Below are 72,089 nucleotides of genomic sequence, written 5' to 3' on the forward strand. Positions count from 1 at the left end.
AAATTATAGATTATTACAGCCATTTCTCGCATAAACCCCCAACCAAAGCAGTCGGGCAGGCCAAACATGTACGCGTCGCTTCACGCTCTCCGTACTCATGGTTGGTTGACTCAATCTATGCCTTACCTGCAACACAGAGCACCCGTGAGCCGAAGCCCAGCAAGAAAACTCATGCAGTACATAACATATGAAAATTATACAGTTAATCATATCAGATAGTCGACAGATAAACAAGTCAACCATTAGACTAAGAAAACACGGCCATGCCGCCCCAGAAGCCTTACCAAAGCCTAGGGTCTCGGTCCTTACCGTAGGATCTCACATGTATCCACTGGGTCCTACCCTGACTATAAGCATCCCATGTGCTAAGTGTTACTTCCGGCCCCGCTGCCGTTCTCGGCCTTGCCGCCCTCGGCCATAGCCGTTCATTTCACTATAATCACACATATAGTATAACTCAAACAACATTCAAACAAATATTAATTCATTTAAGTCTGCACCCTAACATGTAATGCAATATAGGGCCGTGCCCTGCAATCATCTCATCATGCAACATGCAATATAGGGTCGTGCCCCGCAATCACACTATGGGCCCATGCCCTATCCTACGGGTGTTATAGTTTTCTTACCTGTCGATTCAATAGCTTAGATCACCTGACTCCTTGAGCACGATCCCACTCGAGCCTTAGCGCACACCTAGGCACCAACATAGGTCAAAGTCAACACCGAACCCTAAGTCCGAATACCTAGCCTCGGGACCAATCCCGAGCCCCCGGGAAGTCCTAGATCCCCAAAACAAAGTGGCGGAATCGAGTCCCGAACCCTAGGTCAAAATCCCTCATCAAAAACCCAAAAATCCACTTCTGTGAACAGTGCAGCGCTACAGCGCTCTAAAGAGGGCGCTGTAGCGCTACAAGCAGAAACACTCCCCCCAGAACAGGGGCTAGCGCTACAGCGCCCACTGACTAGCGCTGTAGCGCTAGTTGCAGCCCAGCAGAACCCAAAAATCGCTTCTTGCGATTTCCTTCAACCATTTCAACCCCAAACTTGTCCAAACCTTTTCCAAACCCAAAATCAAGCTTATAAACACTCTCCATACATCCCAAGCATCCCCAAATCTCAAAACCCAAGCACAAACTTCCCAAATCTCAAAATTCACCATGAATAACCCTAAACCCAGAAATTCAGTCAACAACAAAGTTAAAGGATTAGAATTCTTACCATTGATGCAAATTTCGACCTTGATTCAACCCTAGACCTCCTTAGCTTGTTCATTCTCAAAGCTTTCCCAGAAATTCCCTAAAATTCCCATCAACTCAGCTCAAAACACAGCTCAAACCATCAAAACCCTTAAAACTGAAATCTCTAAAAACTTACCTCAAAAGTTGATGTGTTCTTGCTAATCCTTGCCAAATCTTCAAGTCTAACCCAAGATCCTTGATCCTCAGCCTATCATTGCTCTCCACTAAGCTTTGCTCCAAGAAAAATGGAGAGGAATGGTGCAAAAATGCACAAACCGATCCTTTGGAAAACCCCTCTGTTTTCTCTCTTTTCTTTCTTTCCTTTTTCTTTCTTTTCTTTCTTTCTCTCCACAGCCAACACTCTTTCTCTATAAATCCCACTAAGTGTATAAAGCCTCATAAATCAATCTTCTAAAAGCCAATTGACCAAAATGCCCTTCCTATTAACTCTAAATCCTTTTGTCCAAGTAGGGCCATTTTAGTCATTCACCAAATTCCCGCTAATCCTGAAGTGTCTCTAATATTTTCCCGTTGCTTTCCAACACCTGATAAATCACCAAATAAGTATCCCCCATCATCAAAATTAATCTCAATCTATTCTCCAAATTCCTGCTTATACCCCCAGGCTCGCCCCGAGCCGGATATAAATTCCCGCCATGACTTTTCCGCTAGCCTGCTCACTGGGATCGCCTCGAGTCACAAACCACAGATACATCCACATCACAATGTGGTCTCAACAATCATCACATATCAATACAGCTATGCCCAACATGGCCAAAATTACAGTTATGCCCTTCTAACACGATCCGGGCCTACATGCACACTAATATACATAGTCATGCATCTCAGATAAACAAATAGTCATATAACATGCTTTAAATCATAACCATGCATTTAACTCATAAAATCACACATAAATCCCAACCTGCCCTCCTGGCACACTAATCAAGACCCTTAAGCCTTATTAGTGATTTTGGGTCGTTACAACTATCCCCTCCTCATAAAAATTTCGCCCTCGAAATTTATCGAAACACATCAGTCAGTAAACCCGCAACTTTGACCATAATTTCCAAAGCCCACCGCCTTTACTCTACTTTTCAACAACACTCTCACAAGAGTAACAATCTTGCCCCTCAAGATTTTGTCTAATAGCCATACTCTCGATAGCCCCTCGTTTACACCGCAACCCTGCTGAAGCCTCAGGGTCTGCCTAGATTACAATGACCAATTCATTGTCTTATTCCTAATTCCTGAGATATTCAAAAGTCGTCACCTCTACTAGGTGGGATCAGCTTGTAGGCCCTGCTGGCCTAACCCTTAGTACAACTTCAGAATTTTATGTTGAATCAAGAGTCAGAACTCTCCCTTCTTTCTCTGAACACCATACAATTCCTTGTCTGTTATTACGCAGAGATGCAACTCTTTCCTTCCGAAACTTTATTTCCTCATAATTTAGCAATTTACCAGCTCTTCATTCTTTCAAATAGGCAGACACTCCTGCCTTAAGAAGTTTCAACGACCTCTTTGGCTTTCTCTCTGAACTAAAGCCAAACCGTAGTATTCACTATCCTTCACCTCTTATCATGTCCTATGTCGTGTTACATTAACAAGACACCAGCAACTGCCACCATGACTAACTCATCAGGGATTACACTTCCCTTAATACCTCAAGTATTCGGCTACTCAGCGCTCAATTCTTTAGATATCCAATAAACTTTCAGACTGCCATTTCACTTGCAATCAACTGATAGTTCCAGGTTCCCACCCTGTTCTTTTCGTTCTCTAGATCCTTTCCAAGATTTAAAATACTATAGGGTCTCAATTCAGTATAATTGACGTTCTACCCTGAAACCAGTTCACTTGACCCAACAACATTAACTCAAACAACCGAGTTAAAACTTTTCATGTCCAAACACCTTACTTAAGGTCTATTGTGGTCTATCCCCACGATGCACCACCACATCACCTGACCCCTCAGGGTCCAAAGGAAAGCACTAGGTTCTGTCACCCGCTCGACCCTCCCGGTACGACGTACCCTAGGAGGTGGAATGATATCCATTCAGAATTCTCATTCATAAACCAAATCTAATTGGATCCTTCATCCATTCCTGGTATCCTAACTTGTACCACCTTAGCAAGGTTCTTCCCTGCTTCGACCAAAGCCGACACTTCGGATTCCATAGCTCAGTGACACTCACCAGCTAATCATACCTACTAACGTTACGCCAATCTCAGTCGTTGCCTTGTCCACTCCATTACAATCTATAGCGTTATTCCCTGACTGACACACGCCTCCCACTTAGGAGTTACGCCTCCAATTATATCTCCCCTCGCTCAATCGAGGATTTCAAACACTGATCATCCGTCTATTACTTTTCACCGCATCTGGGTCTCAATGTTATCTTTCTTACTAACACCCAATACTCAAGCACCTTATGATATGCATAACTGTCAACTTAACGTTCCAAGGATATCCACCATGATCCATCCTTTCATCTCCCGCAAGGTTCGATCCATCCTCGCGCCAAATGCGCCTGGGCGTGCACAATCCGTGATGCACTCCCACAATTCCATATCCTTACCATAGATCAGGTCCTTTATGCCATCACTCTTTACTTAACCATAACACAAACATATTCCAGCATTACCAGATACTAAACAATTCTTACCTTGTCTTCTGAATTTCTTTCCGATTTGACACCACTCAGTCCGTCTAACCTCAATTTTTACTGTTCTCCTCATCTCTGATGTAGTTGTCCCCGGAGATACTTATGCGATAGATGACGCGCTTACCAGTCTTGTTATGCTTTCTACTCTTCAGATATTCTTCATCAGCTTCTTCATGGCTTCAGATCAATTCTCCTTACCTGTCCTTTCTTCTTGTAGTTCTACTCTGAGTACTCCTAACGAAACCCAAACTGATTCTCTGTAGAACCTTACCTGTGACTCTGCCTTCTGGGTACTAACGTCTTCAGCATAATAATCAGTTGCTCACCATTTCCGTCTAGGAGTAATCCACCTGTACTGCTCGTGAGCTTGAAGGGGACTTGTCCATACCGTTCATGCATTCTCTGCCTAAAGAACTTACCTGTGCTGCTGTAGCTTGAACCATTCCATAATCTTTGTTACCAACTCCTCACACCCTACCCGGTGCAAACTAGACAATTCACGAATGTCTCTATCCTTGGTTTCCAACTGGTAATAACCAGGTCCTAGATCAACTCTTGGAGACATCATCCTATCTTGTATCCAACATTGTACTTTTCGTTCTAACCCGACGATGCTAACGATCCCCACAGTATAACACACTGGCTACACCAGGGTCAAATTCCTTCGATTGCTTCAATAGACATTCTGTCAGCCAAAACCATCTTTTACTACATTCCTTATACCAATCCTATCTGTAGTCCGACCTTGAAGTACCCCCAATTCTTCTTTACATACCCACATAATTCTCTCACTGGTCAGCCCAGTTTCCACTCAGTCTCATTTTCATACTCTAGATGATATCCTCAACAATCCATCTGCCAGAGTTTCTAATTCCTTCTCAATAAGCATTACTGTCCTCAGCCTCCCGAATAGCACCTTTGAGGCAACCTCTCTAAGTCCATCACCCTCTCGGAGCATTCTCAACACTGAGTCCTTCCAGTTCGTTACATGCCCAAAGCATAAGCTCGTCAGTTAAATACTCATCCTCGAGGAATCAGCCTCGAACCTTGAATGTATCGATGCATTCTAGTTCTCCGTTCCCTCACCATGGGAAATCCATCCTAGCATCTCGAGTCATTCTATGTAGAAGTCATGCCCTCACCTGTCCTCTTTCTAGGTGGCATCCTCTTCCTCATGTGCATACCAAATAACCTCCCTGGTTCCTGTCACCATTTTGATAACTACCTTTTCCAATCAGGCTTCCTTCCAATCTCAAATTAGGTGCCCAAGCACTGTCTGGGGTCCTTTTACCTCAAAATTGAGAATCTGACCTCGCTGCGTTCTATCAACAAAAGTACTATCTTATCAACCAGACCTTTCCCCCTTTCTGGAAAAACCAGAAGCCACAGAACTATCCGGGTGTAACGCCCTGGTTGCCCCAGAACAGTTACGGTGAACGGTGGACTGAAAATTTGACTCGTTACCCGAGTCCTTTGGTCAAAAACGTGCTCTACGTGTAATTAACAGGTTAAGGTATAAAACCAGTAAAAAGGAAATTGAGATTTTCATTACAAACTGCTCTGCAGAGCTAAACAAAACATTTATAAGTGGTTCTCAGTACAAAATGGTCATTACTGTTTAAAATTTACAATCCCGCCGACCTAAGCGGCAAAAATAAGGTAAACCCCTTAGTTCCTCTGAGAACACCTTGGCCGTGGTGGTCAAGCGACCGCATATGTACACATCACCACGTCAGCTCTCCACTCAAGGCTAGGTGAGCTTTTCTTTTCCTTTACCTGCACCACATAGCACCCATGAGCCAAAGCCCAGCAAGAAAACATAATACTTTTCATAAACATTATCAAATGATTATCATTATAATCATACTGAGCATAAAGCTTTCAAACAAATGAGTGAACATCACATGAGGTCCTGATAAACCATACTGAGTGACTGACAAGCATGTCACTAATTCAAATGGAAGAGTGGCTGTTGGGTAAGCCTCTAGCCTTCAACAGGTTCTGGTAAACCAGACTGAGTGACTGTCAAGCATGTCACTGTTTCAAGTAGGAGAGTGGCTGCTAGGTAAGCCACTAGCCTCCAAGCGCTTATTTCATTCATCGACCCTTGGGGTCGGTCTGACATTAATGCTCTTTGAGCCATTCAATGCTGATGGTCGATTAGATCCAATCTTTGCTGGCTTGCGTGATACACGCTAAGGCCGTCCCGACTAATGAGTCAGCGTAATGTGACCAGTGCCCAATACCACTGCCGAACCTGACTAATAAGTCACAGCTTCACAGTTGATACTAGCACCTTTGCCAAAACTGACTAATGAGTCAGTACCATGCGTAAGTGAGCAACATATGCTAAACATTCTTTATTCAATCCAAGTCCATATTAACACAACCAACATGCCTCATGAATATCCATGCATGTCACACTTGGGGTGCATTTTTCTTACCTCTGGTTCGAGCGAGAATGAATTTGAAAAACAACCCTGAGAACGATCAACCTTTAGATTCCTTAGCGGTTACCTAATCATAACCAATTATAATCCATTAATAAAATAAATTAATAAATGGTTTACAATCTAAAACCACACTCCCGGGATCAATCCCCCACTCTCGGGATTCTTAAAATACTCAAACGGGGCAAAGGAACCAAACCCCGAACCTTAAGGATCACTCCGAGCCCTAAAATAGGTTTGCTGAAAAATGGACTAGCGATGCAGCCCCATCAGATGGCGCTGTAGCCCTGTGAGTGGCGCTGCAGCCCTAATAAATGGCGCTGCAGCCCTATTTCCAAGTCAGAGAGCCCATCTCTGAGCCCTGAATAGCGCTGCTGCGCCAATAACAGACCAGAAACTTTCTAGTTCATCTTCTTTGCGATTTTTCTTGAAACCAAACCCTCCAAACCAATCCAAAACCTTACCAAACACCCAATTCAACCCCTAAACTTCATCTACATCATACCCTCATCAAAACCCAATCAATTTTACACAAAAACTCCCATTGATTCTAGCTATCCACACCAAAACTATAAGCTGAAAACTATAAAATAAAATAGAGTATGGCTTGTTTTTCATGGATGAATTCTTACCTCAAATGGAATTAAAGTCCTTTTCAATGGGTGAACCGAGTCTACAACTCCCAAGCTTTGATTTCCTAGCTTGTATCTTCAAGTTGGGACCAAAAACTTCAAAGAATGATAGAGAGGAAATGATGTACGGGAAGGTGATGAAGTTGCTCTGTTTTTGCTCTACAACTCTTTACAGCCACTTGAAACATATATAACCCAAGCAAAAAGACCTTAATGCCCCTAGGTCATCAAAAGCTTCTAAAGCCTTCCCAAGGGCAAAGTTGGTACTTTCGAACCTATACCGTTAATCATAATTAACGCTTCCCAATTCCCGCTATTCTCAAAATTCCCAAACACCAATAATTCATGTCCCGTTACCCTTTTACTCCCGGCAACGTTCTAATCATTAAAACATCCCGAGACTCACCCCGAGCCTCGAACTTATTCCCGTTATGACTAAACCGTTACTTTAACACTTAAAGATCGTCTCATGCCAAATAGCTCGAACAAATCCACATTATAATGTGGCATTAACAATATATCACCAACATGCATCCAAATGAACAATTTACCCTCAACGGGCCAAATTTCCATCACACCCCTGTAATTAAAAAAAATATGGACTCACATGCATGCATTTCACATCATATCATAATATAATCAACATATACATGCATTTTATCAATTAATAACACAATTAAGCAAGTATGGCCCTTCCGGCCTACTATTCACGCCGTTAAACATATCGGGGAAATCGGGGCATTACACCGGGGTTCTATCAACTTGATTAACACGAATCTATCTTTACTAATTCCATCAAAGGGAGAATTGCCCTTGCGGCTCTAGCACTCATGCTTTATACATCAACCATCAGTTCCTCGAACAACATGGCCCTCTCCGCCATCCACATGCAGACGATAAATTCTTACCTCAGAGCAGCCCAAATACCTTAAACTATTCCAGATCTCAAATCCTTAAATGGGTCGCCATCAATTCCAGATATATCCATCAGTATAAATTCCGAAATGAATCACCCAATTCACCAAACCCATTGATTTACACTGTTGTTACCCTATCAGTCCAAACCAAACTTATGAGCCCACCAGTCTCCACAGTTCTAACCATGTCTTTATAACCTCTTCTATCAATCACAATCTAGGTTCTTTCCAACCCATTAAGCCAGTACCTCAGCCCGAGTACCATTTCCAGGCACCTCTCTGCCTCAACATTTAACACAACCCTCAAATCAGGATCTCTCATCCTCTTAACCAAGGGTGGAATTAACCTTGCCCATCCACTGATAAATTCCTTGTCTTCCCGTACTTTCCTCAAAACTAGAGGATAACACCCTTTAAGCCTTTCATATAATACCCTTATCTGTCCATACCTCACAGTAAGCCAACACTGGTAACCTTACTGTTGAAACATCTAAATCAGCTATTTCCCCAGAGAAATCCGTTGTTCTTCTATCCCATCTCAACTAACAAACTCCACAGCTTACTCACACACTAGTGACTCTCTGCTGCTGCTTTCAGGGATGACTGGAGATCTCAACTCCAACTTATATCTAGAATCCCCCTCTCAACACAATATCAGGTCTCCAAACCCTTCTAGGAACAACCAATTCGAGTTCATCTGCCAAAACTGGCCAAACTCCTGAGCTCTGTGGTTCATACTCTGAACCAAAACACCACTAGATCCAAATGACCACAGTTATCATGCACACACAAGCATATATAGGCCAAATCCACAATGATATAAATTTAGCTACCAGATTTTAACATCACCATGTATACCCAGGTCTCAACATGCTTCATACAAGCAAATAAACGGATATAACATACGGATTCAATTTAAACAATCAATCACATAAACTCAATATGTGAACCATTATGCCAATATTCATCCACATGCATAATAATGTTATTCAGCACGCATTAATCTCAACATGCAACAGTCAAGGGCCCAGCCCCAACAATATCTCCTGCATGTGTCAACTCATTTCTCATGCTCCACATAAAGATAAGCAGGCAAACAGGGCATTCAAACATATGTTCAAACATGTCAATCAATCATAACAACCAACCCTGAGTCGAGCTTGTCACTGACAGCGAGCGTACATGTTCGGTCGATCTCCAGAACCAATAAACCTTGGCTCGCTCTGATACCAAGTTGTAACGCCCTACAGCCTTAGAGCCGTTACCAAGTGAGTTTTAAGACAAAACAGTGTGCAATGAACTCGCTAACCGAGGTTTTTAAAACAAAAGTGTGACTAATAAAAAGTTAAGGTTGTAATCTTTGAAAATGCGCCGTTTCATTAAAACTTCTAGTATTAAACATTTGGGATCCCAAAATAAGGTTTGAAAACTATTTACATCTTGAAATAAGCTTACAGTTGATTAGTTATAAAAATTATAGATTATTACAGCCATTTCTCGCATAAACCCCAACCAAAGCAGTCGGGCAGGCCAAACATGTACGCGTCGCTTCACGCTCTCCGTACTCATGGTTGGTTGACTCAATCTATGCCCTTACCTGCAACACAGAGCACCCGTGAGCCGAAGCCCAGCAAGAAAACTCATGCAGTACATAACATATGAAAATTATACAGTTAATCATATCAGATAGTCGACAGATAAACAAGTCAACCATTAGACTAAGCAAACACGGCCATGCCGCCCCAGAAGCCTTACCAAAGCCTAGGGTCTCGGTCCTTACCGTAGGATCTCACATGTATCCACTGGGTCCTACACTGACTATAAGCATCCCATGTGCTAAGTGTTACTTCCGGCCCCGCTGCCGTTCTCGGCCTTGCCGCCCTCGGCCATAGCCGTTCATTTCACTATAACCACACATATAGTATAACTCAAACAACATTCAAACAAATATTAATTCATTTAAGTCTGCACCCTAACATGTAATGCAATATAGGGCCGTGCCCTGCAATCATCTCATCATGCAACATGCAATATAGGGTCGTGCCCCGCAATCACACTATGGGCCCATGCCCTATCCTACGGGTGTTATAGTTTTCTTACCTGTCGATTCAATAGCTTAGATCACCTGACTCCTTGAGCACGATCCCACTCGAGCCTTAGCGCACACCTAGGCACCAACATAGGTCAAAGTCAACACCGAACCCCAAGTCCGAATACCTAGCCTCGGGACCAATCCCGAGCCCCCGGGAAGTCCTAGATCCCCAAAACAAAGTGGCGGAATCGAGTCCCGAACCCTAGGTCAAAATCCCTCATCAAAAACCCAAAAATCCACTTCTGTGAACAGTGCAGCGCTACAGCGCTCTAAAGAGGGCGCTGTAGCGCTACAAGCAGAAACACTCCCCCCAGAACAGGGGCTAGCGCTACAGCGCCCACTGACTAGCGCTGTAGCGCTAGTTGCAGCCCAGCAGAACCCAAAAATCGCTTCTTGCGATTTCCTTCAACCATTTCAACCCCAAACTTGTCCAAACCTTTTCCAAACCCAAAATCAAGCTTATAAACACTCTCCATACATCCCAAGCATCCCCAAATCTCAAAACCCAAGCACAAACTTCCCAAATCTCAAAATTCACCATGAATAACCCTAAACCCAGAAATTCAGTCAACAACAAAGTTAAAGGATTAGAATTCTTACCATTGATGCAAATTTCGACCTTGATTCAACCCTAGACCTCCTTAGCTTGTTCATTCTCAAAGCTTTCCCAGAAATTCCCTAAAATTCCCATCAACTCAGCTCAAAACACAGCTCAAACCATCAAAACCCTTAAAACTGAAATCTCTAAAAACTTACCTCAAAAGTTGATGTGTTCTTGCTAATCCTTGCCAAATCTTCAAGTCTAACCCAAGATCCTTGATCCTCAGCCTATCATTGCTCTCCACTAAGCTTTGCTCCAAGAAAAATGGAGAGGAATGGTGCAAAAATGCACAAACCGATCCTTTGGAAAACCCCTCTGTTTTCTCTCTTTTCTTTCTTTCCTTTTTCTTTCTTTTCTTTCTTTCTCTCCACAGCCAACACTCTTTCTCTATAAATCCCACTAAGTGTATAAAGCCTCATAAATCAATCTTCTAAAAGCCAATTGACCAAAATGCCCTTCCTATTAACTCTAAATCCTTTTGTCCAAGTAGGGCCATTTTAGTCATTCACCCAATTCCCGCTAATCCTCAAGTGTCTCTAATATTTTCCCGTTGCTTTCCAACACCTGATAAATCACCAAATAAGTATCCCCCATCATCAAAATTAATCTCAATCTATTCTCCAAATTCCTGCTTATACCCCCAGGCTCGCCCCGAGCCGGGTATAAATTCCCGCCATGACTTTTCCGCTAGCCTGCTCACTGGGATCACCTCGAGTCACAAACCACAGATACATCCACATCACAATGCGGTCTCAACAATCATCACATATCAATACAGCTATGCCCAACATGGCCAAAATTACAGTTATGCCCTTCTAACACGATCCGGGCCTACATGCACACTAATATACATAGTCATGCATCTCAGATAAACAAATAGTCATATAACATGCTTTAAATCATAACCATGCATTTAACTCATAAAATCACACATAAATCCCAACCTGCCCTCCTGGCACACTAATCAAGGCCCTTAAGCCTTATTAGTGATTTTGGGTCGTTACACGTTCCTTAATATTTTATAGCTTATTATATAATTTTATTATTAATGTTGAAAATAATGCTACAAAGTTAGACCTAGCAGATCAAAAGTACACCCACTATGGTCTTATATGGAAAATAATGCTTGTGACGGCCCACGTCACTATGGCTGCTTTCTGGAATGACGACTGGTCCTACAGACCAAGACACGTCTTTCCAGCGTGCTTTGTCCTCACTCGCACACTTCATTGGAAAACTTCCAAGGAGGTCACCCATCCCTAGATTACTCCAAGCCAAGCACGCTTAACCATGGAGTTCTCAAGTGATGGGCTACCGAAAAGAAGATGCACCTTCCTGATATAGGTAGTACCCATCAATCAATTTAAGCCCTCTTCAACTGTGTAGTCCCATACCTACACAGTCTTAGAATCATTACACTTGACCTTCCCCAGGCGGTGTGGGATTGCACAGCTTACCCGGTCTTTCCCCTTACGGATCACGGGATTTTGACTGTCACAATTCTACACAGATAGAATTTATTAATATTGATTTATTCTATAATTCTGAGGTGTCATTTATTATTTGGGTTCATTACATAAAGAGAATTGCTAAGGGTACAAGTAGTATTAAACAACATGAGAAGATAGTGTATTGTTATTAGTGTAATTTAATATTGGATTTCACATATTTGAATTTAATAAGTATTATGGAGTATTACTAACTATGAAGTAGGGGTGGCAATTCGTGTTATTGTGTCATAATCGTGTCGACACGATTATGACACGACACGATTAGAGTAAACCCGTACACGACACGATTATTATTCGTGTCAGAAATCCAAACTCGTACACGACATGATTATCTTAGCGGGTCACACGTGTCGACACGATAACACGTTTAATAAATTTGTCATTTGACACAAATCTAAAACTAACACGATTAATACACAATTAAACGTGTAATAACACGACACGAAATTGACACGACACGAAATTGACACTATTAACATAATATAAATAAATTAAAATGTTTATATAATCTTAAACGTGTCTTAAGCGTGTCATTTGCGCCTTAAGCGGGTTGACCCGAAAATGACACGTTTAATAAACGTGTTAAACGTGTTGACACGATTATGACACGAAAATTAAATGTGTCACCCAAACTCATTTATTTCGTGTCGTTTTCGAGTCGTGTCATCGTGTCGTATCGAAAATTGCCAGCTCTACTATGAAGTGACATTTCGTGTGGTATTTGACACTTTAAGGTGTCGGATAGCAATACTATTAAATGTTGTCCTTTCGAACTGGGCTGATCAGCATTTTTTTCAATTTTTTTAAAAATAAAATAAAAAACAGAAATCTCAATACGAAGACGGCCCAGCTTAAATCTAACAGAAATCATTTTATTTTATTTTTATTTTCTAGTATCTTTATACAGAGGCATACACTATGGTAATATACGCTAGAAACCAAAAATTGGAAGTTTCCTTGAAACTTCTAATTAAGACGAGGCTTCCTTATTTTGATTATATTGTTGCTACTTAAAATTAGAAATACTAGTACTAGATAAGCCTAGAGAGGTCAGTTGATTTCCCAAAACGGCATTGAGAACGTCCGTGTAACATGGCTGCAGCGGACAACGCGTACTCGTCCCATGGGCATGATGAGCGACTGAAGCTGAGTCCGGCGACGCGTATATTTCATTCTCTGAAATACGATAGCTACATCGTTGCAATCATAGGCTTCAAGACAAGTATCGATCCCAATCTCATTAAAACCGGTTTAGAGCAGACTTTGATTAAACATCCCCGCTTCTCTAGTAAGCTGGTCAGTTTTTATTACTTACACGAAATGAATGAAACAATAGTTTTTTTTTTTTTTTTGAAGCTAATTAAATGCATAATTAATTAGGTGAAGGATGAGGGATGGATTCCGAGCTCAGTAAACCTAGAAGAGCACGTAATCGTTGCAAGCATTGATGAGCAAATTGACGATCCAGATCGATTCATGGAGGACTACATCTCACACATGACGAAAACTCCGCTCGACTTTTGCAGGCCATTATGGGAGCTTCATATCCTAAATTTGAAAACGTCGCAGTCGGAGGCATCCGTAGTCTTCCGAATTCACCACTCCGTCGGGGACGGAGTTTCTCTCATGTCTCTTCTCCTCTCATGCACCCGCCAGACCTCTGACCCTGAAAAGCTGCCCACCCTTCCCGCCATGAATCCAACTCAGAAATCATCATCAGCTACTACTAACTTCAATTCGATTTGGCAGTTCTGGCTGGCTGTTTGGTCGGCAGTGTTGTTGGTTTGGAACACTGTTGTGGATTTCGTTATGTACGCGGCCACCATTTTGTTCCTCAAGGATACGAATACTCCAATCAAAGGCCAAAAGGGGTGTGAGTTTGCTGTAAATCGTTTCGTCCATCGTACAGTTAGTTTGGATGACATCAAGTTAATCAAGGACGCAATGAATGCGGTATATACATTTATTTATATACATAGAGACGTACTATTTTCTTTTCTTTTTTTCCATTGAAATTTATATATATATATATATATATATTTATATATATAATTTTTTAATTAAGATAAAATTAAAAATAATAATGTTATGAGATAATTGTGTTTTGCTACCATATATATATACTAGGTAAAAGCCGAATGTTTATTTAGTTTTAAAGTTATAAACATTGTATATAATTTTAATAAAAATTGGGTCACTATTTTTTTGAATATATATTTTTATAATCGAATGAATTATAATTTTATATTAAATATAAATATTTATATTAATAATCTTTACATATATAACATTTAAACATAACGTTGACATACATATATATTTACATGATTACATGACATATATAAAATAGAATAATATTTAAAAAGAAATTGATAATAGAAATAAAATAAGAATAGAAAAAGTCATAGTGTAGACACTAGTATATATGTATCAACTATTTTTAGATTCTAATATATATCGCAATGTCCTTTGGTGAATTTGATGAAGAAAAAGAAGCTCTAATACTTATAAAAATAAATTATCACACAAATTTGTAAGATAAAAAAATAATATGCATGTCTTTATTATTTTTAAATAAATATGATTTAATTATTTAAATTATCATAAAATATCTTATTTTAATTAATTTATTTTTGTTTAAGTTTATGTTTGTTCTAATTTTTAAATTTGGCAGTGACAACAAATTATTATAGATTATATGTTTAATATAATATTAAGTTTGATTAAATTTTATTTAAGTTATAAAACATATGGTTTTATTATTTTTAAACAATTATCATTGTAAAATATCTCAAAAATATCTTATTTTAATTTGTTTAATTATTTATTTATTTAAGATTAAGTTATGTTTACAATTACTGTTAAATATAAAAATATTCTGTTATATATAAGAATATTCCGTTAAAATTTACTTAAAAAAATTAAAAAACCGTTCTACACGTAGATATATTTATATAATTCGTTTTCTGTTATAATAATTAAATTTCATTTGTATGGCAGTGGTGTAATAAGTGTATATATATTGAATGCATACAAACATCTTATATGATTGGGATTATACATTGAGCCATTTTTAAAAATATATTTTTATTACATATTTATTCTTATATAAAATTACTAAAATATATATATATATATATTTAGACTTAGTAACCATATCTCAATTAATTCTAACAAAATTGAATTTTTTTAATTTTAAATTTAGCCTTCCTAATCTTTTAACATTATATAAATACTATAATAAAAAATAATTTTTATTTTAGATTGTATAAAACATTTATATATTTTTTTAATTATTTATTTTATTAAGAAAAATTCATATTTGTATTTAAAAAACTTGAAACGTAATTTCTTTTTAATATTTTGTAAAAGGGTTGTATAATTCAAGATCTAATAATATAAAAGATACATAAGGTATAATTATAAATAAATACATTTTTAATTTATAGAAAGTACTGTATTTAGTTTGGATGTGTATAAATTTATGGAGTATAAATATAGCTCCCTATATCATGTCATACCTTGAGTTTTAGCTAAATACTAAATATAAACTTGTGTTTTAAAAATTCCACAACAGACTTTATAATTTTTAAAACAAACTATATATAATATGTAACATAATTCTAGTAAAACATTTTTACAAGATTTTTATAAAAATACCAATATATCCATTTTAACTGAAACCAAAGATAACCTTTACATTTATTCTAGTAAGCTTGTTGATTAAATTTTAATAAAAACCCCGGAAATATCCTTATTTACATTGTTTCAATCAATTATATTTGAAATAATATAAAATTAAATTAAATTAAAAAATACATTTAAAATTAAATTAAATTAAAAAATACATTTAAAATTCAATTAAATTAAAAATATAAATATAAATACATAACATTATTTAGTCATTATTCAATTAAATGGTATTTTGATTTTTTTTTTATGAAAATCTTGTCAAAAAGTTTGATTAGAACTGTTTGTTTTAGTAATTATAAAGTCTCTTGTGAAATCTTTTAAAACATAGAATTATATATATATATGTATATATATATAAATATAGTGTTTAGCAAAAACTCAGAATGTAAAATGGTATTAACCTAGCTAGCTATATAATTTTAAGTTTAGATTGATGACACACTAAGAGTACTTAAATGAAAATGGTAAAAGTAAAGGTACTTTTTAATTAATGTCTTAATGACTTAGCTAGAAAATCAAAATTAATGGAATATCTTATTTTCAAAACATATTAATAGAGCCTTATTTTATCACTTAATTTTGAATTTTTATGTGTTTAATACTTCTCACCAGTCTGTGATACTACTTTTCATGCTCTGCATTTTCTCAAATTTAATCTAACAAATATATATATGATCAGACGGTCAATGACGTTTTAGTGGGGGTGACACAAGCCGGTTTTTCGCAATATTTGAACCGCAGATATGGTGAGTTGATTTTTTTGAGCATTTATTTGTAAATAAAAATAATACAAAAATATAAGATTTACTTGTAGGTTTGCATATATATAAATATATATATATATACTAATAATTTTAGTAATCTTCTCACTTTCTTAGACCCGCTATAGCTAGTTTAATTGTAATTACAATCCAAAAAATAAAAAATAAAAAGTCACTTAATTAACACGAAATAATGATATATACGTGAACATAAAAATATTAGGCATAATGATGTAGCAGTTTTGTGTGTAATATTTAGTTGAAAAAATTAATTAGTTTGTGTAATTCTGTGCATATTTTATGCTCACATATCATGTACCTTGTTTTTATGATCAGGTGATACACATGGAAAAGATGATAAGGGAAATTATCTTCCTAAAGGAATACGTCTCAGGGCAAGAATTGCTGTTAATTTAAGGCCCGTTAAGGGTATTCAGGTTAACTAGTGTCTTTCCTTTTCTACCTATATCTTAATTAATGTTGTAACAACATAACTAATAAACTTCTTCAACATTATATAATTAATATTTTCAATCGAACGTGCGTGAAGATATATATCAAACAAATCAATCGAGACCAAGTATATTAATTATATGATCATTTTAATTCTACAAATATTAAGTTAAGTGACTTTCCAGTTCAAAATAATTTTTTTAGCATATGTATAATAATTTATGAATATTCAATCCCTGATCTGTCCTAAAAGAATTAATATTGAATCTTATCTAGACACCATATGAATTATTATATTTATGAATATATCAGTATTCTCTCGATCTTTCATAAAATAACAATAAATAAATTATAAATTAATAATTTCGAATGTGTATATTTATGAAAAAATTGTCTTTAATCAATAATTTTACCCATAAATTAAGCAGGCTCTTGCGGATTTGATGTCTAATGGCACAAAGACGAAATGGGGTAACTTGTATGGGTTTATCCTTCTCCCTTTCAAAATTGCTTTACGAGATGATCCGTTGGATTATGTTCGTGCAGCCAAATCTACCGTTGATAGGAAAAAGAACTCCGGAGGAATTTTCTGCACCTACTTACTTAACAAAATTATACTCAAAACCTTGGGAATTAAGGTACGTACCGCACATAATTATTTATTATTCTACTCTTTTTCTCTTTTTGGTAGCTAAAAATTTGTAATCACACGAGATGAGCCACCTAATTGTGATCACTTTATTGAAATTGAAAAATTAATTAATTAACAGACAGCTGCTAGAGTATCACATAGAGCGGCTTTTAATATAACAACAGGCTTCTCAAACATGGTTGGTCCTATCGAAGAAATCAGTTTTTACGGCCATCCACTTTCTTATATTGCTGTAGCTGTTTACGGCTTTCCACGTGTAAGTTTTTATTTTTTCTTTCATATTATTATTATTATTATTATTATTATTATTAGGAATAAGGGTGTCAAAACTAATTAAGTTGTTATAATTTTTGTAACTAAATATTTATGTAAAAAAATTAACAGCAAAACTTCTTAAATAGCTATAATTCTGTCGGTTAAATACTATATAAAAATTTTGACGGATAAACTACTTAAATAATTTTCTTGCATTTAACTCACTGCCGTTAGGTCAAAACAGTTAAAACTAATCTTATGAGATAGGTGGTAGCCTCCAATTTTTTTTTTTAATTTTTAAAATTTTTTAAATTCATTAAAAATTTAGTAAGAAAATAAATAACTTCCCCAAAAAATAAATAATATATTTTAAATTAAAAAAAAATGAAATCATGTATTTTGAAAACTAAAAAATTACATTAATTCAATGAAAAATTTAAATAAAAATCATAAAAAGTTCATTTTTAATGAATATGAAATTAGATTGTATTTTGAGTTTTTTATGATTTTATTTAGATTTTTTATTAATTAATGTTTTTTAGTTTTAAAAATATTTGTGTTAATTTTTTGGAATTTAAAATATTTTATTTTATTTTTTGTAAATTTTTAATATTGGAGGTAATTTTTTAAAAATATTATTTTTTCCTGAATTTTTTAATATTTTTAATTATTTTAAAAATATTTTTGAGGAATTGGAGGCTGCCACGTGTAACGTGCCGGCCTTGATGGCACGTTACAAGCTAGGATGGCACTCGGTCAGATGCGCACGCGAGGGTGCAGGCTGGTGAGCATGCTGATGCCTAGTTTGTACGGCAGTGGCATTTTCGTAAATATCTTCAATATTGCCCGAAAATGGACGGGACTTGGTAGGTTCCATATTGAAGGGTCAATGAACGCAATGGTATGATCGGATTTGGGAGATTCGGAGAATTGGCGAGCTGGAAGCCAAATATGTCTCCCAAGCGAAAATCATATATGTTCCTGGTAGAAGGCTAAAAGCTCAGAAGGCTCTTTGTAGGGGGAGCACCTGGTGTCAGCTCTCCACCACCCCCTGGCGCAGGTGCGTCAAGTGAGCTACTACTAGTTGGGAGGACTAGTAGGGCGGGCATATGAGGACCACGAGGGGACTCATATGTCTCCATGAGTAGGAGTACTCATGGACATTACCGGGCCGCCCTGGTAGTGCGTCGAAGTGTGTTGCCAGAGGTTTAAGGGTACGGTTCCCTTGGCTTGCTGGGATGCCGCTTGCATGGAACGTGGCCCAAACCTTCGAGAGATGTCGTGGTGCGCCATGGCCACGAATCTCGACACGAGATGGCACGGGAAGCCATTCGTGGGACTTGTTAGCATGCAAGCATTGGAGGGTGCACTATGCTTGAGTAGGACAGAGGTCCAGTGTATGCTACTAGTCTGGCAGCCAGTCTCGAGGGCCTGCCAACATGCATGATGGTATGGTGCCTTGAGGATTGGACCATGGACGTATGGGAGTCCTTGGTCTGTGACGTGAGCTAATCGGATAGTATCGAATGGGACATGATGGGAGGTGTTGGCACGTCAGCTTGGTGTTGGCTCTTAGCCACACATGCTACCTTGACTTGCGAATGTCTGGGTGAGCATTGGTGTTGGGATTTGCCTTGTCATAGTGAGAACCTATGGACAATGTGAGTGTCTTGGCTAGATAGCCTTGATGCATGGTTGCACTCATAGATGCTTGAGAGCATGACTCAGCGAGAGTTGTTCGAGAGACGGAAGTGTGCAGAGGCACACGGTCGCGCGAAAAATGTGCCCATTGTTATTCGAATGGTTGGAAGGCTGACCTTGGCTCAGAGGAGTCAAGGTGCCGCACGGGCATTTCCGCTGTCAAAATGTCAGCCCGTGACAGTTGGTATCAGAGCCAGGTTCATCTCAAGTTGGGGTGAACCTGGTTGGCCCATCCTAGAAAGGATGTAGGCGTGCTGAAGGGCCATAAAGGTCTGGATGCTTGGACAGATGTCGTTGAGCCTTTTAGTCACCTAGAAAGGATCAGTAGGCTGAGACGGGATGAGACTTGGTTGCTCTTCTTCGTGGGAACACTGGACATTCTAGATAGGGGGCAAGTTATGGTTGCTTCGAATCAAAGTTCAGAGATGCTAGAAAGACAACAACCACGTGCAATTGTGGAGAGGTGCTACAAAAGAGTTGGAACTCATTGACATGAGACAAGGTTTGATCGAGAGGTCAAGGTTTTATGCTTGGTTCACTAGTTCAGGTTTGCCTGAGTGACAGTGTAAGTCGCGTGGAGCGCTGTTGTTGAAAAGGGAACTTGTAGGCAATAGTGAGTGAGCATAATAGTGGCCGTCAGACGCTTGTCAGTCACGACAGAAGTCGAGAGTGGACAGCTTTGGGGAACTAGATAAAGTTGAGCATGGAATGCTTCAGTTGCTACTTGTGTGCCAAATGGCATCACAAGGAGACCAAGGTGGCCGTGGCCGCGATCGTCAGAGGGCAGTCGTACTTGGAAGTGTTTGCATGTTTACTTGTTCTAGTCCGGAGGGGAGACGCCGAGACAATTGAGTGGGACGTGTTGGCTCACAGAGATGTTAGCTTGTGTGAGCAACACTAGAGCATTGTAAGATATTCTATGTTGTGGAATATATGCATCAAAGGCCAGCAGGGTCGAGTAGACCGCGCGCAGTGGTCAGAATAGTACTAGGGTTTCGAGAGCGCTGGAGAGCCGCGTCAAGGAAACTTAGAACTACAAGAAGGCTTAAGGAGGCAGAGATGGTGCTTGGGTTTAAATGTGGGCCGGAGGGCCTTGCTATTGGGACTTAGTGACCATAGAAGCCGAGAGAAGCTGCCCGGAGGGGCGAGATGCTAGTATAGAGCAGATGGATAGCTATGTGGACAGTGCATGCATAGGGGAATCGACAGTGGTGCTACACGAAGTAGTTGACTCGAGAGTCACATCCTACGGGGGGCACTTCTAGATTTGTTGTGTGCATGAAGACTTGGGGTGGTCAGACGTTCTTGCGTGTGGGCAAGTTGTCGAGGACGCCAACAGTTGAAGTGGGGGAGAGACCTTCACGGTTCAAACATCCAAATAGCAGACCAATGTTCCATTACAAAAGCATCGAGATGAGTTATCATGGAGATCGTTAGTTGTTCAGAATGTAAAGTCAAGGAGACTCAGAGACAAAGACAGAGCCAGTTACCTAGGGTGAAAGTCGTCAGGACTCAGGTACTAAGGTAACATCAGTGCAACGTTTGCCTAAGGTGAAAGTCAACAAGACTCAGGTACTAAGGTAACGTAGATATGTCGAGGGGCGAAGAGTCAGAATGGCCGAGACATTAGTTCAACATAATCTTCAAAAGTGATAAATGGAACGAGGGACCGCACGAGAAAAGCGGTTAGCTTGCGAGCTATATCTTGAGAGGTACACCTCGAGAAAAGAAGTTATTCCCAAGTTGAAGTGGGGGAGCCCACTAATTCATATGTTCGAAGGGTCAGGGTACTTGTTCAGTTTTGGTGTGTGAATCTAGAGAGAAACACAACAACAGATGGGTTGTACAGTGCGAAGACATGCATGACTGATGCGAGTAGGTCAGGTGACCAATTGAAACTGCAGATAGACAATATGCATGGGCGTAGGCTGAGACCAAGATTGGGCAGGTTTTGCAGCATGTTATGGGACATGCTTAGTGTTTTATGGGGACACGTGTTTATGGGAACACAATTCGAATGATTCAGAGAACATATGCCGAAGGGAGATAGCGGATTGGGACAACTTCAGACCTCAAGAGTGAGGTAAAGTGCAGTCAAGCTTGTCAAGATTCAACAGGTCGTCTAGAGTTAGGCAAGGTTGATTTGGGGGCAGAACTTGAGGCACGATGCTGAGAGTCAGCATGAGCATGAGCCAGAAGGCAATGCAGTGGTTTCGAATGATGTCAGATCATTGACCACATTGTAGAAGCTTAGAGGAGCAGTGATGCTTATGGTCAGGAGTGGCCATTTCACATCAAGCCTTGGGTATGCAGTAAGGCCGGAGGGCCAAAATTCTGGGAGACTACTTCGCGAAGTCTGTGTGCAAGGATGCACTAGATACTGCATAAGGCTATAGTTGGCATGAGTGCCACGTTGAAGAGAGACATGCCTTCAATGGAAGGATGTTTCGTAGGTGTCGTTGGGAACGGTTGGTTTGCGAACCTCACCTTGAGGGGTGCACCTTAATTTTGTCCTTGTCAATAAGAGAGTAGGCATTGGAAAATTGGCGGGAAAGCAACAATCAAAAGATGTGTTGGCTTTGGGGTCAGTGTTCCAAGGGCTGCTTGGTTGACTGGAGGGACATCGTGATATACTCGGAGGAGTTCATGTATGCAAGGAGTATTCGAGTGCAGCGGCACTACTTCATGGGAGCATTCCGAATAGCGAAGGTGGCATGGGGTCCGTGATCGAGTCCAAGGGTGGACGTGGGAGATCATCGCCAAGTTGGTGATTCTACAGTAGTAGAGGGACTAGTGCAGACTCAAGACTCGGAAGAAGCATGGAGTGAGCTTAGGAGTCGAGGCAGGAAGATTGGCCAGCGGTCTGTCGATGAGGGCATCGACAATTGAAGTGTGGGAGAGTGTAACGTGCCGGCCTTGATGGCACGTTACAAGCTAGGATGGCACTCGGTCAGATGCGCACGCGAGGGTGCAGGCTGGTGAGCATGCTGATGCCTAGTTTGTACGGCAGTGGCATTTTCGTAAATATCTTCAATATTGCCCGAAAATGGACGGGACTTGGTAGGTTCCATATTGAAGGGTCAATGAACGCAATGGTATGATCGGATTTGGGAGATTCGGAGAATTGGTGAGCTGGAAGCCAAATATGTCTCCCAAGCGAAAATCATATATGTTCCTGGTAGAAGGCTAAAAGCTCAGAAGGCTCTTTGTAGGGGGAGCACCTGGTGTCAGCTCTCCACCACCCCCTGGCGCAGGTGCGTCAAGTGAGCTACTACTAGTTGGGAGGACTAGTAGGGCGGGCATATGAGGACCACGAGGGGACTCATATGTCTCCATGAGTAGGAGTACTCATGGACATTACCGGGCCGCCCTGGTAGTGCGTCGAAGTGTGTTGCCAGAGGTTTAAGGGTACGGTTCCCTTGGCTTGCCGGGATGCCGCTTGCATGGAACGTGGCCCAAACCTTCGAGAGATGTCGTGGTGCGCCATGGCCACGAATCTCGACACGAGATGGCACGGGAAGCCATTCGTGGGACTTGTTAGCATGCAAGCATTGGAGGGTGCACTATGCTTGAGTAGGACAGAGGTCCAGTGTATGCTACTAGTCTGGCAGCCAGTCTCGAGGGCCTGCCAACATGCATGATGGTATGGTGCCTTGAGGATTGGACCATGGACGTATGGGAGTCCTTGGTCTGTGACGTGAGCTAATCGGATAGTATCGAATGGGACATGATGGGAGGTGTTGGCACGTCAGCTTGGTGTTGGCTCTTAGCCACACATGCTACCTTGACTTGCGAATGTCTGGGTGAGCATTGGTGTTGGGATTTGCCTTGCCATAGTGAGAACCTATGGACAGTGTGAGTGTCTTGGCTAGATAGCCTTGATGCATGGTTGCACTCATAGATGCTTGAGAGCATGACTCAGTGAGAGTTGTTCGAGAGACGGAAGTGTGCAGAGGCACACGGTCGCGCGAAAAATGTGCCCATTGTTATTCGAATGGTTGGAAGGCTGACCTTGGCTCAGAGGAGTCAAGGTGCCGCACGGGCATTTCCGCTGTCAAAATGTCAGCCCGTGACACCACGTATCTCATAGACTTAGTTTTAACATTTGACTTAACAACAGGGAGTGCAAGAAAATCCACTACTTAAGTAGTTTTTCCGTAAATTTTTTTACATAGATATTTAACTGCAAGATTTGTATATATCTATTTGAGTAGTTTTGCCGCTATTATCCCATATTATTATTCAAGTACAAAGTATTCAGTCGAGCCTATTCTAGTTACTAATTAAATTTGATTGGGTTTTTCTAATCCATTTTAAAACTTTTTGTGAATTTTTTAAGTGATTTTTTAAAAATAATTATTTTTATTTTTTAATAATTATTTCAATGGTTCTCAAAGGTAATTTTTTTTTTTTATTGTAAAAATATGATCTTTCGAACATATATATGCCATATATTAACATTAAACATCTCAGAGAGTCTATGGTAGTGTATTCCTTTTTACCCTACTGGTATTGTTGTCTGTGTTTTCACCACTAGACATGTGACAGTCAATATAGGAGTAATTAAGCTCATCGAGCGCTACTAAGGTCTTGTACAGCTCTTCGGAGTGTAAAACCCTTCCGAGTGTTGTGGTCCGGCCAAACGTGGATGTCTCCAAGGGAGGCCATGCCCTGAGGTCTGTCCTCGAGGCACAGGTGTCTCCAAGCGAGGCCACGCTCCGAGGACCGTTTAGGTGGTCCTCTCGCTTCCATCATGCACCAATCCCTCAGGTCTAGGATCCTTGCCCTCAGACCTATGGTAGCTTCCAGGTGGCAATCGTTGCAGTTGTGGCCCACCATACGATCATCAAACAACTTTTGGTGAGCCTCGAGTAGTGGTGTTGAGTTCGTACACTCGACAATCGACATTTCGCACAACGTTGCCTGACATGGGTAAACGTGCAGCCGCATCCTGACACTGTCAAATACTTGTTCCCCGTAAAGTTGGTGGGCGACTTTCTGCAAATGAGTCCCGTGCAATCTGCTTGGGCCCATGGTCTATATTAGTGCACCCATATGTAATTAATTAGTATTTTACTCCCCAAATAATGCAGAATGTTGTATTAATTGTCCATTAGGGTTGGGATATCTCTTTGTAAATGGTTCAAAATTTTGTCTAGTTAAGCATTATAAACTAAGAGCAATATATACGCTGCCTGAGACCTCATTGAAGCTTGTAAAAATAAGCTACAAACTCATTAATAACAAAGACTCGTGGACTAGGGCTCTTTTATAGCCTGAGCCATGTAAAACTTCTGTGTTATTTTCTTCTATTTTTTTTTATCATTTTCTTAGTTAGGTTGATAGCGGAAAAGGTAGTCAACATTTTGGGGCTTTCATTGAGAGCTTGAAGAAAGCTTGAACAAAACAACCATGGTGACCACTAGATGGAATGCATTAGACGATGTAGCTCCTCCACCCAGAGTTGAGGGAGGGGAAACAAGCCATCCACCTCCACAAGACCTCCCGGAGGTAGTCTAGGAGGATTACGATTATGATGACGTATATGATGGTGGCGATGATGAATATTATAAGGAGGATTATCCTCAGCCTATGGACGCGGAGGACCCACCAGAGGTGGTGGTGCTTCGCGACCAAGTGGCCACCCAATAGCCAAAAATTGATGCCTAGGAGGGAAATGTTGTCGCCCTGTAGGAGATGGTTAACGCCATGAGGGCCACTCTGGCGACACAAGGGTTGCCAGCAGACCCAGATGGCGAACTACTATCTAGGCAGCCAGCTGGTGTGCCACCAGTGCAGCCAGCTAGAGTGTCACCTACTAATGCAGTAGGTGTTCCTCCCGAGCACCCGGCTGATATGGCACAAGACCCACCAGTTGGTGTGTCGCCTACGCACCCAGCTGGAGTTGGATCTCCACCTACGCCATGAGAGTGTGGCAAGGGAAGAGTCGATGAAAACCTTGCTCTAAGGAAAAAGTAGGTATGTCGAGCCCGCGAACACAACAAGGCCCCGAGGCCAACAAGCAAGAATAAAGGGCAAGGTGCTCAAGGACATCGCCATGCCACCAGCACCCGTGGTGCCCCAGGCGTTCCGCCTAGGCACGCCTAGACGGATCGTGCTAGGCCTGGATGTGGTGTCCACCCAGCACCTCGCCAGCTTTGCAGACCTTTTGGCTTAGGGGCCAATTGGAGGAATGTCTCCGTTAACCAAGAGCAAGGTTTTAGCATCTCGGTTAGTAACGAAAACATCGAGTCCAATGGGGAGATTGAGACGGAGTATCTCGAGGACAGTGGTTGCCACCTTGGTCAACTAGACCTATGAGATGGCTTAAATGCTCGTAGGGGTATAGCAACTCCCGAGGAAAACTTTGGGAGGAGAGATCAGCCAGATCTCTAGGACAATCTTATTGTTCGGAAGAAAGAACACCCGGCACAGAGGGACAATCAAGAACGCGACCCTCTCCATGCGAAAACTCGGAGGATGAGTATAGGGAGTCGTTTACTTCCCACATAGTGGAAGCCCATTGCCACGAGAGGCTTCAAGATGCCAACCATCATGTCTTATGATGGTAGCATGGATTCCACTCACCATCTGTCAAAGTTCAACTGATTGATGTCATTGCATCGTGTCTCTGAGGACACGAAGTGCCATGTGTTCCCATTGACCATGAAGAGACCGGCGGATGAATGGTTCAAGAAGCACAAACTGGGGTCCATTCAATCCTGGCACCATCCCTCATCCTCATTCGGAAGGAAATTTATAGTGGCTAGGAAGGTGAGCTTTGAGGTCAACGCCTTGGGAACCATAAAGCAAAGGCCCCTCGAAACCCTCAAGGCCTACATCAAGTGCTTCAAGGAGGAAGCAGCTAGGGCCAAGAGGGTCGACAATGGGCAGCAGTTGATGGCCTTATAGGCAGGCATCCATGTAGGGTCTCCTTTTTGGGATGACCTCCAGCGGAGGGGGTGTCTCAGGCTCGACGACTTCATTCATTTAGCATAAGAATATATAAATTAGGAGGGTGCCCAGATTGGAGCATTTGGTGTACCCGTCGCTTTCCCCATTCTGCTGACTCCGGAACTCGTGGCTTCAGGGACCTAGTACCCACCTTACACTCCTCTCCAACGAGAGTGCGGTGAGCATCCTAAAGTTTAGCCCAACTGTCCAGTTAGTTGGCTTTAGTGTCGTGCCTCCTACTGGCCTTAGTGCTGCTCTAACAGGATATGGGGTCAATCCCAACGAGAGTGTGGTGAGGTTTTAGGTTGAAAAATGAAAATATAGTGGGTATAATGATTTTCAGCCTACATTCAGTGCTGGAATTGTGACTCTAGACCAATCGACAACACCCATGATGACCCCCAGCAGAAGTAAACGCGGGGGCAAAGGCAAGGGCAGAAAGCCCAATGGATCTAGAGCAGCTTCGGCTGGACAAGGAGCGACCCCCGAGGAGAATTATGTCTTGCAGTACTCCAAGTATACAAACCTGGTGGACTCTCGAGGAAAGATCTTCTTGGCCACGAAACAACATGTCCACTACCGAAAACCACACCCCATCTGGAGGGACGGGGAAAGAAGAGATCCCAACAAATTTGTCGATTCCACAATGATGTTGGGCACACACCAACGACTGACAAAAACTCAAAGATGATATTAAGAACCTCATCGAGCTAGGGCATTTTCACCAGTATACTTAGGGCAGAACAAGCCCGGTTCATGCCCGGGCTGTAGGAGTGCTTCCGCAACGGGGAGTACCCGCAGCCCCACAACAACATGTAGTCCACGGGCCTCCCCCAGTGACAGGGAGAGTGGGAACTATCTCAGGAGGACCTCACTTGGGGGCCACCTCTCAGGGTTCGCAGAATAGGTATGCACGAGCCCTAAATCACGATGGCAAGATATTGTCATTAACTCAGCTGCCAGCGCAGATGCATAGGATGACTGGCCGTGTCATCACATTCTCTGAGGATGATTCTCGGTGGGTGCATTTTCCCCACCATGATTCTCTAGTGGTCGAGAGCCATATTTCCAACAAGATGGTGGCTCAGATCCTGGTGGACAATAGGAGTTATGTGAGCATCCTGTTTAAGTCAGCCAACAAGAAGATTAAGCTGACCATGAATGACCTGTCCCCGTGCACCTCGACTCTATATTGGTTCTCAAGGGAAGGCCTCGTTCCGATGGGGCAAATCAAGCTGCCTGTGATGTTTGGAGAGGTGCCTCGTCAAGTCTTCATTTACTACACCTTCATTTTTGTGGACTGTACCTCGGCGTATAATGCCATATTGGGGAGTCCAACTCTGGTAGAATTTGGGGAGGTCACTTCAATTCACCAAATGTGCATGAAGTTCCCCACTAAGGCAGGAATTGGCATTGTCCGTGGAGACCAAAAGAAGGCCAGGAAGTGCTAGAATGTGTCCCTCAAGCAACCTGTAATGGTGATTGAGGCAGTAGACCCCGAGCAACCTCCTCTTGAGGAAGTGGAGGTACATGCTGTTCAAGCAGAGGAACCCAATGAGTTGGACCCCAAAGTTCAAGAAGAGAGGGTTGTCAAATCCATGGAGGAGGGTGAGGAGGTGATCCTTGACGCATCCCTCCTTGACAGGAAAGCCAAGGTCGAGAAGAACCTCAAGGTGGGGGTCTGAGAAGTGCTGGTGAGCTTTCTCCAAGACAACCAAGATGTCTTTGTTTGGTCTCACTCTGACATGACAGGCATTGACCCAAATATAATATGTCACGCCTTGAACATTGACCCCAACGTTACTCCAATTCAACAGAAGTGGAGGACGATTGACCCAATCCAGGCACTGGCTTTGAAGGTTGAGGTGGACAAGCTTCTCGCGAATGTGAAGTGGCTATCTAATTTGGTCCTGGTGCCCAAGCCAAATGGCACTTGGAGGACTTGTATAGATTTCTCCGACCTCAACATGGCTTGCTCAAAGGATAATTTTCCTTTGCCAAAGATAGATCAAATGGTGGACGCCCTCAGGGTACAACCAGATTTCCATGCATGTCTCGCACCAAAAGCACACCAGCATTCGAATTGATAAAGGAGTGTACTGCTACAAACTGATGTCCTTCAGGCTCAAGAATGTTGGTACCACCTATCAGAGGCTGGTAAACCGTATGTTCAAGAACTAGATGGGTCGAAACATGGAGGTTTACGTGGATGACATGCTGGCTAAATCCAAGATGGCTCCTGACAACGTGAAAGACCAAGAGGAATTTTTTTCAGTGCTTTCCTGATTCAGGAAGAAGTTGAATCCCCAAAAGTGCACTTTTGGGGTTGCCTCTGAGAAGTTCCTAGGTTTCATCTTCAGCACCTGGGGGATAGAGGAAAACTCCAAGAAAATCAAAGCTCTGGTCGATATGCCATCCCCTGCAAACATAAAGATGTGCAGAGCCTCATCGGGAGGATAACAACCCTAAGTCGCTTTATCTCCAAAGCAACTGATAAGTGCATATCGTTCTTCAACATACTTCAAAGGTTCGAATGGACAGAGGAGTGTGAACAGGAATTCAAGCAGTTAAAGATAATTGACCAATCCTCTCAAAGCCCATGGATGGGGAGACCATCCTCCTCTATATGGCTATTTTGGAGAGTGCCATTAGTGTCGCCTTGGTGCATGATGAAGGTCACGTCCAGCACCCAGTGTACTATACAAGTAAGAGACTCCTTGGGGTAGAGTCCAAATACCCGCTTATGGTGAAGTTAACCTTTGTAACGCCCTACTACCTTAGAGCCGTTACTAAGTGAATTTAAAACAGAAATTGTGCATTTAATGGACTCAAAGTGGTTTCTAAAACCAAAAGTGTGATTAAACCAGAGTTTAAGGCTGTACTCTTAGAAAATGTTTAGTTTCATTGAAAACGTTAAGTATCAAACACCTGGGATCCCAAAAAAATAAGGTTTACAAAGTATTTATAACTCAAAATAGATTTACATCAGGTTGACTACCAAAAGAATGATTTAATACAGCCATAATATACAAAATGCCCCCAACCAAAGCAGTCGGGCAGGCCGAACATGTACGCCCCGCTCCCACGCTCTCCATACTCATGGCCGGTTGACAGACTCCTTGCTTTTACCTGCCACACGGAGCACCCGTGAGCCGAAGCCCAGCAAGAAAACCCAAATAATACATAACATATGCAATTCATATAGCTGGCATAATTCACTGATAAATAGGAAAACCATCATAATAAGCAAGCACGACCATGCTGCCCCAGAGGCCTTACCAAAGCCTGGGGTTTCGGTTTTCACCGCGAGGATAACTCATGTATCCCTTGGGTCCCACCCTGAATATAAGCATCCCATGTGCTGTGTGTTACTTTCGGCCCCACGGCCGTACCCGGCCTACGCCGCACTCGGCCCTTGCCGTTCATTTCAGTATAATCACACATATAGTACATTCGAAATAATCATTCACACACATCATGATTCATTTAAGGTTAAACATTTGCACATAATACAATCTGGGGCCATGCCCTGCAATCACACAGTGGGGCCATGCCCTAATCTTGGGTGTTACGGTTTTCTTACCTGTATTCCGTGCTTTCCGATGCACCACGATCACGAGCACGGTCCACTAGCACGAGCCTCTCCGAAATCCTAGTCAGAACACACATAAAACACTTTTTAATACTAACCAAGCCCAAAACCACTTCCCGGGACCAATCCCGTACTCCCGGGACCCCTAAAACCTTAAAACAACTCCCCGGAGACATCCCCCGAACCCCCGGAGCTAAGGCCTAAAATTGCCAAAAAAGTTATCCTGAAAATGGTCTTGTGCCGCGACACCCATCAGTCAGGGGCTCCCTCGCCGCGGCACGAAAAACCTGTGCCGCGGCACGCCTTCGCAGCCCAGAATTTTGGGTTTTTCCTTCGCGTTTTCCCGAGCTTCAACCTCTCCAAATCACCCAAAACCAATACCTAAACCCCAAAACGTAAATCCAAACTTCATATGAACAATCTAACACCTTATAAACACTAGGATCAAGATCAAAACATCAACACACCCAAGATCCACACCTTGATCTCAAATTCAGCAACTCAAACCAAAACCCATGAAAATCTTAACTCAAGCATTAAATTCCTCACATCAACACAGAAAACAAACTTAAATATGCACAAGATCCTTACCTCAAGAGTAGAATCCACCCTAAAAGTTTCCTTGCTCTCCTCCCAAGCTCCCACTTCAGCCCCTTCTACACCTCTTCTTCCTTCTTCTTCTTGCCCTAGCCTTTCTCTCCTCTTCTTTTCCTTCTCTTCTAATTTTATCAAAGCCTCAAGTGACCCAATGCCCAAACCGTACATCCCATATACCCAGCTGAAACTTGTCTATTTGCCTTGCCAAAAGACCAATTTACCCCTTCCTAATAATCCCTCCTAACTAACCTTCAAGGGCACTTAAGTCATTTCACTTCTATTTCAATTCTATCATTTTTTTTATCTTAAAACTTGTTACCCAAAGCAGTTACAAATGGTTACCCAGGTTACCCAATTACCAATAACTAACCACTCATTCTCAACTCACTTATAAGGTTCCCGAAGTACCCCTAGGCTCCACCCGAGCCGAGTACAACATCCCGATGTGACTTTAGACTAACTGGCTCACTAGGACCGTCTCGATGCGTGCATCCTGATAATAACATCACACTCACATGGCACGATTACATAATACAATTATCACAGTTGTGCTCTAAAATGGCCAAATCACAATCATGCTCATTCTAAGACAATCAGGTCTATATGCATACTAATTCACATAGTCGTGCATCTCAAATAATCAAATAGTCATATAACGTGCAATAAATCGTAATCATGCATAAAACTCAATAAAAACACACACCAAATCCCATCATGCCCTCCAGGCACACTACTCCTGGCCCTTAAGCCTTAACACTGAATTTGGGTCGTTACAACCTTTTTCCTAATGGTGGCCTCTCAGAAGCTAACTCCCTATTTCCAGGTGAATCCCATCTAGGTCCTCACTAACTATCCCTTGCGGCAAGTCCTTCAGAAGCTGGAGTCATCCAGGAGACTCCTTAAATGGGCAATCAAACTGAGTCAGTTTGGATGACCTATCACCTGAGGACTACCATCAAGGGACAAGTACTAGCAGATTTCATCACCTAGTGCACAGGAAACTATGAGAGACCTTGGGATGCCCCTATGGTTGGGCCTACATGGGAGTTGCACATAGACGGGTCTTCCAATGAAAATGGAGCCAGAGTGAGCCTAATCTTGGTGTCCCCCGAAGGGCTCCGGGTACACAGTGCTCTGAGGTTTGGATTTGATGTCTCCAATAATGAAATTGAGTATGAAGCACTTACTGCGGGGCTCCGGGTAACTCGTAGCTTGTCATCAATCAGGTAGTCGGAGAATACTAGGTATGGGGGACAAAGATGGCTGCTTATCTAGCAAAAACCCAAGAAATACTGCACAACTTCAAGAGATTTACCATACGACAAGTTGCATGGGAACATAATTCTAATGTTGATGTCATAGCCAAGCTTGTTAGCACCAAGCACACTGAGTTAATCAGTGTAGTCCCTATTGACTACTTGGACGCTCCGAGCATCTCAACCCCTGAAGAGGTAGAAGCGTCCACTCACAGGATGGCTAAATGGAGCCCATTGTGAAGTACCTTGTCTTCGGGGAGTTACCATAGGACAAGAAAGCAGCTCGGAAGCTTCTTTTTCAGGCATCTCAGTATGTGATCATTGACTGTAAGTTGTACAGGCGAGGATGTTCGTTGCCCTTACTCTAATGTGTGTCTAAGCAAGAAGCCAGTCTTATACTCCAGGAAGTACATGAAGGATTTTGTGGGGATCACGTTGGGGGGCAGAGCCTCGCCAAGATGATTTTGAGGCAAGGGTACTTCTAGCCCACTATGAATGGTGATGCAATGGATTATGTTAAGAAGTGTGACAAGTGTCAACACTTCTCCAAAATACCCCAAGCTCCTCCAAATGAGCTCACTCAGATGACAAGTCCATGCCCCTTCGTAGTCTGAGGCATTGTCCTTATCAAGGCCTTGCCCACGGGAAATGGGGGAGTGAAACATGCAGTTGTGGCGGTCGACTACTTCATGAAGTGGGTCGAGGCCAAAACTCTTGCTACAATCACTTTCAAGAAAGAGCTGGACTTAGTCATCAAGAATATCGTTTGCTGCTTCGGGCTCCCAAGGAAGATAGTCTCTGACAATGGCCTACAGTTCGACAGTGAGTTGTTCACAGATTTCTGTAAAAGGCATGGAGTTGTGAAAGGCTTCTCCTCCGTAGCTCACCCACACTTCAAATGGACATGTGAAAGTATTCAATAAGACTCTTAAAACCACCTTGAAGAAAAGGCTAGAATAGAGGCAAAAGGCTCATGGCCTGAGGAGCTGCCTAAGGCATTGTAGAGTTGTCGCACCCTTACTAGGACCTCAACCAGTCACTCGCCATTCTCCATGGCCTATGGGTACGAGGCCATGCTCCCAGTTGAGGTAACTATTTCCACGCACTGACAGGATACGTATGATCCGACCACAAACCACACTTTACTTCGAGAGTCTTTGGACCTCGTGGAGGAGCTCCGTGAAGCTTCTCAACTTCGAGTAGTGTCCTACCAACAGAAATTAGCGAGATAATTTAACTCTAAAGTGAAGGATATAAAATTTGGGGTCAGAGATTTGGTGTTGCGAATAGTCTTCTTAGACAATCGAGATTCTGGTGCTGGAGTATTGGGCCATAACTAGGAAGGCATGTACCAAGTCGAGAGCATTGTATGTCCAGGAACATACAAGCTGGCCCGACTGAGTGGGGAACTAATACCCCACGCCTAGAATGTTGAGCATCTCTGCCAGTATTACCAGTAATATGAGCAGGGTATTTTTGTTAAATTTTGTAATCATTTTTTAGCCTCCGAGCACAATGGAAACTGTGTAGACAAAACACAGTAGAAAATTTAAAAGAATCTGCTTATATTTGTTAATTTCCCTTTTATTCTATTTTTACTACTCGTAGATCACTCACTCACTGGCCTGGACAAGTGAACGCAAACTAGTCTTCGATCACTTAGGTGGCATGGGGTTAAGGCAACCTTACAGAGTATAGTGTCTCGCAGAGGATGACCTAGGAAACTATGCTTGTCATGAGAGGAGTAGGCTTAGTGTCAATACCCAGAGAATAGATAAATCTAGGGAACTAAATAAAGTTTGGGGAAGTCCATGACTTAAGAATACTAGTAGCGCGAGAGAAGACTTAGCTTACCTCCTAGAGACTTTGAGCCCGAGGAGCTATGACCAAGTTCTTAGATCTCGAGATGCAAAAAGAAACCTAAGTCATCTGTACTTGGGCCCAAATGCCTAGTGTCATGAGACTTCGAAGACTAAGAATCCTAGTAGCGCGAGAGCAGACTTAGGTTACTTCCCGAGGATGTTTATCCTAAGGAGCTATGACCTAGTTCCTAGATCTCGAGATGCGAAAGGAAACTCGAGTCATCCATACTTAGGCCCAAAGTCTCGAGTTACCAAAACTAGAGCACCGTAAGGTTAATCCTAGCACTGGGAATCAATGACCTAGGTAGCTAAGCTAGTCGATGAGTGAAGCAACCTTAGTGTCTTAAGACCATAAAGATAAGACCTGCAAAAAACCCTAGCTTCGGAAAAATCCAAGTAATGCAAGCATAGACCTAAGGTATTCTCCGGAGGAACAAAAACCAGGTCCCAATCCTTGAGATGTGAACAGTATCTCGAGTTGTTTGTACTCAGGCACAACCCCAAAACATTTTCCCCAGTGATGAGAAATCCAAGTAACCCAAGTTCTGACTTAAGGTTACCTCTGGAGGACTTCACACATGAGAGGTAATAACCAAGTCCCTAAATCTCGAGGTGTGAACGGAAATCTAAGGTAATAAAACTTGAACATCATGAAGCCTAGACTAAGGGCGGTTGCATGCTCTAGGTACTTAGAGCCCAGGGACATTGAGATCATGACTTTCACATGAAAAATTCCTGAGTTACTATACTTGGGGGGCAAGATGGAAAGCCCAAAATAACATCCTGGGGATAGTGCATCTGGGGGGCAATTATCTTAGTGAATTTGACCTCCTAGAGCCTGAGTCATTGGGACTCAAGGATACAGAACAACATTAAAGTTATGCCCAAGGACAATGAGCCTAGGAAGCAACATTAAATACCCAAAGCATCGGTACTAAGATAAAAAAACTTAAAACCCAAGTTGTTGGGACTCGAGAGCGTAGGACTGTCAAGTGTTCCACTTGAGATAGAATTAAAGTTACTCCCGAGGACTATGAGCCTGGGGTACAACACTAAACACCCAAAGCGTCTAAACGCTAAGAGGAAGATCTTCAAGCTCTAAGTATAATGGATTTCCTAAGACCCGAGATGTTGGGACTCCAGGACATAGAACTGCGTTAAGTGTTCCCACTTGACCTCACACTAAAAGTTACTCCTAGGGTCTACGAGCCTTGGGGACAACACTAACATCCTACAATTGTCCAAATACTAAGAGAAGTCGATAAAGACTCGAGCCACCAAGCATCTAAGACTTGAGGCCCAAAAATTATGGATGAGTAGAGGTTTCAGACTCTTGTGGCATTATGTTACATTGAGTTGCGTTAAAATCTAACCAAATCAGTAAGACCAAATTGCATAATTACTAAGTGTTAGCATGTTAGTAACGAAGCAATAATGGCAAGGAAAGTAGTGCAAGTTGCATAAAGGTTAAAAGTATTTACAATTGTCCTCAGGGTCTTGAGCATTAAATGGTTTCTACCCCAATAAACAAAAGGCACACAGGCCTACATAATTAAAACAAATAGAAGAAAAATCACTTCGGACCTTCACCCAGAGGAACTTCCGCTACCACCTCAATGACAAGATCCGTCTCGAGAACTCGATCGGCCGCCACAACTTCCTTCTCCTGAGCTTCCTTGGCTTCCTCGGTCAGAAGATACTCCTCGAGCATCATCTGCATGTTTGGATCATTCGTGAATGAAAAATCAATGTCCCTAGTTCTCTGCCATGCCACAAACAGGGTGTCGTCCGCCATCACATCGAGTTCCCTTTCCAGCTCTTCTGCTCTGAGCCGGAGGCGTTTGTTCTCCCGAGTGAGGTTTCCAGCGCAGGAGGCAGATCGTACAGCTTTCGGCCTAGTCTTGGTGGCCTCCTCTTGGACTCTGGAAAACTCTGCGACATGAGCTGCAGACTCCTCGTGGCTCAGATGGAGCTCCTCTCAGCTTAGACAAAGCTCCTCCCGAGAAGCAGTGAAATCTGTCGACAACATGTAGTTGGCCTCCTCCATTGTCCAAGTCCAACCTGCGGCATCTTCAAGCAGCTTCACAGAGGTTTTCTTGAGTGATGAAAGCTTTGACTGCTCCATAGCCAGCTGGGTCTCCAACTTTAAGGCGCGATCCTTGAGGTCCTCCGTCTCCTTCTAAAGCAACGAGTGCTCTGCCAACAAGACCGCAGTCTCCTTGAGTTGTGCCATCTTTTCCCGAAGCTCCTTCAGCTCGAAGGACCTCATGGTAACGATGTCCCTGGGCTGTTGGTTGATGGACGCATTGTACACCAAAACAATACTTGTTAGCTCAATGAACTTAGATAAAAAAAAATGCAAGTTAAGGATTTGACACTTACGCTCAGGAAGATGTGGCGACTGGGAGCTATTACCGAGATCTTGTTTTCGCTGCCACAACAAGGAAACCTATGGAAGGGCATGTCACACAGGGACCCCAATAAGCCCTGGTGGAGCTTCGCGACAAGCTGAGCTGTATTTTCTCCAACTCTCCCCTCGAGGAGACGCCCCAACTCCTCACAGCTGGGAGAAGAGTTTGGCCCATGCGGTTTGTCTTCCTGTAGGTACTCCGTGAGGAATTTGAAATTATTGTTTCCCTCATCAATACGGGTGTTGAAGTACTCAACCATCCGTTGGTTCCTTTCGAAGTTTTCTCCCTCGAAGTGCTCGGAAAAGACCATATGTCGTGGTGTCCTAACTGGAGGACCATCAGGCGCTGTAGAAGGGATTTCCTTTCCCTTCCAAGAAGAACCCTCATATCAAGGAGGGGATGCCTCAGGGTTAATGAACTCATCGGTGACCATTGGCTGTGGAGGAGTGGCCAGTGTAACAGTTGCCAGAGCTACAGGAGCCATCGGGGGTGGAGGCGCAGCCGCTAGGGCTGGGGACATAGTAGCCGGGGACAGAATTGCTGTGGCCGAGGTCTCCAGGGTGTCTATTTGAGAGGGTCCCATCACCCTCTTGTGCTTCTACCAGACCAAGTTGGATAGGCCCATGCTTTGTACCCAAAGAAACAAAACTGGTTAGTCCTTGGACAAAAAAGAAAGGAAAGATAATTTGTAAAGGAAAATAACATGCATGCAAGGCATAAATAAGCCTCCTCGGAAGCCCCACAACAATAAGGGTACTCCAGGTGAAGAACGGAGTGGGAAAAGTCATAGATGAGTCGACCCATCTCTTGTGTCATGTTTGTGTCGTATTGACAAAACCATATCGCGTGTATGGATGTCACCTAGTCCAAAAGCACGAACCCTTGGGGGTGTTTTCTCCTCTTCGCATGGTGGAGAAATATGTCTATAAGGTCTTGATAGTCCAGATACTCCTCGTCAGTCCAAGGATGCCCCGAAGTTTGCCTACTCTCGAGGAGTGTTGGCAAGAATAAGGAGTCATTGAGACTAATTCCATCCCCTACATAACAGGCGTAGTAAACAATGATTGGAGATTTACCTTCTAGCACGGAGGATGACTCGATCCCAGCCACGAGCTCTTCGTCTTCTCTCACCTCCACAAAACTTTGATTCCAAGCACGCTCTCTGTGTGCTCCTTGCAAAGACGTTGTTCATACTCATATTGAGCGTTCGCTGCAATATTCTTCGTCTAGAGCCTCGTAAAGCGAATTCTTCGAGTCACTAAAGCCGGTGGGGACCACGGGGCTTATCCTTTGCCCCGCCCAAAGTAGGCTATACTGCCGAAGATGGGCCTCGGTGACGAGGAAGCTAAGATTCATCTCTTCCTCAAGGAAGGCATTCGTTTTCTTGAACCTTTCATTGTAGACGTCAACGAAAGGCATGTGACGGAAGGGACTTGAAAAGAAATGGTTAAGACTAAGGAGAAACTACGAGCAAAGGACTAAATGACCCAAGGAGTGACACTTACCAACCCTGGCAAAGTCCAGGAGAAGAGTCGGGTTGGTCCGCGTGGGGAAGCCACTTGCCAAGAAGTAGTGGTCCTTGTAATCCCTCATGTGGTTCTCATTGCCATTTGGAGCCTTGTACTCGTATGCTTCATCAAAATATTGTAGCTGTCCCGTTCGTCCTTCTTCGGGCATTGTCGGAAGCTGTAGATATACAATATCTAAGCTAGAGAAAGAGCGGGCCAGTTCTGCCTCTTGAATAAGACAAAGAGCCCAGCCCACACCCGATATTCATTCAGGGATAACTGGAAGAGAGCTATGCCTAAGAATTTCAAAAATCTGACATAGTACTGGTGCAGTGGCAAAGTTGCACCAACTTGGAGATGAGACGCGCCCCAGGCCCCAAGACTGTGGACACTCTCATGCGCTCTCTCGCCCTCCCAAGACAGGTGCACCCACATGTCACTGGTATCCACCCCATGGTGGGTTATGATCCTCTCTATAGCCTGGTGTTTGAACTTGCTGGGAGTCACCTCCGCCTCGAATCCTTCGGCGGTGTAGGTTTTGTTTGATAGCAGGGGACCTCTGAAGTGCCAGAAATTCAAAATCATAAGCATACACCTAAAACCCTCAAACAAAATTAAAAAATAAACACAAAGTCAAACAAGAAACAGAGAAGTAAAAACTTACTCGAGATGAAGTACTTGTTTGTGCTGAAGTGAGTTTGGACTTTAAAAATAGTTTTTCGTCTGACCAGAAGTAGGATGATTGTCACCAACTGTCCAGAGCATCGAGAATTCAAAAAATGTGGGAGATTCAGAAAGTTGTGAATTGAAGAAGAAGAGAGGGTTTGAAGGTTTTGAGGTTTTGAATTTCGAATGCTGAAAGTAATTCCTAAGAGGCAGTTCTCGAGTTTTATACTCAAAAAGCTTGGGGTGGAAGCAGCTCCACCCTGACTGTTGATTAGCTACGGCATAGGCACTCGAGATTAGTCCAAAGGTCAGATTCAAAGAGGCATGGATTGAGATCATTAGCATGGAAAAAGGACCCCTCGGGTATGGGGCGAAAGGACACCTAGGGTAAGGATTAGACGTTTTGGGTCGTGGAGTGGACTCCTCATTAATGACACAGATTGATGGGCCCAACAATAGGAGTCCACATGTGACACTACCTTTTCAAGAGTGTGACGTCATGAAGAGTCCAAGCATCTCCTGCCGAAGACCTTTCGAATTACTCATCTCAGTCGAAGTCTCCGTTGTTCAAGGACAAACGAAGACTTGGGGGAAAATGTTTTCCGTGTTCTCACCACTAGACACGTGACAATCTTTAGAGGAGTAACTAAGCTCCTCGAGCACTAGTGAGGTTTTGTACAGCTCGCATAGAGCTCTTCGGAGTGTAAAACCCTTCCGAGTGCCGTGGTCCAGCCAGACGTGGATGTCCCTAAGTGAGGCCACACCCCGAGGTCCGTCCTCGAGGCACGAATGTCTCCAAGAGAGGCCACGCTATGAGAAACAGTCAGGTGGTCCTCTCGCTTCCATCATGCACCAATCCCTTATGTCTAGGATCCTTGCCCTCAGACCTGGGGTAGCTGTCAGGTGTTAATTGTTGTAGGTGTGGCCCACCAGACGATCATCTGACAACTTTTTCTGAGCCTCGAATAGTGGTGTTGAGTTCGTACAATCGACAATCAACATTTCCCACAACCCCGCCTAACATTGGCAAACATGCAGCCGCATCCTGACACTGTCAGATACATGTTGCCCATAAAGCTTGTGTGCAACTTTCTGCAAATGGGCCCCGTGCAATCTGCTTAGGCTCATCGTCTTTATTAGTTCATCTCTATGTAATTAATTAGCATTTGACTCCCCAAATAATGTGGAATGTTGTATTAATTGTCCATTAAGGACATTAATGACCCATGTCCCTATAAATAAGACTAGGATATTTCCTTGTAAAAGGTTCATAATTTTTTATAGTTAAGCATTGTAAACTTAGAGCAATATATACGCTGCCTGAGACCCTATTGAAACTTGTTCAAACAAGCTTCAAACTCACTAATACCAAAGACTTGTGGACTAGGGCTCTTCTATAGTCTAAACCACGTAAAACTTTTATGTTATTTTCTTATATTTTCTATCAAGTTCTTAGATTATGTTATAACGAAAAAAGGCAGTCAATAGGTATAACACACTTTTCTGTATAAGTACATAGGGGTGGTTTATTCCAGTTTTTTCTTGACGGTGTTCATTGTAGTTATAGCGAACCTCATGCAAGTTTTCAAGAATTTCTGAATAATTTACAACGTTGAAAACAAATAACAAATAACTGCTTTTACATGAGTACAATTGTTTGAACTATGTTTACGACATTGTAAATTATTCAGAATTTCTTGAAAACTTGTAAGATGTTCGTTATAACTACAGTGAGTATCGCCATGAAAAAAAAAACTGGAGTAAAAATGCCCCCACATGCCCATATAGGCAATGTGTTTTACCGATATAGTAAAAAAGACTACCCTACCATAGAACTTCCCTAAACGTCTACCAAAATATGTAGTATACATATATTACACATATTCTTTCTATATATATACCAAAACTATAAAAATGTTAATATTTTTTTATTTTTTGAAAACTAGATGTAAATTTCTCATTTTTTAAAAATTAAAAAACAACAAATAAAACAAATATTAAATATTTATAATACATAATATTCAATATTGAATGTTGAAATTCCGTATTTCGTACATATAATGTGATTAGAATTAAACAACTTGTTTAAATGCGGAATATAGATTAAGTTGTTTAAACAAATTTTCGTGTTGTTACCACAACTGGATGAATGTTAAAACTAAAACAGAAAGCAAGTAAAAATTGACACAAAATAATTTTTACGTGGTTTAGATAACCTACATCCACAGGGCCATGCCTAGAGAATAAACCAATTAGTAAAGACATAAGTTGTGCAAAAGCATTGACTCAAACAATGTAATACTCCCTCTTAAACTATTGCCACAATCTTGTTATACTCTTCTTTACGAATTTGGTTTTGATGAAACATTGAACCTCTTGAACTCCCTTCAAAGATCAGTAAGTGTTATTTTCCTCCCAAAGTGAGACTTGATGAAATCTTCTCCCAAAGATCCTTAGGAACACATTCACAAGAAACACAACTTGTTACAAAGAACGATATAGATACATAGAAAAATACATTTGGTACAACCACAAAGACTAAGGTGAACAACTTAATCTTTACAAATAAAAATTCATTAAGAAATTAACACCAAGTGTTTTCAAATTCAAAATGGAGGAGATAATTTTTCCAAAGGCATTGGCAATGTATTTATAGCTAAGAAAAACGTCCAATGCCAGCTCTTCTGAAATCTTGCAATTAATACAAGAATATTTGTAAATTTCTTCCATTGAAAAAATATGCCAGCCAGGTTGATTCTATTTCGACAAAATAGGAAACTGCTGAGTAAGTGTGATCAACAGTCTTGACTGGCTGAAACAAATTTAGTCATTTTTGTTTACCATGTTCATATTTCGAATCTTGCTTATCCTAAAATACTCAATCCCTGAAAATACTCAGTCACAATAAGTCAAATATGTTATTCTTCCAATAAAGTTTATTTTGTGATAAAATTGGTAAGAATAATATATTCACACTAATTAAGATATTCACATTAAGGACAACTAATTCAAATGAATTTCAAATGTCAAACGCATTTAGAATTTTCAAGAATTAATTCATAAATTACACATGATATTCCACCGATTTTCTTCATGGGTTGTAAAAATATTTTGTCTAAATTAAGTTAAGCAGTGAAGAATTTTACAAATATTATTACTACAAAGGATATTTTAATAAGTATGCTAATATTCATAATAAATTTTAATAACTAATAATAAATCACTTATATTTTTTAATTTTAATTAAGTATTTTAAATTAAATTTAATATGTAATAAATTAAATTAAATCATTTTTGATTGGATTTTTGACAATATCATCTCTCAACAATCGATTGAATTCAATTAACATCCAATTCAATCAAATTATAATTAGACCCATTTTCTTAATTGAATTTCATCAGATCTATTAAGCTAGATTGGATTAGATGTTTAGCACTCTAACGAAATGTGTTTAATTAGTTACAACTGAATCTATCATAGTTACTTTTCTCAATATTTTTAGTTTTTGATTTATTTGGTAGCCAAATAAGTACAATATTAGTTTGGTCTAGTGGTATTACACCCTTCCTCACAAAGAAGAGGTTCCTCCCTCCCTTATTATAAAATAATAAAATAAAATAAAAACAATTATATATTGGTATTATAGCAAATATCCACGATTACTTTTTTCTCCTTTAGTAGCTGGAACTGTCACAATTTTTCAACATACATGGTTATATCTTTATTGTTGTACGCTTCAATAAAATTCTACACTAGACTTAAAGAGTTTTCCTACAGATAGATGTTTTATTAACATTTTTTTAATATTAAGTTTATCTTACAAGAAAATGGACAAAAGTGTTTAGTCCTTTTTATTTTATTTTATGAAACTAATGTCTATTGCTGTAAATTATGCAAAGTTTATAAAGTAACTTATATAGTAGCGGAATGTGCATTTGAAAATCGAAATAAATCATTTACGCATATTATTATTAATTCTGTACCTTAGATATTATATTTAATTTAAGTTTATATATGTATATATATTTGCAGGCATTGTCAATCCAATTCCAAAGTTATGTTAATAAGATGACAATGGCTTTAGGAGTGGACCCAAATGTGATTCCTGATCCTCACCAGCTACTTGACGATATGGAGGAATCTCTCAAACTCATTAAGGAAGCTGTTCTTAAACAGAGACTAGCCGCAGTAGAAGCTGTCTAGTTACATATTATATATATATATATATATATTTAGCATTATTTTGAACATTTTTTTTTAATGTGAACTGTATTCTTAATTTGTATTGCATCCGGTCATATTTAAAATTGATTTGTGTTTCGTGTTTTCACCATGTTTTACACTTACGACTAACATTGGCTATAGGTGGGATCCGAAGAGATCCTAGAAAGAAACAAGAGGATTTACATCAAATAAGTAATATGATTATTTTTCTTAAAAAATAATTATTGTGTTATATGGATCTACAACCCATATTTTGAATACAGAGTTAGAACATTTTGTCTATGATGATTAATCACAACAGGTACAGATCGATGGTAGACCCGATTTCTTGCGAACCGCACATAGAAGAAATTCACCCCTCTCCGGACAATGCCCCCCAAAAAATTCCAATCACCGTCCTAGGCCATCTTCGGATTGGAGGGGAACCACAAATGGATTCTAAAAATTATAATAGGCCCTTTTATCGGAGAAGGGAGATTATTATAGGCATAGGGATGTTTATTATGGCAAGCTTGAAGATTGTAACAAATTTTACAAAACTCATTCAAGTCCTAATTCAAAGCCTTCCTGAAAAGATTACAAAAATTATATAAGTTTTTAAGATTAATTTCTCATTTATCAATTGTTTTTTTCTTTTATGTTGCACCTCAGTTATTGTTTAATTGAGGCCTTGATAATTAGAGATCTCATGCTCAAACTTGGGTCTCACCAGTTTCCAAACATCCCTCACCACTAGACCAACATAGGCGCTTTGATTTATCAAATTTTTAATTGTACAATTTATTCAATCATTTAACATTCAATATTCAGCTTCAGCTATCTGATACGAAGTTGTTTTTTAGTAAATTATAATTTGAATTAGTGTGAGATTAAAATAAGTAGAGTGGTTTGTTGATATAAAATTATCAAAATAAATACCCCTTGTCTGTATTTTCACCTCTCGACATGTGGCAACTCACAGTGATGGGCTCGGACGCTCGTAGACATCTTCAGGATATGTTATTGCCTGAGGCCTTTCTTCGGGGCAAGGATCCTTCTAGGTGAGGTCATTTGTCTTCGCTAGTTGGTAAAATGCTGGAGCCCTAATGGTAAATTACCCTCTGAGGGTTGCCCTCGGAGTTGGAGGTTCTCCAGGTGAAGCACCTACGATAGTAGTTCTCCTCCCTCAGTCGTCCCCCATGTCTGAGGTTCTAGTTCTCTGACTTAAGATAGACGCCAGGTGTTAGCCAGTGCGGGTTTGCAGCACCAAAGGATCGTCTGCCAACCTTTTTGGAAATTTGTCCACAGTGTTGTTGAGTGTACAACTCGAAAATTCGCACTCTCTCTACGCCGTCCGACATGGAGATACTTACAACATGCCCTGATAGTACCTGTGCATGTTCCCCATAAAGTAGGTACCTTTCTACAGTGGGCCCCACAGATCTAGCTTAGGTCGTGGTCTCTATTCAATGTTTCCCAATGCAATGAATTGTTATTAACCCCCCAATAATGGGAAGAATGTGTATTAATTACTAATGATTAGTATTAATGACCCCAGCTTTTATAAATAGGGCTGAGAGTCTCATTGTAAAGGGTTTGGCTTTTTAGAGAGAAAACATCTTGTACTCAGAGCAATCTATGCTGTTTGAGAATACACCATTGGAACATGCCACAACAAGCTTCCAATCCTCTTAATACTAGAGACTCATGGACTAGGGCTCTTTTATAGCCTGAACCACGTAAAATCCTTTGTGTTCGTGTTATTTATTTCTTTGATCTCTCGTTTTAAGGTTAATAGCGAAAAAGACAGTCAACATTTTGGTGTTTTCATTGAGAGTTTGAAGAAAGCATTTAAACCACTTACTGTCATGGTAACTACTTGAAGAAATGTTACAGATGACGTACTCGCTCCTACCGGAGTTGAAGGAGGGGAACCCAGTCGGTAGCCACCTCAGGATATGCCTGAAATAGTAGAGGATTATGATGAAGACGCCGAGTACGACATCGAAGATGACGGTGCCGACCAGGGGTATTATAAGGAAGAATATCCTCAGCCCATGGACGTGGAGGAGACACTAGTGGTGGTGGTGCTCCGTGAGCAGGTGGCCACCCAGCAAAAAAATATTGATGCTCAAGAGGGTAGCATTGCCGCCTTACATGAGATGGTACTTGTAATGCCCTGGATAACCAAGACCGTTACACTGTGTATTTTAAAATACTGCAAGACTTGCTAATCAAGTCGTTTGAACATAAATGTGATCCTAAGGTCAACTAACAAGTTAGGGTAAAAAGATTTTGATCATAAACGGTTAATTTTCATTGAAACAGATATTTGATACATGGGATCCCAAAAACAGGGTATATGTGGTCATTACAATCCCCAAAAGTTAATAAAACAAAAGCCAGACTATTGGAAAAGTACAAGTTTTAGAGCTCTGTCCCTGTAACTATCCCTCGGCTGTGGTGGTTGAGCAGCTGATTATGTACACTTCGCCCCCAGAGCCCTCCAACTCGTGGTTGGTCAAGTTTCCCCTTGCCTTTACCTGCACCACGTAGCACCCGTGAGCCAAGGCTCAACAAGAAAACCATAAACGAAAAATGCATATTGCACCAGTAGCATTCAATCAACTTAAATTCAACTAGTTCAATTATATAATAGAATACAAGCATTAAACTAACCAAAGGTAAACATATAATCTCAAGTTCATATCTTAGCCAGTTACACAAATGTTCAGGGTTGGCACGCTTAGGCCGAGCCCTCTGTTTATCTAGCTAACCCTAAATCGCTTACGCCGAGCTGCGTTCAGTACACTTATCATTGGCCCCAACACTCTTATGCCGTTCATTCTCATATACATAACAACCGTACAATCACATAGTACACATATTCAATTATTGGGAACCTCAGTCCCGTTCACAACCACAAGGGTGCAGTTTTCTTACCTCAAATCCCGAGCGAAGAATAAAAAACGGTCCCGATCACGATCCTTAGTCCTGAGCCTTAGCGATAAACCTCAATTATTGCTTGAATCCTCAAAAACTTTTTGCCATCTACCAGCTTCAATTCCAGACTTTTCCCAGCTTAACCCAAGCCTTTCTCCTTCAATTTCCCTTCAGCTTCCAAGTATAGGAGAGAGAGAGAGAGAATTTGTATAAGAGGAAAGAGAGAGAGAGAGAGGGAGAGTTGAGGACATTCTGATGATTCTAGTGAGTTCTGATCAATCCTAGAGCCTCAGCTGAACCCAACCTTTATCTAACAAAGACTAAAATACCCTTAGTAATCACAACCCTTCCAATTGCTTGTAAGGGCATAATGGTCATTTATCCAAATTCCCCACTAATTCCTTAGGTGTAATGTCCAATTAATTACCAAATACTTATTCATTATCCAATAAATCCTAAAACATTCTCTAAATTCCCAAAATACCCTTAGGCTCCCCCGAGCCCGGTATTAAACCCCGTTGTGATGACTATTTCGCTAATCTACTCCCTAGGACCATCTCAAGCCAAATACTGCAAATATATCCACATAATAATAAGGTCTCAAATATTTATCACATAAAATCACATTTATGCCCTCAATGGGCCAAAATTACAAATATGTCCTTATGAACAATAAAGGGCCCACATGTATATCTAATACTCATAAACATGCATATAATATATTCAAATAATCATATTAATCATGCATGCAACATAGTAACACATTTAATCAATTAACACACACACACACACACACACACACATATCCAATTATGTCCTCTCGACATGCTAATCAAGGCACTAAACCCTATTAACAATTTTGGATCGTTACAGTACTTGCCATGAAGGTCACCCTTGCTGCCCAGGGGCTGCGAGTGGGCCCGAATGACAGTGTACCAGCTGGGCACCCAACTAGCATGCTACCTGCGCTCCCTGTTGGAGTGCCACTTGTCAATACAGCTGGAGTTCCTCCTGAGCACCTAGCAGGAGTTGGAACCCTAATGCCACCACAGGATTGTAGCAAAGGGAAAGTCGACGAGAATCCTGCTCCAAGGAAGAAGAAGGCTCGTCAAGTCCTCGAGGATCACCAGAGTCCAAAGCGGGCAGGTAAGGATAACATCCCAGGGGCCCGAGGACACTGTCAGGCCATTAGCATCAGTGGAGATCGGGGCGCTCTACCTCGACACGCTCATACGGATCGCACAAGGCCTGGAAGTGGTGTCCCCTTGAGACCTCGCCAACCCCGTAGGAACAACGGTCTAGGGTCCCGCCACAGGAACACCTCACTGAACCGAGAACATGGCATCAGTGTCTCGGTAAATGATGAGAACGTCGATTCCAACAGTGAAACTGAGGTGGCTCGTCACGAGGATAACGGTGTGTTCTGAGGTCAAGCTGACTTGTGAGACAACCTTAATGCCCAAAGGTGCAATAAGGCAGGTTGGCGCAAGCCCGCCGGGAGAGGTCTATCAGATCTCAGGGACAATCTCAACACCCAAAGAAGAGATTACTGGACTTTGAGCATCAATAGAGATCGTGACCTGCTTCATGCGGAGTAAGAAAGCCTGAAGCAGATCATGCTCAGAATGGCCAAGCCGCAGGGCCACGAATCTGACTCAGAAGACAAATAAGTGGAGCCATGTGCTCCTCACATTTTTGAGGCCCCTCTTCCACAAGGCTTTAAAATGTCAACCATGTTGCCCTATGATGGCGGCTGGGATCCCACATACCACTTGTCTAAGTCTAACAGGTTAATTTCGGTGCATTGCGTCTCCGATGATGCTAAGTGTCATATGTTCCCGATCACCCTGACGGGACCAACAGACGAATGGTTCAAGAAACTTCGATCAGGATCCATTCAATCATGGCATCAATTGTCTTCTACCTTCCGAAGACAATTCATAGGAGTTCGGAAGGTAAGCTTCGAGGTCAATGCCTTGGCTAACATAAAACAATGGCCTTTCAAGACTCTCAAAGCATACATCAAGCACTTCAAGGAGGAAGCGACGAGAACAAAGAGAGTTGATGATTGCAAGCAATTTATGGCCTTACAGGCTGGCATCCGCACGGGGTCCTCGCTTTGGGATGATCTCCAGCAGAGGGGATGCTGACGACTTGATGACTTTATTCGTCAAGCACAAGAATATATTCGCTGGGAGGATGCCCAGATTGGGGCGTTCAGAGTACCTGCCACTTTCCCTACATCGAACATGCCTGGCCCCGTGGCTTTAGGAATCCAATATTCCCCTTATGCTCTCATCCAATTAGGCTTGGGGGGAGTCCAGCTTAGCCAAAGTGTTCCGCCTTCCAGTTTTAGCGCCATGCCCACTCAGGGATTCAATATGGCTCCAGTAGGATATGGGGCGACACCCACTGGATACAATGCTTTTCAGCATGCATTTAGTGCTGGAGTTGTTGCTCCATCCCAACCTGCTAAATCTAGTCGAGCTCCCGGCAATAGTAGACGCGGGGGGAAGGGGAAGGGCCGGAGGCCTAAGGGAAATGGAACCGCATAGGCTGAGCAATGAGCTACCTCTAGTGAGAAGTATATCTCGTAATACTGTGAATATACCAACTTAGTAGACTCCCGAGAAAATATCCCCGTGGCCACGACACAACATGTTCATTATAGGAAGCCGCAACCCATCTAGAGAGACAGGGAAAGGCGGGACCCTGGCAAATTTTTCCATTTCCACAACAACATAGGGCATCGCACCAATGAGTGTCGCCAGCTCAAGGATGAGATCGAGAACCTCATCAAGCTGGGACATCTCCACCAATATGCTAAGGATGGAGCGCGTCAGGCACAACCCCCCACAACAGGACCGCTCATGTCGCCTGTTGCTCTTCAGGTTCCAGAAGTTGCTCTTGCAATCCCACAACATACAGTGGCACCAAGACCTCCTTCGGTGAACGGGCGAGTAGGAACCATCTCAGGAATGCCCCACTTGGGTGGCACCTCCTGAAGCTTGCAGAACAGATATGTGCGAGCTTTGAATCACGATGATAAGGTGTTGGCTTTGGCTTAGTTGCCTGCTAAAATGATCTAAATGACTGACCAAGTCATAACATTATCCGATGACGATGGTCGGAGAGTGCATTTCTCGCTGGTAATTGAGAGCCAAATCTCCAACAAAATGGTGGCGTGGATTCTGGTAGACAATGGGAGTTCGGTGAACATCCTATTTAAGTCAGCCTTTGAGAAAATAGGGTTGGTCATGGCCAACTTGTCCCCAAGCGCCTCGACTTTCTACGAATTCTCAGGAGAGGCCCTCATCCTGATGGGACAGATAAAGCTCCCTGTAACTCTTGAAGAAGTGCCTCACCAGTCCTTCAAATAATGCACCTTGTTGTTGTATACTGTTCCTCGGCGTATAACGCCATCTTGGGACGACTTGCACTGGTAGAGCTTGGAGCCGTCCCTTCCATCCGCAATCTGTGCATGAATTTCCCAACGGAGGCAGGAATTGGTACGGTTCGCAGAGACCAGAAAGAGGAAAGACAGTGTTACAATGTCTCCCTTAAAACTCCCGTAATGGTGGTGGAAGATGACGGTCTCGAGAAGCCCGAGGCATCGGAGGTACAAGCCGTCCAGGAGACCGAGCCCGACGGATTGGACCCGAGGGTTCAAGAGGAATGGTCCATTGAACCAATAGAGGAGGTGGAGGAGGTAGTTCTTGATACCTCAACCCTCGATAGAAAAATAAAAGTTGGGGGAAGCATTGGTGGGCTTCCTCCAAGAAAATCAAGATGTGTTTGCATGGTCACATTCCAAAATGACTAGCATTGATCCCAACATCATATGCCACACCTTGAATGTCGATCCCAACTTTACTCCCATCCAACAAAAGCAAAGAACATTTTATCAAACTCGAAAAGAGGCTCTCAAGGCCGAGGTAGAAAAGCTTCTCTCCAACGGATTCATCTGAGAGGCCCAGCACCCCAAGTGGATATCCAATCCTGTCCCCATGCCAAAGACAAATGGCACCTGGAGGACATGCATCGATTTCTCATACCTTAACAAGGCTTGTCCAAAAGACTGCTTTCTGCTCCCCAAGATAGATCAGATGGTCGACGCCACCTCTGGCTATGAGTTGTTGTTGTTCATGGATGCATACTCGGGATATAACCAAATATCCATGCATGTCGTGGACCAGGAGAATACTAGTTTTTGGACTGATAAGGATGTCTGCTATTAAATATGATGCTTTTCAAATTGAAAAATGTCGGTGCCACCTATCAGAGGTTGGTTAACAAGATGTTCAAGAACCAGTTGGGGCGAAACATGGAAGTTTATGTGGAAGACATGATGGTCATGTCTAGGGCAACTACTGACAATGTGGGTGACTTGACTGAGGTTTTCACAGTGCTCCACCGGTTCGGAATGAAATGAAACCCCCAAAAATGCACATTTGGGGTTGCCTCCGCTAAGTTCCAAGGCTTCATTATCAGTGCTTGGGGAAATGAGGCGAACCCCAAAAAGATCAAGGCCCTAATCGAGATGCCATCTCCTTGAAAGTATAAAAACGTTCAGAGCCTGACAGAGAGAATCGCATCTTTGAGTCATTTTGTCTCCGGCAACGGACAAGTGCATCCCTTTCTTTAATGTCCTTTGAGGAAGTCAAAGATTTGAGTGGTTGGAGGAGTGTGAATAAGCATTCTAGTAGCTGAAGGCTTACATGGAAAATCCTCCGATTCTGTCCAAGCCAGTAGACGGAGAACCTCTCCTGCTCTATATGGTTGTCTCAGATGATGCCATCAGTGCTGCATTGGTCCGAGAAGAAGGCCGTTTTCAGCACCCCATCTATTATGTTAGCAAAAGACTCCTCAGTGCAAATTCTAGGTACATGCTAATGGAGAAGTTAAATTTTTTCTTAATGGTGGCTTCTTAAAAGCTAAGAACCTACTTCCAAGCGCATCTAATTAAGGTCCTCACAAATCACCCCCTTAGGCAAGTCCTTCAAAAGCCAGAGTCGTCGGGAAGACTCTTGAAGTGGTTGGTGGAGTTGAGTCAATTCGACGTCACCTACCATCTGAGGATTTCTATAAAAGGTTAGGTACTCGCTGATTTCATCACTGAGTACACAGGGAACCAGGGGAAGGCTGATGGTACCCCAACGGTCAGACCAGCTTGGAAGTTTTTTGTGGATGGGTCTTCAAACGAGAATGTTGCGGGGCTAGATTTATTTTGGTTTACCCTGAGGAACACAGAGTGCATAGTGCCTTCCGCTTTGAGTTCAGTGCCTCTAACAATGAAATGGAGTACTAAGCCTTAATCACTGGGCTTCACGTGGCACTAGAGCTCAAAGTTGAGGGCCTCGAGATTTTTAGCGATTCCCAACTCATTGTGAACAAGGTACTCGGAGAGTACCAAGCTCGGGGAACATAGATGGTAGCGTATTTGGCCAAGGCTCAAGAAATGTTGCATAACTTCAAAAGATTCATTATTTAGCTGGTGTCGCGAGAGTAGAATTCCAATATAGATGCCCTGGCTAAGTTGGTCACAACCAAAGATGTTGAGTTGATCAATGTGTTCCCCATTGATTACTTGGAGTCTCTGAGCATCTCAGCTCTCGACGAGGTGGAGTCTATACAACCCCAAGATGGGTGGATGGAGCCAATAGTAAAATATATCTTCTCCGGGGAGCTACCCCAAGATAAGAAGGCAACACGGAAATTGCTCTATCAAGCACCCAGGTACATTATCATGGACAATAGGCTTTATCGATGAGGTTACTCTTTTTCTTTGCTTCAGTGTGTGTCTAAGCAAGAAGCCAGTCTGATACTTCGAGAAGTACACGAGGGTTTTTGCGGAGATCACGTTGGGGGGTAGAGTCTTTCTGAAAAGATCTCAAGGCAAGGGTACTTTTGGCCCACCGTGAATGGAGATGTGATGGATTATGTCAAAAGATGCAGCAAGTGCCAGCGCTTCGCTAAAATCCCCCAAGTGCCTCCAAATGAGCATACATAGATGAATAACCCATGGCCTTACACTGTCTGGGTTATCGACCTTATCGGGTCCTTCCCTACAGGGAAGGGAGAAGTGAAATATGCCATAGTGTCCATCGACTACTTCACGAAGTGGATCGAGGGCAAACCACTCGCTACGATCACCTCAAAAAGGGCCTTGGATTTTGTCATCAAGAACATCATTTGTTGGTACGGGCTCCCGAGGAAGATAGTCTTCGACAATAAATTGCTGTTCGACATCGAAGTATTCATGGAATTCTATCAATGATATGAAGTCATCAAGAGCTTCTCCTCGGTGGCCCATCCACAGGGCAATGGCTAAGTGGAAACAGTTAACAAAACACTAAGTCCACTTTGAAGAAAAGGCTAGAACAAGCAAAATGAGCTTGGCCCGAGGAGTTTCCTAGGGCATTGTGGATGTATCACACCACTGCCAAGACATCCATCGCCCATTCGCCCTTCTTGATGGCCTACGGGTATGAGGCTATGCTGCCAGTTGAAGCAGTAATCTCTACACACCAATGGGACACGTATGACCCAACCATGAACCATGTTTTATCGCGAGATTCCCTTGGCCTCATGGAGGAGCTACGCAAAGCTTCTCAGCTTTGGCTAGCATCCTTCTAGCAGAAGGTAGCCAGGAATTATAACTCCAAAGTGAAGGATATAAATTTTGGGGTTGGAGATCTGGTGTTGTGAAGAGTCTTCTTAGCTACCCGAGATCCTGGTGCAGGAGTGCTGGGACCTAACTAGGAAGGCCCATACCAAGTCAAGAGCCTTGTGTGTCCGGGAACATACAAGTTAGCCCGAATAAGTGGGGAGTTGATTCCACACACTTGGAATGTTGAACATCTTTGCCGGCATTACTAGTAATATGAGCAATAAACCATATTTATTTCTGTTGTATCCATTGTAGCCTTTGGCAACATTTAATGGAAACCGTGTATGTAAAACACAGTAAGAAATTTATTATCTGCTTATATTTTTTGGTTTCGTTTGTTCTATTAATGCCTATGTAAGGGCACTCGCTCACTTGGACAAGTGATCACAAACTAGTCTCCGATCACTTCGAGGGCATGGAGTTAAGGCAGCATCACACCTCATAGGGAACGACCTAAGAAACTAAGCTTGTCCAAGCGAAGTAAGCCTATTGTCACCACCCTGAGTACAGAAAAAACCTAGGAAACTAATTGATTCTAGCATAGGAGGCTAAGTAGAATAGGCTTAACACCTAGTGTTGACGGTGAGAACTTGTCAACAAAGTTAAGTTGGAAAAATTATCAAATTAAAATCGCTAATTGGAAAGCTATGAAAACTTGAACAATAACTCAAGAACAATGGAATAACAACAATGAAGTATTCAGTATCTCATTCACACTAATGTCTCTGCTACAATAAAATTTCCAACCCCCTTTCAGGTGGCCTTGGAATCCCTTTTATAGTAGGCTCTAATGGCCTTGGGTACATAGTGGTCCAGGGGACCAAATGGTACAAACTTACTGTATTAGGGGTGTGGTTTCAGTGGTAGTGGTTGTACATCCCGTACAGGAGTAGGTGTTAGGGGGATGTTTCCACTACTTGTCTGTACCCCTTCCTGAGGTGTGGTAGCAGGTGTATTGGTGCAGGAGGTAGTGGTGTCGGTTCTGACCCATGGCCGTAGACGTACGGACCATGATCCTTACCCCAGCAACCTCACTGGCACTAGTATCCGTACCTAGTACTTGGTCATACAAATATGTCTCACTCGACTCATACCGGATCTCCTAAACATGGGGATCCCGAGATGTAGAGAATGGGACCCTTGGTACAGGATGCCTGGGGCACTCTAAGGTTACCCATGGGCGTGGGCGATAAGTGCTTGGCCTCGCTCTACGTCTTAGCATATGAGGCAAGACGCCTCTAGGCCATGCGTGCCAAGTTACGGGGCGTTGGCACCCCAAGAAGATGGTGGGTTGATAGACCTTCAGGGATGCGCGCGCGGGGCCTTGCGCGGCCTCGCATACGGGGCGCTGTTGATGGCCTCACGCGGTTGGAGTGGCCTAAGGGCCCTGTGAGATAGGGGGATCTCGCCCACGCGGCGGCCTCGTGAGACGGCCTCGCGAGGTGGAGAGATTTTGCCCATACGACGGCCTCGCGAAATGGCCTCGCGGGATGGGCCTCGCGAGATGACCTCGCGAGACGACAGGGCTCCGCGGGACGGCTTCGCGAGATGTGGCTTCACGGGACGTGGCCTGACTTCGCTCATGCAACGGCCTCGCGAAATGGCCTCGCGGGATGGGCTTCGCGAGATGACCTCGCGAGACGACAGGGCTCCGCGGGACGGCTTCGCGAGATGTGGCTTCACGGGACGTGGCCTGACTTCGCCCACGCAACGGCCTCGCGAAATGGCCTCGCGGGATGGGCCTCGCGGGATGGGCCTCGCGAGATGACCTCGCGAGACGACGGGGCTCCGCGGGACGGCTTCGCGAGATGGCCTCGCGGGATGGCCTCGCGTAACAGGAGGCGTGGTCCACGTGAGGGCCTCGCGGGACGTTGGCCTCGCGGGTCAGCAGGGCATTGCCCACACGATGGCCTCGCGGAATGTTGGTCTTGCATTTCCTCTTGATGAGATTATGAGCATTAACACTTGCCCCCCTAGTCTGAAAGAGAGTCTTTAGGTGCTCTTGTAGACTATTCATCTTGGTTCCTATAAATAGGCCTTCATGCATGTCTTAATATTCACACCTTACTTCCTTGGCTTAGCGGTAGTTAGACCCTTGCTCCTTTCAAGAGGTAAAGGGTTCAACCCCCCACAACCACACTTTCTCTATAATTTCACCACTTTTCCATTTTTCCATCATCATCATTTTTTTTTTTTTAAGCTAGTTTCTTGGTGTGTATATTTTTGGACTAACACACATTTCTGATTGATTCTTGCAGACGCGCATTTTCAACGCTTTGGTGCTTTTCGCCTCCCAACCTTCCTTGGACTCCGACCTCGTTCTTTCAATCGCTTGAGGTATATTTTCTTCTCTTCTCCCGTTTATTTACTTATTTTATCGGATTCAGACCAGCAACACTTGGGATGGGGTACATTAGTCCGAGCTTGTTTTGACCATATGCGCGCCCCTCCTCTTTTTTTTTTTTATACATATACCTTGTAGTGGTCCATTTAGGGCGTTTGCACCTAAAGATATTGAGCCTATTCCCTTGTGTTTTGTAGTCTTCCCCTTGTTTAAACGTGACCCCCTTTTTGCTGTTGGGACGTGGTTTCATGGCCAGTGAGGGCCCGTCCGACATACCCTCGAGGGCTGAGTTTATCGACCTGTCTTCAGACCCCGAGTCCCCTGAGGGCAACCCTTATCAGGACTATGATTCTTTGAGGCAGGCCTGCATTCGCCACCTCGAGTGCATGGCTGATCTTAGGCATAAAATTTGGGTGGTAGAGAGCGAAATTGACTCAGTGTCGAGGGGAGACGGAGGACCTTCACCCCCGGGCCTAAGTGACCATATAGCGCGTCTTAGGACGGATCTTTTTGAATTGCGGTGGGAGTTAGAGTTTATGGAGGGACACATTCCGCCAGAACCTTCCACTCCCCTTTCGCCTGATGACGGTCACGGGGCTATCAACTCCTCTCCTCAGCCCCTAGTCTCCGTTGATCCTGGCTTAGCGCTTCCGCCATCGCTCCCCCGACGGAAAACCCTTGCTAGGAGGAGAAAATGGAGGGTTAAGTGCTCTGCCTCTTCCTCACATGCTTCTTTTGATTTTGCAGATATGTCGAAGGCACGCAGACAGGTGTCCGTCCAGGAAGAAGACGACACCCCCCTATTGGCGTCCAGCCTAGTGTCTCACGTGTCTCCGAATAAATTGAAGGCAATTGTGAAACATTACTGAGCTCCTCCAAAATATGCCCTGCACGCTCCTCAAGAGACTTGTCGGGCTGACCGCCCTAAACGGGGCTTTGTGGCTTTGAGCGAACAAATTCTGAAGGCGGGTGGCACCATTCCTCTACATCCATTCTTCGTGGCGGTTCTCAACTATTTTGATTTGGCCCCTCTCCAACTGTCGCCCAACAGTTGGCTGACCTTAAGTTGCCTCTTCGTCTGGTTTAAGGACAATGAGAAACGTGCCCCGACGGCGCAGGAGGTGCACACTTTGTATAACCTTATAGCATTGCCCAGGTGTAAAGGCTTCTACTACTTGCAAAAGGCCAACAGTGAGCTCCCCTTAATAGAGGGCTCGGTGTCCAATACCGGGCCATGGAAGCAAGATTTTTTTTGGGTAGAGGGGCCTCTCTCGGTTCGTGAAAGCTTCCGTGCTAATCCTAGTAAGTATCCTGATCCTTTTTTCTCTCTTACTAGAACTTACTGTTTTGCACTCTCGCTTGTATTGATATTGACGTGGTTCTTGTAGGGTACTTTGCGGATCCTTCGATCATTGGGTCTGAGGCAGAGGCCATAGGCAAACTCATTGCTGCAGATTCCGCTCAAAAGAAGGCGACGGTCCTTTTTACGGTGGAAAATCTCACCCGCCACCAATTGTCCCCGGTCACTAACTCTAAGTTCCTGTGGTCGATCACCGGGTCTAAGAAGGTTGTGGCTACGTCGGCTGGGCCATCACTGCACGAGGATGCGGTTGAGGTGGAGATGGAGGATGCCCCCCTGTCCCCAGGGGGATGTCCTCCTCATAACCCCCACGTCCAGGACACGGCCTTTCACCCTCTGGACCTGCAGGCCACGGCAGGATGCTACGCCCCTCCTGGCCATGATGGTGGCGATGCCTTCCCTCCGACCCCTCATGACCTCGGCGTACCGGATGCTGATTTCGTCGGGCTCGCGGAGCTCCCTGCTGATGCACCAGAATCTCAATTTTTCTCTTCTGCTGCGCCTCCTCCTGCCTCGGCGAGTGGGTCGTTTGTTCCGGCCCAACCAGATATTCCTAGCGTGGAGGCAGAGGCTTGGGTGACAAGGATGGCCTCAGTTTATGGGCAGAGTTTCGTTCCAATAGCTGCGAGTCTCCCTGTCTCCGACTGGAGGGGCCTGGGGAACGTGACTCAATCAGACCTCGGGGAGATGCTAAGGCGTGCCGCGGCCTGGGTGAGGCTTTGCACCTTGCGTTGATTAGCATTATGCACAGATGCACCTGTGTTCTTCTTTTTGTTACTTATTGTTGATGCCATTTGTTTTCTTGTGCAGGTCTATATCGTGTCTCTTCGACATGCTGACTCGACTGGCATACTTTCCGCATCTACCACTGAAAGGGACGGCCTCATAGTCCAGGTCCAGGAGCTTGAAAATGAGCTTAGCGCAACTAAGGTCCAATTGTCAAAAGCCCAGACTAAGTATGCCAAGTCGGACTCGAGGAATGGTAAGCTGAAGACTAAGATCAAGGAGCTGAGGGGCAAGGCCAAATGTTTGGAGCGCGAGCTCAAGGGGGCCAAGGCCGCTGCATCCGGGTCGCATGAGATGGTTATCCAAATGGGGACTGAAGTTGAGGCCCTTAGGGCTGAACTACAGTCGGCTCAGGAGAAGGTCGCTTCCTTGGAGGCGGAGAGGGTCATAACCGAGCGCAAGTCTATAGACCGGGCTCTTTACAATGTGTGGAGGCAGGATCCCAACTTTGACTTCTCCTCTTTCGGCGAGCAAGCTGTTGCCCGAGCGGCCTGGTGGAGTGCCCACTACAGGAGGCCTTGAAATAGTCTCGCTCCTTTCTTGTTTTTTATTTTGTAACGTCATTACTAGTGCTACTTTTCTGTTAGTGACCCTTGTATTATATTGAGAACTCCTTCTTCTTTTTTAATGTATGAGTACATGTGATGTTGCTGTTTATTTCTTGTTCTACTGCATTTGAGGCCCTTTTCTGCCTGTATGACGCGGTTTGGTTGGTTCCCTTCTTTTATTTGTCAGGCTGGAGGTCCTTTGGATCCCATGTGAGAGGGTTCACTGGGACCTCTTTTGGTGCCTCTTGGTGGTTTCTGTAAGGATATTTTGACCCCTTGGGTCTTAGTTATCCTTTTTAGGTTTTTCTTGCGCGCGCTTATTATTTATTTGCGAGAGGCGTCCCTCTCGTCCTTTTGCATAGTACTATTTCGGCAAGGGTCTCTTTTGGGACCCTTTTTGGCTAGGCGGCTTGGTGGCCGCTCTAGACTTATTAGTGTTGTCACTATATATATATTTTTCTTTCGTAAGGCCTTTTGGCTTCCTTGATGTTCACGAGGGTAGCCAATCCTCATAAACTCAGGGGGGGCCCTGCAAGGTCTTTTTACTACTTTCTATGTTTAGGGACTTCGTCTAGGGCCCTGATAAAAGGGGTCCTCCTCGGGTCCTCCTAATGCATAGGGGGTCGTTTTTAGGCTACTCCTAATTGAGGGCCCTTTTCAAGATCCCTTATCAGAGGGTCTTTTTTAGGAGCCTCTTTTTTAGGAGGGCGAGGGGTCCTTTCCAAGATCCTCCGTTAGAGGGTCCTTTTCAGGCTTCCCTTGCTAGCTGTGTTACCGCCCCCTGTCCTGCCCCCCAAGTGTTTGGTGAAATTTATTTCGGCGGACACTTTGGCTGATGCCCGGGTACTGAAGAAAAAATAACACACGAAGAGGCTAACAATTTTACTTATAACACGTGGTTTCACTCATTATATTCGTAACATAATGGTCTCATACACGCAGTTGCAACGATACATAGGTGATTTTCACATAAAACAAAATAAAACGGCTCACGCCTACTTAGGAGGTTATCTAGGTAACCTCTTTGATTTCTTCCTACCATATCAAGGCAGCGCGCTACACTTGTGCTTTTATCCGTGGGCATGGGCGCCTTACTGGTAGTACTTCCTCAGGTGTTCCGCGTTCCATGCCCGGGGTACGATGGTGTCGTCCATGCGCGCTAGCTTGTAAGTGTTTGGGGGGATGCACTGAGCAACTTGGTAGGGTCCCTCCCAATTTGCCCCCAGCACTCCTGCACCTAGGTCTTGTGTGTTTGGGAGCACCTTCCTCAGCACCAGGTCGCCGACTCTGAAAGTTCTCTCTCGCACCCTCGAATTGTAGTACCTTACGGCGCGTTGCTGGTATACCGCCACCCTCATCTGGGCTTTTTCTCTCTTTTCCTCCAGGAGGTCTAAGCTTTCGGTCAGGGCTATGTGGTTGGCTTCGTCTTCATACGCCTGCACCCTGCGGGACATGACTCGCATTTCGACTGGGAGCACAACCTCGCATCCATAGGCCAAGGAGAATGGGGACTCCCCAGTTGTTGTGCGTGGGGTGGTTCTGTAAGCCCACAGCACATTTGGTAGCTCATCTGCCCAGGCTCCTTTCATCTTCTCCAGCTTTGTCTTTAGGTTCTTCTTTAGGACCCTGTTGATGGCCTCCACTTGCCCATTGGCCTGGGGGTGTACCACCGCGGAGAAGCTCCTCCTTATACCTCTTTCCTTACAGTATTCATCGAAGGCTCCTCCTTCAAATTGGGTGCCATTGTCGGAAATAATTTTGTAGGGTACCCCGTACCGGCACACAATGAATTTGTTGACAAAAGAGGTGATGTGCTTAGCGGTTATCTTCACAAGGGGTTCCGCTTCTACCCACTTGGTGAAATAATCCACTGCCACCACCGCGTACTTCGCTCCACCTCTGCCTGTAGGAAGAGCGCCGATTAAGTCTATCCCCCAGATAGCGAAGGGCCAGGGGCTGGGCATGCTGGTCAGTTCGCTTGGGGGTCTGCGAGGGTAATTGGAGTGCCTCTGGCACTTGTCGCATTTCGTGGAAAAGTCCTGTTCGTCTTTCTCCATGGAAGGCCAGTAGTATCCTTGTCTTATGGCCTTCCTAGCCGTGGAGGGTCCACTTTCATGGTTGCCGCACTCTCCCTCATGGATCTCTTGTAACACCTTCAACGCCTCCTCTTCTTCTACACACCGCAGGAGAGGCATGGAGAATCCTCTTTCGTAAAGGACCCCATCTATCAAGGCGTACCTTGCGGCCTTGTACACCAACCTCCGAGATTCGTTTTTATCCGCAGGCAAGACTCCTTCCTCCAGGTACCTCTTGATTGGCTCGGTCCATAATTTCTTTGGGATGCTGCTCATGTGCACATCTGAGCCTTCGATGCTGGGCTTTGGCAAGTACTCCACGGGTATTGATTCTAAGACATCACCATCCTTGGTAGATGCCAGCTTTGCAAGTGCATCGGCATGGGTGTTCTTTTCTCTGGGGATTTGCTCTATAGTATATGCCACCATTCGTCCCAGGTAGCCCTTCACCTTCTCTAAATATGCTGCCATCTTGGGCCCCCTTGCCTGGTACTCCCCCTTTATTTGGCATACCACCAATTGCGAGTCACTGAAAATATGAAGGCGTGTTACTTTCAATTCCTGGGCTAGGCGCAGGCCAGCTAAGAGTGCCTCGTACTCCGCCTCATTATTGGAGGCCTCGAACCCAAACCGGATTGCGCAGTACATTCTGTGTCCCTCGGGCCCAGTCATCATGATGCCCTCTCCTGATCCTCCTTCATTTGACGCCCCATCAACATGCAAACTCCACTCCTCTACATCTCCCAGTTCATCCTCCACAACAGGCTGCGCCCCTCCTTCACTCTGTCCTTCATTCGGCTGATGGGTGAATTCTACTATAAAATCTGCCAGCACCTGTCCATTGATGGAGGCCCTTGGGGTGTAGACAATATCAAACTGACTTAGCTCAATCGACCATTTCATTAGCCTCCCTGAGGTCTCTGGCTTATGTAAGACTTGTCTCAAAGGACTATCTGTTAAGACATCAATCGTATGCGCATGGAAGTAAGGCTTCAACTTCCTCGACGCCACTATTAGCGCATAGGCCAGTTTTTCGATCTCTGGATACCGGCTCTCCGCGTCCACCAGACGCTTGCTGATATAGTATACGGGCTGTTGTTGCTTCTTCTCTCCCTTAACTAAGGCTGCGCTGATGGCATGCTCCGACACCGCCAGGTATAGGTACAGCTTCTCGCCCTTCTCTGTCTTTGCTAACAGGGGCGGCTTCCCCAGGTGCTCTTTCAACCTGACAAAGGCTTCCTCACATCTTTCATCCCAAGCGAACTTTTTGCTCCCTTTGAGGATGTCAAAGAATGGGAGGCACTTGTCGGTGGACCTTGAGATGAACCTGTTAAGGGCCGCCACCCTCCCTGTTAGGCATTGTACCTCCTTCTTATTCTTTGGCGGGCTCATTTCTATGAGTGCCTTTATCTTGTCGGGGTTGGCCTCGATTCCTCTGGAATTGACCATGAAGCCCAAGAATTTTCCTGAGGATACACCGAAGGTGCATTTGGCTAGGTTCAGTTTCATCCGATATTTCCTGAGCGTGTCAAACATCTCACCAAGGTCTTTGTTGAGCTCTACTGCTACTTTGGTCTTCACTAGCATGTCATCCACATACACTTCCATATTCCTTCCTATCTGATTTGCGAACATTTTATTCACCAGCCTTTGATAGGTGGCTCCCGCGTTTTTGAGCCCGAAGGGCATCACCTTATAACAGTAGAGCCCTTTGTCTGTAATGAATGACGTGTGTTCCTCATCTGCAGGGTTCATTGGGATTTGGTTGTATCCCGAGTAGGCGTCCATAAAACTTAGTAACTCATGCCCCGCTGTTGCGTCTACAAACTGATCTATCCTGGGGAGTGGGAAGCTGTCCTTAGGACAAGCTTTATTCAAATTCGTGAAATCAATGCAAGTCCTCCACTTCCCGTTTGGCTTCGGCACGAGTACTGGGTTTGATACCCACACAGGATAGAAGGACTCACAGATGAACCCGTTGGCCTTCAACTTGTCAACCTCTTCCTTTAACGCTGCGTACCTTGTTGGATCGAGCGCCCGCCTCTTCTGCCTGACGGGCCTTGCTCCTAGGGAGATGTTCAGGTGGTGGCACATTACGCTGGGGTCTATGCCCACCATGTCCCCATGACTCCATGCAAACACGTCTAGATTATCCTTCAAAAATCTTATCAATTCTTCCTTCACGTCACCTTGTAGGCTTCTCCCTATCTTCAATTTCCTTAAGGGCTCTTCCGTCACCGTAGCCTCCTCTACTTCTTCTACCGGTTCTGCTCTTGCCTCATCCACGACCCAAGGGTCCAGCTCCTGCGGACCCCCCGTGGGCATGCTTATCGCCTCATGTCCCACCATGGCCATCGGCTCACGTGGCTTTGCAGACGTGCGAAGTGAGGTGTTGTAACACTCCCTTGCTTCCTTCTGTTCTCCTTTCATACTCGCGATCCCTCCTGGAGTCGGGAACTTGACAACTAGGTGATATATTGAAGTTATGGCTTTCAATTCTCTCAGGGAGGGCCTCCCTAATACCGCGTTGAAAGCTGATGCGCAATCTACGACAACAAAGTTGGACATGAATGTGGTTTGGCGGGGTTGCTCCCCCATGGTAAGTGTCAACTCAATCATCCCAAGGGGTTGCACTGAATCCCCTGTGAATCCGTATAGTGACGACTGGCAAGGCTTTAGGTGACGAATGCCCAGTCCCATTTTTTCCAAAGCCGGGCGATATAGGATGTCCACTGAGCTCCCGTTGTCCACCAGGACTCGATGTACACGCATATTTGCCAACTGGACTGTCAGCACCAGCGGATCATTGTGGGGGAAGTGCACCCCTCGTGCATCTTCCTCAGTGAACGTTATCGAGTCGTTTTCCCCCTTGAAACTCTTCGGGGGTCGCTGTTCTAAACTCATGACGCAGGGGGGCGGACTTCGTCGAGCCTCTCTTGCATATTTATCTCGTCCCTTCCTAGAATCTCCTCCAAATCCTGGGCCTCCAAAAATGGTGCGGACCTCCCCTTGTATCTCTGGGGCTCGCTCCTGTGCCTGGGGCGCTGTGGGCTCGTTTTCTGGCCTTTGCCTTTCTCTCTTGACATAGCGGCCTAAGTGCCCCCGGCGGATAAGCTCCTCAATTTCCTCCTTCAAGTGGATACACTCTGCCGTGGTGTGTCCAATGTCCTTGTGGTACTGGCAGTACTTACTGGGGTCTCTCTTGGACAGATCCTTTCTCATTGGTGGGGGTTTTTTGAAGGGCACTTGATCTTCGTTGGTGACGTAAATATGCTCCCTGGTGTCAGTGAGGTTCGTATAATAAGTATAGGCCGTTGGCCTATGATCACCCCCTCGTTTGGTCTTCCTCTGCTGGTCATCTCTCGACCCCTCATACGTCCTCTTCTTCTTAGCTATATTCGGCCCATCGTTAATTGGGGGCTTTGTGTGGGGCTCCTCCTTTCCGGCCTTCAGGTTTGCGTGGCCATCCTCCACACGGATGTACTTCTGTGCTCTTTCACAGAAGTCATCCAAGTCGGTGACTTCCCTCTTTAGCATGTTGTCCCACAACTTGCTCCCTGGGAGCACCCCAGCAGTGATGGCCATTTTTAACTCCCGGCGCGTTAGGCTTCCCACTTTTGCGGCCTCCATATTGAACCGGTGAATGTAGCTTTTTAGGCTCTCCTTCTCCCCTTGCTTCACGTTGGCCAAGCTGGTACCTGGCATCGTGTAGTCCCGCACGGCATGGTGCTGCTGGAGGAACTCGTCAGAGAACTGCTGCCAGGACCTGATGGACCCTGGCCTTAGCCTTTTGAACCATTTGTAGGCGGGTCCTTTCAGAGTAACAGCGAAGCAATGGCACCTGGCACCACTTCTAATCCCCCTCAATTTCATGAGATCGTTAAACGCATCCAGGTGGTACTTTGGAACCGTGTTCCCTTCGTAAGGGGTCATATTGGGCTCCTTAAAATTGGTAGGGAGCCGGATTGCCTGAATTTCTCGCACGAAGGGTGACTCATGGTCGAAGTCTTCCTCAAAGGCCTGGCCACCTGACGCGGTGACAATCTTGCTCCGCAAGCTCCGCATCTCCGTGTTTAAGTCCTGCCTCCTTTTGCTGAGGGAGTCTCTTAGAGTGGATGGGCTAGGATCTGCCTTTCCCTTGCCTTCTCGAGGCGCCTCGGGGGGTGTTGTCCCTTTGCCTGCCCTCTTCTTATTGAGCTCCTCTCGCAAGTCTGGGGGCGTTCTTTTGGAGGTGGCCTCGTCCTCACGACGAGGGGCAGCGGTGGTTCTCGGCGCTGGCCTTTGGGCCTGCTTAGGTGGATCAGGGTGATCATGTTGCTTCGCGTGGGGGGTGTTGCTAGTTGAATGTCGGGTTCTTCCATCATCTACTGGTACAGTGGTCTCCACCCCATCTTTGCCTTTCTCCTTTCCCTTAGGCAAGGTTATGTTGTACTTACCCTACAGTAGGCCGTTAAGGACCTCTTGCATGTTTTCCAAGGTAGTTTCTAACCTTTGGTTTTTACGGTGGAGCTCACGTATCTCCTCTTCGTAAAATCGGGACTTTGAACTCGAGCTCACGGAGTGGACCCGGGGGTGTTTGTCAGGCCTATGGGCAGAAGGGCCCGGGTCTTGCCGGCCGGAGTTCGGTGCCCGCGGCGGTTTTGGAGGAGGGAACTCATCAGCGTGCACCGGTGGTGCTCGGGGAGGACTCCCCCCAGGTGGAGCAGCCGGTGATGAGGCCACCCTGTCTCCTCCGTGAACCTCAGGGTCTTTCGGGGGCTCCGCGTCCCTGGGTGGAGGAGCGTCCTTCATGGAGGCCTTCAGCTGGACTCCGTTTAAGTGAACTTCGACCTCCTGCGTCTCCCTCAGTCGCTTTGAGCATCTCGGCATCTTCTTCTTGTCGGAAATAATGGTGGAACAGTAGATTAAAACTAACGTTCCCACAGACGGCGCCAAACTGTTGACGGTGAGAACTTGTCAACGAAGTTAAGTTGGAAAAATTATCAAATTAAAATCGCTAATTGGAAAGCTATGAAAACTTGAACAATAACTCAAGAACAATGGAATAACAACAATGGAGAATTCAGTATCTCATTCACACTAATGTCTCTGCTACAGTAAAATTTCCAACCCCCTTTCAGGTGGCCTTGGAATCCCTTTTATAGTAGGCTCTAATGGCCTTGGGTACATAGTGGTCCAGGGGACCAAATGGTACAAATGTACTGTATTAGGGGTGTGGTTTCAGTGGTAGTGGTTGTACATCCCGTACAGGAGCAGGTGTCAGGGGGATGTTTCCACTACTTGTCTGTACCCCTTCCTGAGGTGTGGTAGCAGGTGTATTGGTGCAGGAGGTAGTGGTGTCGGTTCTGACCCATGGTCGTAGACGTACGGACCATGATCCTTACCCCAGCAACCTCACTGGCACTGGTATCCGTACCTAGTACTTGGTCGTACAAATATGTCTCACTCGACTCGTACCGGATCTCCTAAACATGGGGATCCCGAGATGTAGAGAACAGGACCCTTGGTACAGGATGCCTGGGGCACTCTAAGGTTACCCATGGGCGTGGGCGATAAGTTCTTGGCCTCGCTCTACGTCTTAGCGTATGAGGCAAGACGCCTCTAGGCCATGCGTGCCAAGTTACGGGGCGTCGGCACCCCGAGAAGATGGTGGGTTGATAGACCTTCAGGGATGCGCGCGCGGGGCCTTGCGCGGCCTCGCATATGGGGCGCTGTTGATGGCCTCGCGCGGTTGGAGTGGCCTAAGGGCCCCGTGAGATAGGGGGATCTCGCCCACGCGGCGGCCTCGTGAGACGGCCTCGCGAGGTGGAGAGATTTTGCCCATGCGACGGCCTCGCGAAATGGCCTCGCGGGATGGGCCTCGCGAGATGACCTCCCGAGACGACGGGGCTCCGCGGGACGGCTTCGCGAGATGTGGCTTCACGGGACGTGGCCTGACTTCGCTCACGCAACGGCCTCGCGAAATGGCCTCGCGGGATGGGCCTCGCGAGATGACCTCGCGAGACGACAGGGCTCCGCGGGACGGCTTCGCGAGATGTGGCTTCACGGGACGTGGCCTGACTTCGCCCACGCAACGGCCTTGCAAAATGGCCTCGCGGGATGGGCCTCGCGAGACGACGGGGCTCCGCGGGACGGCTTCGCGAGATGGCCTCGCGTAACAGGAGGCGTGGTCCACGTGAGGGCCTCACGGGACGTTGGCCTCGCGGGTCAGTAGGGCATCGCCCACACGATGGCCTTGCGGAATGTTGGCCTTGCATTTCCTCCTGATGAGATTATGAGCATTAACACCTAGAAATTAGACAATCTTAGTAGCACGAGAATAGACTTTTGTTATCTCCCGTGGACACCGAGCCCGAGGAGCTCTGACCAAGTCTCTTGATCTCGAGATGCGAATGATAGGCCGAGTACCCTGTACTTGGTCCCGGGCCAGATTTGGGATGCTTCCCATGGACATTGCACCCAAGGAGTTTGGACCAAACTCTGGGAAATCCATGACATGGGGAGCTTGGCTAGTTGACTAGTGAACCACCCCTAATGTCACCTAATCCTATCGGAAACCTGGAGAAAACCCAATGTAAAAGTCTAGTAGCGCGAACTTAGAGATTCAGGTTACCTCCCGAGGACAGCGCGTGCCCAAGGAGTAGTAATCGAATCCTAATCTTCAAGACGAGGGCAGATGCTCGAGTCATTTGTGCTTGGACACCTCATTAACATCACCTCTCAAGGACATCGAGCTCGAGGTGTTGTGAGACGATATTGGAAGGCGAATCGAATCGTTGAAATATGCACTCGAAGAGCAGGGTTAAAGCCCCTGACTGACTTCCCAAGTATCGCATACTCGAGGGTCAGGCGATTTGATGTACAAGGACTCCTAAAAGCCTGAATCTTTGGATTGTGGGGGCACAACAGGATTGCTATGTTAAACCAATGCTAAATTTCGTGTTAAAGTTACTTCTAGGACTACGAGCCTATGAGAGACACTAAACGCTGGAATCACCTATAAAATGGTTTGAGTTCTTGTTCTCATGGAAATCATGTTACGTTGAATTTATAGAACCAAATCAAGTGTTTAAAATGGTTTGAGTTCTTGTTCTCTTGGCAGTCATTTTACGTTGAATTTATAGAACCAAGTATTTAAAATAGTTTGAGTTCTTGTTCTCGTGGGATTCTTGCTATGTTGAATTTATAGAACCAAGTGTTTAAATTGGTTTGAGTTCTTATTATCGTAGAAATTAAGTTACGTTGAATTCATAGAACCAAACCAAACAAAACAGGACCTAAGGTTTTGGTTCTCATGAATGCAATATTATGAAGAACTAAAAGAATCAAAGGAGTCTAAAAAGTAATGCAAGCTGCATAGTTCTTAAACAGGAAAATAATTACAACTGTGCTCGGGGGCTCGAGCGTTGTTTTTCTATGCCATAATAAGATATGGCACACATGCCTACTCAGTTTAAAAATTATGAACACCCCTTAGGGACCTCCTCAACTAGGTCGATGACCGGGTCTGTTCTCGGGGCACACTTTGCAGGGTGGACCACAACTTGGGATACTTCAATAGCTGGAGTTGCCTCGACTGCTTAAGCCGCCTCGGTAGGGGCGGTCGCCTTAGTAGACTGGATGGCCTCGGTAGACTGGGTTGCCTTGGCCGTTTGAACCACTTGGGTCTCCTCAACAACTAAAGTCGCTTCCACAGTCTGGGTCTCTCGGAGACGCTCTTCGAAGAGGAGTCTATACTTCTCAGGCTCTCCAGTGACATCCAAGCTTGTGTCTTGGTTATGCTATCAGGCCATGTAGAAGGAATCCTCGGTGATTATCTCAACTTCTTTCTTCAGCTTGTCCACCTGACATCGAGAGGACCTATTCATCTTCATGGCTTGTAGGGATTTTCTCTCCCCTAGTTCAGCTCAGTCGATAGCTTCCTTAGTCTGCTCTTGAAGCTGGGAGTTTTCAAGGACCCTTTGGGCAACCTCGACTACGACCTTCTTTGCCTCTTCCTGGGCTCGTTGCATACCCTCAGTGACCGTCTTCGCTTCCTCTTGGGCCCGCTGCATGTCCTCAATGGCCTTTTGGACAAACTCTTCAATCTCCTGAGAGCATTTTCGTTCGGCTTCTAGGGTGGCCTGAACTCGGGCGAGCCTTTCTTGAGGGCCTTGGAGTTTTTCCTTGATGGAGGTTATCTTTTCTTGGGACCTCTAGAGTTGATATGAATTCTTCACGATGATGTCTCCAAAGCGTCGGCAAGCCAAGACGGGCTGTAGAAAAGGAAAATATTAGCCCAAGGCATTGTTGAATTAAATTAGAACGTTGAGAATGAATTACTTACCCAAACAAAAGTGTACTGACACGAGAGAAGCCTCGTTGTTGTCACCCAGTTGGGTGAAACTTCGGGCGATCAGCTCGCACATAGTGGAGCTAACCCTCTGAAGGAGCTCGGCAGTGAGAGGGGTAATAATCTCCCCTAGCCTGGCGAAGAATAAGGTATCTAGCTTGGCCCGACCTATCGGAGTAACTACTGGTTTCTCTCGGGGTGGCTTCAGTTGGCAAAGGGCCTCCCCTATCTCGTGGAGAGCCTTGTTGCCTTCCTCCAACCTTGCTTCAAAATGATGAAGAATTGTCTTGTATTGCTCCAGTAGGGCCCCTTCATACTTTTCAAGGTATACCAGAAGACAGACCTGGGGTGGCACCACCTCTTATTCCGAGTCTAGGACCACCTCTTCTGGCCTGAGTGAGGAAGGGATCTCCAAGACCGAGGGCAAGTCAACTGTAGGAATTGTCGTAGGGGGAGTAGGAACTCTCTGCCTCTTGGCTAGAGGAGAGATTTATGGATGCTCTCGAGGACGTGACGATCCCTCTCCCACTGAAGAGCTTAGGGGAGCTCCTAGCCTGAAGGCAGATTGGGCAATATCGGCTAATCCCATGTGAGTTGCAAGAACAAGTCAAATAATTATTGTATATATTCCATAGTAGGGTAATGTAATAACATAAGCTCTTCGAAGGCCCACCGTGAGTTGAGCCTCGGTGCAGGCAGTGAGGGTGTCTTATTCTATCTCCGATCTCACAACTCATGTTGGTGCCATATTGGCATAACCAGTCAGAGTTGAAAGACATCACTCAGTCTAAGGGTCCGAAGCCCCAAGGAGGCCTTTCATCGCCTGAATATGATCCTCAAAGAACTGGACGTAATGGGTTCGTCGGAAGGGGCCTATTCAGAAGAATGACTAAGTACTGAACACAAAAGAGCCCTAAAAACATGAAAAATAAAATGATTGGGAAGATACTCACCGACCCTGGTGAAGTCGAGGATCAAGGTCGGATTGCTAAGAGTCAGTAAACCATCTGTGAAGAAGTAGGCGTCTTTGTAGATCTGAGAATGATTCTCGTTATGGTGAGGAGCCTTGTAGTCGAGTGATGAGGCAACATACTTCGCCAAAGAATAGTACCTATCTCAGTTGGTTTTCTTCTTCCTTGGAGTGGTGCATAAGCTATAGAAATATAGGATCTCCACTGCCAAAGGCTTGGGCCAATTCTGCTTCCAATATAAAATGTTCATCCCCGCGAGCACTTTGTAGGCATTAGGGGAAATCTAGGAAGGGGCTATCACCACGAACTTCAAAAATTCACGAAGTATTGCTTGAGGGGTAGGGTAGCCCCAACCCCTGTCTCTAGGCGCCTAGGCCATTAACATCACGACGCGCTCTTTCAGACTCCTGACAAAGGCAGATGAGACACTTGTCCCCAACCGAGTAGTGCCTCATGATGGCCTATATGGCATCGGGGTGTCGGAGCAGGGTATAATAATCCTCCACTTCAAACCCATCACCCTCATACATCTGAGTAGGGTGTGGAATCAGAGCTCTGTTGTCTTCTTCCACAGTCAACCCCCTGCCTTTGGGCATTTCAGGCCTCTCCGCCATTTGGTTTTCAAAATGAATGACTAACTCCCTGGTTGGTTCTTGGGCTCCCATCCTAGCACTGTCCCCAAAAGCGCCTTGTTCGCGGGCCATGTCAGAAATCTCCGGGTCCTCAGACATCTGAGACAAAAACCAAGCAGTTAGTATTATGATCGAAGGAAAGATGGCGAAAACACGGATGACTATAAAGATACTGCTCGGGGAGAAGAGGAAGGTTTTGGAACTGCGAGTATCCTCGGCACGTAAGGGCAGACCAGAGGGGATGAACCTACTGAAATCTGGGAATTTCCCAGATTCCGGTCACAGGCCCAGAAATGCAGAAGTGATACAAAAAAAAATTTGAGAACCATTTTGAACGTCCCTAATATAGAAATGTGCCTAAAATGAATCGTGAAAACTATAAACAAACTCTTAAGTACCATACCATTGGAATTCCTAAACATATATAAAAATTCCTCAAGCATACAAAAAAAAAGGACAGGTCAAGGGTACTTAGTCAAGATGAAACGCAGGTAAGTGCTGAGGTGAGTCCTGACTCTGAAGTAACGCCAGCCGTCTACCCAGAAATATGATGATTCACACCAATCGTCCAGAGTTGCGGAAAAAATCGTTGAAGATGAGGGCGAGAGAGAAGATAGGTTTTTGTGAGGGTTTTTTATTTTCTTATGGCTAGTGTGAGACTAAAGATGGTTTTTTTTGGGTCTTATACCCAGTAAAGCATAAGGGGGAAGCCATCTCCCCACAACCGTCTGATTGCTTTCCTTGATGAGATCACGAGGGCGATCCAATGGTCAGGGCTCAAAAAGGTGTGGATCGTAATCATTGTTTCTTTGGGAAAAGACGCCTTGGGTACATGGTGGACGTTTGGGATTGCGACATTGACCCCTAATTAAATGCGCAGATTAATGGACCTAGCAATGGGGCGTTGACACATGGGTTTACTTTTCAGAGCGATGTTAGAGGAAAGCCCAAACATTTTCCTTCCATTTTTTCAAACCATTCCTCCTAATTTAAGTCTCCATTGCCCGAGGGCAAGTAGAGACTTGGGAGGAAAATGTTGTTTGTATTTTCACCTTCCAACACTTGGAAACTCTCAGCGACTGACTCGGATGCTCGTAAACATCTTTGGGATATGTTATCCCCTGAGACCTTTATTTGAGGTGAGGATCCTTCCAAGTGAGGTAATTTTTTGTCACCATTTGGTAAATTATGGGAGCCTTAATGGTAGATTAACCTCCGAGGGTTGCCCTCAAAGTTGGAGGTTCCCAGGTCAAGCAACGATGACATTATTTCTCCTCACTCAGTCATCCCCCAAGGCTGAGGTTCTAGTTCTTGGACTTAAGATAGACTCTAGGTGTGAGACAGTGCGAGTTTGCAGCGCCAAAGGATCATCTGACAACCTTTTTGGAGATCCGTCGAAAGTGTTATCGTGTTTATGAATTGACAATTCGCACTCCCACTATGCTATCTGAAATGGAGATACTTACAACACACCTTGATTGTACCTGTGCCATGTTCCCCACAAAGTAGGTACGTTTCTGTAGTGGGCCCCATGAATCTCGCTTGGGTCGTGGTCTCTATTCAATTCAACCCAATACATTGAATTGGTATTAATCCCCCAATAATGGGAAGAATGTGTATTAATTACTGATGATTAGTATTAATGACCCTAGCCTCTATAAATAGGGTTGGGAGTCTCATTGTAAAGGGTTCGATTTTTTAGAGAGAAAACACCTTGTACTCAGAGAAATCTAAGCGCTGCCTGAAAATACACCATGGAACTTAACACAACAAGCTTCCAATCCTCTTAATACCAGAAACTCATGGATTAGGGTTTTTTTATAGCCTAAACCATGTGAAAACTTTGTGTTCGTGTTATTTATTTCTTTGATGTAGCGTCATCCTAATCCAGGACTGTTACACTGTGTACTTTAAATTATGTCAGACTTGCTAACCAAGTCATTGGCTTAAAACGTGTAACTATAGTTAATGTCAAGGGTTAGGGTTAAAAAATTTGGTCAAAAGAATCATTGACTTTTATTTGAAAAGATTCTTACATTCATGGGATCCCAAAATATTACAACTAAACTTTTAAAAAAGGTGTATTTACATCAAAAGTTACATTCAACTGACCTATGCGGCAAAAATAGGGCTACAACCCTAGTTCCTCTGAGATATCCCCAGCCGTGGTGGTCGAGCAGCCACATATGTACACACTGCCACCGTAGCTCTCCAACTCATGGCTGGTCAAGCTTTCCCTTCCCTTAACCTGCACCACAAAGCACCCGTGAGCCAAGGCTCAGCCAGAAAACTCTTCATGTTTATAAACAAAAAATACAGATTCCCAGATACTTATCTAACATGTTTAACAGTAATAACCTACACATACAGTCATTCAGTTATAAACAAATGGTCATTGGACCAATTTGGGACCGCTACCCTGAACAGTTGACCATAGAGTCAACCCTGGGGGCCTATGCCCTAGCTATGTGACCATAGAGTAACCTGGGGCCCTAGCCCTTAGCTCTGGGTAACTAGCCATAGAGCTAGACCAACACCTTTAGTTTTCCAACGACTATAGAGTCGGCCAACATAATAGTATGTTGTTGGTTTAGGCCTAAGCCTTTCGACTAGCGTGCAACGCACTTTTGCTGTCCTGGACTAATAAGTCAAGCCCTGATCCAGCTATACAGACTTCAATACACAAACAGAAATGGATAAGCTTATCCCAAAAAAATACACAAGCATGCATGTTAATCACATAACACCAT

The 72,089-nt window shown here is 44.1% G+C and overlaps 1 protein-coding gene across 2 annotated transcripts; it reads left to right on the forward strand.

Moving 5' to 3' along the window:
• Positions 1 to 12,910: 12,910 nt before the first annotated feature.
• LOC133788617 (wax ester synthase/diacylglycerol acyltransferase 5-like) lies at positions 12,911 to 42,805 on the forward strand. Of its 2 annotated transcripts, XM_062226174.1 has the most exons (7): positions 12,946 to 13,409; positions 13,494 to 14,066; positions 16,486 to 16,552; positions 16,904 to 17,004; positions 17,449 to 17,658; positions 17,791 to 17,928; positions 42,508 to 42,805. In XM_062226174.1, exons 1-7 carry the CDS (start codon positions 13,206 to 13,208, stop codon positions 42,676 to 42,678), a joined length of 1,464 nt encoding a protein of 487 aa, XP_062082158.1. In that variant the 5' UTR covers positions 12,946 to 13,205; the 3' UTR covers positions 42,679 to 42,805. The 2 variants fall into 2 exon arrangements, with proteins under 2 accessions (XP_062082159.1, XP_062082158.1); XM_062226175.1 differs by lacking the exon at positions 17,791 to 17,928 and having other exon boundaries at positions 12,911 to 13,409.
• Positions 42,806 to 72,089: the final 29,284 nt, after the last annotated feature.

This window comes from Humulus lupulus, chromosome 7 (genome assembly GCF_963169125.1).
Source record: "Humulus lupulus chromosome 7, drHumLupu1.1, whole genome shotgun sequence".
Lineage (NCBI taxonomy): Eukaryota > Viridiplantae > Streptophyta > Magnoliopsida > Rosales > Cannabaceae > Humulus > Humulus lupulus.

What these genes read in the sequence shown, in the direction of transcription:
- LOC133788617 (XM_062226174.1), top strand. Translation starts at nt 13,206, where the DNA reads ATGGCTGCAGCGGACAACGCGTACTCGTCCCATGGGCATGATGAGCGA. An exon ending in TCAAGGACGCAATGAATGCG is followed by an intron (nt 14,067 to 16,485) that starts GTATATACATTT and finishes ATATATGATCAG; the next exon opens with ACGGTCAATGACGTTTTAGT. An exon ending in GGCCCGTTAAGGGTATTCAG is followed by an intron (nt 17,005 to 17,448) that starts GTTAACTAGTGT and finishes TAAATTAAGCAG; the next exon opens with GCTCTTGCGGATTTGATGTC.